Source organism: Triticum urartu, chromosome 5A (genome assembly GCF_056163025.1).
Source record: "Triticum urartu cultivar PI428250 chromosome 5A, HENAU_Tu73, whole genome shotgun sequence".
NCBI lineage: Eukaryota > Viridiplantae > Streptophyta > Magnoliopsida > Poales > Poaceae > Triticum > Triticum urartu.
This window is the reverse complement of record NC_141877.1, coordinates 292860057-292932145: the sequence shown is the minus strand read 5'-3', so window position 1 is coordinate 292932145 and position 72089 is coordinate 292860057.

The following is a 72089-nucleotide window of genomic DNA, read 5'->3' as shown; positions in this document are numbered from 1 at the left end:
CTCCATGATCAGCGCCCAATCGGATTCGATTGGCAGAGGCGCGGATGGTTCAGAGTCCGGAGGAGAGTCCGGCAATGTGGAGTAATGGGCCTCGCGAAGGATAAGGTTTGTGTTCGGCTCGATCGCCGTCGAGGCTGCGGCCCTCATGGCGGGGTTCAACCACCCGTCCCTGGATGGCGCAGTTGGCTCCGAATTGAAGGTCGGAGCGATTGCAGGTGCGATCTCCTGAACATTGTCCGGCGGCAGAGCTAAATCATGCCCATCGTGACAGTGCAGCGCACTTGGAAAGGGCTCGAATCGGTTGACGATTAAGTCTCCGCGGATGTTGGCCGTGTAGTTTAAACTTCCAAACCTGACCTGATGGCCAGGGGTGTAGCTTTCAATCTGCTCCAGATGGCCAAGAGAATTGGCCCGTAGTGCAAAGCCGCCGAATAAGAAGATCTGTCCGGGGAGAGAAGTCTCACCCTGGACCGCATCGCTAACGATGAACGAAGGAGCCATCAAGCCTGATGATGATGACACAGAGGAACTCTCAATGAAAGCACCAATGTCGGTGTCAAAACCGGCGGATCTCGGGTAGGGGGTCCCGAACTGTGCGTCTAAGGCGGATGGTAATAGGAGGCAGGGGACACGATGTTTTACCCAGGTTCAGGCCCTCTTGATGGAGGTAAATCCCTACGTCCTGCTTGATTTATTCTTGATGATATGAGTATTACAAGACTTGATCTACCACGAGATCGGAGAGGCTAAACCCTAGAAGCTAGCCTATGGTATGGTTGTTGTGATTGTGTCCTACGGACTAAACCCTCCGGTTTATATAGACACCGGAGGGGGCTAGGGTTACACAGAGTCGGTTACAAGGAAGGAGATCTACATACCCGTATTGCCAAGCTTGCCTTCCATGCCAAGGAGAGTCCAATCCGGACACCGGACGAAGTCTTCAATCTTGTATCTTCATAGTCCAACAGTCCGGCCAAAGGAGATAGTCCGGCTGTCCGGATACCCCCTAATCCAGGACTCCCTCACCATCATTGGAATATACAAGCCAAGTTCTATAATGAAAGATTCCCACTAGTATATGAAAGTGACAACATAGGGGACTCTCTATCATGAAGATCATGGTGCTACTTTGAAGCACAAGTGTGGTAAAAGGATAGTAGCATTGCCCCTTCTCTCTTTTTCTCTCATTTTTTTTGTTTTTTGGGCCTTCTCTTTTTATGGCCTCTTTTTTTCCCTTTTTTTATTTTTCGTCCGGAGTCTCATCCCGACTTGTGGGGGAACCATAGTCTCCATCATCCTTTCCTCATTGGGACAATGCTCTAATAATGATGATCATCACACTTTTATTTACTTACAAATCAAGAATTACAACTCGATACTTAGAACAAAATATGACTCTGTGAGTGCCTCCGGCGGTGTACCGGGATGTGCAATGAATCAAGAGTGACATGTATGAAAGAATTATGAAAGGTGTCTTTGCCAGAAATACGATGTCAACTACATGATCATGCAAATCAATATGACAATGATGGAGCGTGTCATAATAAACGGAACGGTGGAAAGTTGCATGGAAATATATGTTGGAATGGCTATGGAAATGCCATAATAGGTAGGTATGGTGGCTATTTTGAGGAAGGTAATGTTGGGCGTATGGTACCGGCGGAAGTTGCACGGCACAAGAGAGGCTAGCAATGGTGGAAGGGTGAGAGTGCGTATAATCCATGGACTCAACATTAGTCATAAAGAACTCACATACTTATTGCAAAAATCTATTAGTTATCAAAATGAAGTACTACGCGCATGCTCCTAGGGGGATAGATTGGTAGGAAAAGACCATCGCTCGTCCCCGACCGCCACTCTTAAGGAAGACAATCAATAAATAAATCATGCTCCGACTTCATCACATAACGGTTCACCATACGTGCATGCTACGGGAATCACAAACTTTAACACAAGTATTTCTCAAATTCACAACTACTAACTAGCATGACTCTAATATCACCATCTTCATATCTCAAAACAATCATCAAGTATCAAACTTCTCATAGTATTCAATGCACTTTATATGAAAGTTTTTATCATACCCATCTTGAATGGCTATCATATTAGGACTAGTTTTATAGCCAAACAAAATTACCTTGCTATTCTAAAAGCCTCTCAAAATAATATAAGTGAATCATGAGAGATCAATAATTTCTATAAAATAAAACCACCACCGTGCTCTAAAAGGATATAAGTGAAGCACTAGAGCAAACGACAAGCTACTACGAAAGATATAAGTGAAGATCAATAAGTAGTCGAATAATTATGCAACTATGTGAAGACTCTCTAGCATTTAAGAATTCCAGATCTTGGTATTTTTTTCAAGCAGCAAGCAAAACAAAACAAAATAAAATAAAATGACGCTTAAAGAAAAACACATATCATGTGGTGAATAAAAATATAGCTCGAAGTAAAGTTACCGATGAACGAAGACAAAAGAGGGGATGCCATCCGGGGCATCCCCAAGCTTAGGCTCTTGGTTGTCCTTTAATATTACCTTGGGGTTCCTTGGGCATCCCCAAGCTTAGTCTCTTGCCACTCCTTATTCCATAGTCCATCGAATCTTTACCCAATAACTTCAAAACTTCACAACACAAAACTCAACAGAAAACTCGTAAGCTCCGTTAGTATAAGAAAGCAAATCACCACTTAGGTACTGTCAAGACAAGATTTATAATTTTTCTCACATGATGACTACTGTACCATATCATTTCTACAATTTATATTAAGCAATATAAGCCATTGAAACTAGAAAACAAGCAAACTATGCATCAAAACTGAATCTGCCAAAAACAAAACAGTCTATAGTAATCTGTAACTCTAGAATATTTCTGTAAATCCAAAAATACCGAGAAATTAGGAAATCCTAGGAAATTTGTATATTTATCTACTGCAGTTGGAATTGGTATTTTATCGCTCTCTGGTAAAAAATTAAAATTATTTCCGTCAGTGCACACTTTGTGTTTTTATCAGCAAGATCAAACAATAATTACCCAAGAAGATCCTAAGGGATTTACTTGGCACAAACACTAATTAAACATAAAAACACAATCATAAAAGAGGCTAGATGAATTATTATTACTAAATAGGAACAAAAAGTAAAGAACAAAAATAAAATTGGGTTGCCTCCCAACAAGCGCTATCGTTTAACGCCCCTAGCTAGGCATGATGATTTCAATGATGCTCACATAAAAGATAAGAATTGAAACATAAAGAGAGCATCATGAAGAATATGACTAGCACATTTAAGTCTAACCCACTTCCTATGCATAGGGATTTTGTGAGCAAACAACTTATGGGAACAAGAATCATCTTGCATAGGAAGGTAAAACAAGGATAACTTCAAGATTTTCAACACATAGAGAGGAAACTTGATATTATTACAATTCCTACAAGCATATATTCCTCCCTCATAATAATTGCCAGTAGCATCATGAATGAATTCAACAATATAACCATCACATAAAGCATTCTTTTCATGATCTACACGCATAGAATTTTTATTACTCTCCAGATAAGCAAAATTCTTCTAATGAATAGTAGTGGGAGCAAACTCAACAAAATAACTATCATGTGAAGCATAATCCAATTGAAAGTTAAAATCATGATGATAAGTTTCATGGATATCATTATTCTTTATAGCATATGTGTCATCACAATAATCATCATAGATAGGAGGGATGCTTTCATCATAATAAATTTGCTCATCAAAACTTGGGGGACAAAATATATCATCTTCATCAAACATAGCATACCCAAGCTTGTGGCTTTGCATATCATTAGCATCATGGGTATTCAAAAAATTCATACTGACAACATTGAAATCATGCTCATCATCCAAAGATTTAGTGCCAAACATTTTAATACATTCTTCTTCTAACACTTTGGCACAATTATCAGAATCCTTATTTCACGAAAGACATTAAAAAGATTAAGCATATGAGGCAAACTTAATTCCATTTTTTGTAGTTTTCATTTATAGACTGAACTAGTGATAAAACAAGAAACTAAAAGATTCGATTGCAAGATCTAAAAATATACCTTCAAGCTCTAACCTCCCCGGCAACGGCGCCAGAAAAGAGCTTGATGTCTACTACACAACCTTCTTCTTGTAGACGTTGTTGGGCCTCCAAGTGTAGAGGTTTGTAGGATAATTGCAAATTTCCCTCAAGTGGATGACGAAGGTTTATCAATCCGTGGGAGGCGTAGGATGAAGCTGGTCTCTCTCAAACAACCATGCAACCAAATAGCAAAGATTCTCTTGTGTCCCCAACATACCCAGTACAATGGTAAATTGTATAGGTGCACTAGTTCGCCGAAGAGATGGTGATACAAGTGCAATTTGGATGGTAGATATAGGTTTTTGTAATCTGAAAATATAAAAACAGCAAGGTAACTAATGATAAAAGTGAGCACAAACGGTATTGCAATGCGTTGAAACAAGCCCTAGGGTTAATACTTTCACTAGTGCAAGTTCTCTCAACAATAATAACATACTTGGATCATATAACTATCCCTCAACATGCAACAAAGAGTCACTCCAAAGTCACAAATAGCGGATAACAAACGAAGAGATTATTGTAGGGTACGAAACCACCTCAAAGTTATTCTTTCTGATCGATCAATTCAAGAGTCTGTAGTAAAATAACACCTTAAGACACAAATCAACCAAAACCCTAATGTCACCTAGATACTCCAATGTCACCTCAAGTATCCGTGGGTATGATTATACGATATGCATCACACAATCTCAAATTCATCTATTCAACCAACACAAAGAACTTCAAAGATGCCCCAAAGTTTCTACCGGAGAGTCAAGACGAAAACATGTGCCAACCCCTATGCATAAGTTCACAAGGTCATGGAACTCGCAAGTTGATCACCAAAACATACATCAAGTGGATAACGTGAATATCCCATTGTCACCATAGATAACCACATGCAAGACATACATCAAGTGTTCTCAAATCCTTAAAGACTCAATCCGATAAGATAACTTCAAAGGGAAAACTCAATCCATTACAAGAGAGTAGAGGGGGAGAAACAACATAAGATCCAACTATAATAGCAAAGCTCGCGATACATCAAGATTGTGGCGAATCAAGAACACGAGAGAGGGAGAGGGAGAGACAGAGATCAAACACATAGCTACTGGTACATACCCTCAGCCCCGAGGGTTAACTACTCCCTCCTCGTCATGGAGACCGCCGGGATGATGAAGATGGCCACCGAAGAGGGGCCCCCCTCCGGCAGGGTGCCAGAACGAGTCTAGATTGGTTTTCGGTGGCTACAGAGGCTTGCGGCAGCGAAACTCCCGATCTAGGTTTCGTTTTGGAAGTTTGGGTATATATATGAGGTGTTGGAGTCGGGAACAAGTCAGGGGGGTCCCCGAGGTGGCCACGAGGTAGGGGGCGCGCCCAGGAGGGTAGGGCGCGCCTCCCACCCTCGTGGGTGCCTCGGGACTCTTCTGGACCATCTCCGATACTCCGTGAGCTTCTTCTGGTCCAAAAATAATATCCGTGAAATTTCAGGTCAATTGGACTCCGTTTGATTTTCCTTTTCTGCGATACTCAAACAAGGAAAAAACAAAGACTGGCACTAGGCTCTAGGTTAATAGGTTAGTCCCAAAAATCATATAAAATAACATATAAATGCATATAAAACATCCAAGGTTGATAATATAATAGCATGGAACAATCAAAAATTATAGATACGTTGGAGACGTATCATCACCACAGATAAGCACATGCAAGACATACATCAAGTGTTCTCAAATCCTTAAAGACTCAATCCGATAAGATAACTTCAAAGGGAAAAATCAATTCATCACAAGGACATAGAGGGGGAGAAACATCATAAGATCCAAATATAATAGCAAAGCTCGCGGTACATCAAGATCATGCCATATCAAGAACACGAGAGAGAGAGATTAGACACATAGCTACTGGTACATACCCTCAGCCCCTAGGGTGAACTACTCCCTCCTTGTCATGAAGATAGCCGGGATGATGAATATGGCCACCGGTGATGGATCCGCCCTCTCGCAGGGTGCCGGAACAGGGCCCCGGTTGGTTTTTGGTGGCTACAGAGGCTTGCGGTGGCGGAACTCCCGATCTAGGTTATTTTCTGGAGGTTTGGGGATTTATAGGAGAGGTTGGCATCGAGAACAAGTCAGGGGGCCCCACGGAGAGTCCATGAGGCACAAGGGCGCGCCCTCCACCCTCGTGGGGCCCACGGGACTCCCCTTCGGTAACTCTTCGTTCCAGTATGTTTTACATTTTCCAAGAAAAATCTCTGTTGATTCTCAGCGCATTCCGAGAACTTTTATTTCTGCACAAAAACAACACCATGGTAGTTCTGCTGAAAACAGCATCAGTACGGGTTAGTTCTAACCAAATCATACCAAAATCATGTAAAAATATTATAAACATGGCATGAATACATCAAAAATTATAGATACGTTGGAGACGTATCAGCACTATGTCAATAGGTTAGTACCAAAAAATGATATAAAAAGACTATAAAATGATTATAAAACATCCAAGATTGATAAAAAAACAACATGGAACAATCAAAAATTATGGATATGTTGGAGACATATCAGCATCCCCAAGCTTAACTCCTACTCGTCCTCGAGTAGGTAAGTGATGAAAACAGAATTTTTGGTGTGGAGTGTTGTTCATCAAGTCATATCATAATCTTTTCTTTATAGCATGGACATTTGGACTTTTACGTGATTCAAAGCAATAGTCTAGTTTTAACATAATAATTTAGATACTCAATCATATCAACAAGCAACCATGTCTTTCAAAATATCAATGCTAAAATAAGTTATCCCTAGCCCATCATGCTCAAACATTGATCCATTCATGAAACACACTCGAATATTAACTACACCCAATACTTGAGCACGATCATATTGCCTCCTAGTTGGTGCTTTTATAAGAGAAGATGGAGACTCAAATTTCAAAAATAAAAATTGCATAAAGTAAAAGAAAGTCCCTTCACAGAGGGAAGTAGGGATTTGTAGAGGTGTCAGAGCTCAAAGCGAAAATTTTGAGATAAAAACATTTTGGGAGGCGTATCCATCCCACCAACGAAAATGACTTAGAGTTTCGAACACTTTCCATGCTAGATATGCCATAGGCGGTTCCCAAATAGTAAATAAAGTTTATTCCTTTTTCCACCATAACTTTCACTTTCCATGGCTAACCGTATCCACGGGTGCCCTCCATACCAATACCGTAGCGACCAGACCTCAAACGGTCCAATCTCTGTGCTCAGGTGTCATCCCTGGATCAGTAATGCTGACACCACACAGTAGTTGAAGGATTTATAACAGAGTAGCAATCACACAATTATTACATCGAGTGTCTCAAAAGAGAACTTATTACAATAAATATGGCTTAAGGCCATCTAATAACGATAACAGCGGAAGGCTTGGAAGATAAGTGAGTCCATCAACTCCAACGGCATCACTGAGTATAGAACCACGACCTAAAAGCACCTTAATCGTCGTCTGAAAAGTCTGCAACGTTAACGTTGCAGCCCGAAACAGGTCAGCACATGGAATATGCTGGCAAAGTAACACATAGAGAGTAATGGAATGAAAAAGGCTATTCTATATGCATATTTGGCTGGTGGAAAGCTCTATGGTTACAGTTTTGCGTAAAGCCAATTTTTCCCTACTGCAAAGGAATAAATTTTATTTAACTATCATGGTAGTTGTTAAACATTGAGAATGGTTGACAGCATTCTCAATCCCAATTAAGCATCATCATTAAACAAAACCCAACAAAATTAATTTTAGAGTAACATGTTGAGATTCACATGATAATCCAGGTACTAGATACTGAAGATGTCCATAACCGGGGGCACGGCTAACCATGATTAGTTTATACACTCTGCAGAGGTTTGCGCACTTTTCCCCACAAGACTCGATCACCTCCGTTTGATTTCTCGCACTACATGGTGTTAGAGAAACGGACGACCGAGACATAGTCTTTCGGAAGCGCTAGCACCTTACGATCGGGTAGACCGTTACACCTACTTTCCCCTACATCTGCTAGTCTACCACTGTAAAAGTTCGCACAACTTAATCAACTATGCTAGAGCCCATAATAGCTTGTGGCTGCACACGGAAGTTTCTAGCATGAATAATCTCATGATCCCTTTGAGCCTGGGTGGCGGTCCATAAAGCAAAACAGGCAATCGCTGGAATACCCAGGTGCCTCAATCCACCCAGATGTGTATTTAAGTTGCCACCTTGGATAAACCATTAATTAACAATCTCACATCTGTCATGGATACACTCACCCAATCCACGTCTACTAGCATAGCATGGCATAATAAGCAAACGTAGAAGTAACTCCCAAAGGTTTGATAACAACAGGTAATATGTACTACCTCAAATACTTCCCAAACCCACAATTTAATTAGATCCTAATCATGCAATGTGTGAGGATTGATCTAATGCAATAAAACTGGGTAGTGGGAAAGCATGATCAAAGTGTTACTTGCCTTGATGATGATCCGGGAAACCTAGCGTTTCGAAGTAGCAAGCGGCGCACTCCAGGTACTCTATTGCAAACAAACAAGCATACAATAAGTACTCAATTAATGCACATGTAAAACTCAAATAAGAGATCTAACCAAAAAGTTCAACTTAAGAACTCCGGTTGGCAAAAAGAATCAAATCGAACGAAACAACGGAAGACAAACGGTAAAAGAAACATGCTTTGTTTACTATTCTGGATCTAGGGCAATTTTTTACAGTGGAAAAAACTTGTTTGAGTTGGTTAAACGGAAAGAGGGCTTCGAGACGAAACTCCAGGCGCTTGAATCGCCTGATTTCGATAAACGAGCGAAAAGTTAGACTAAAACGAAAATCGGATCAGAAATCACGAGCAGAAAAATCGCGGATTTAATCCGAGAAAAAGAAAAAACAACGAACGTTCATTAAAACGAACGAACGAACGAACGCTCGCTAATTAAATAAACCGAAAAAACCGATCTATTTAAAAAAACCGAAACTAAAAAACCAAACAAAACCGTCGGAAAACCGATCGGTTTTCTAAAAAAGACCGACGGCGAAAACTACGTCCGGCGGCGGCGGATCCGGCGGTCCGGCGAGGCGGCGCGGCGGCGGTCCGGCGAGGCGGCGCGGCGGCGGTCCGGCGGCGGCGGCGAGCGGCGTGGTCCGGCGGCGGCGGCGAACGGCGCGGCGCGGGCGGCGGCGGCGGCGCCTAGGGTTAGGGTTTCGGGGCGGGGCGCGGCTTGGGCTGGCCTCGGGGCGCTATTTGAAAGCCGGCCGGGCCAAGTGTCCTAGTCGGACACGTCCCGGTTAGGTCGGTTCATTTTTTTTAATAATTACGCTCAGAAAAAAAACAAAAGGAATACTAAATAGACTCCAAAAATCCCGTAATAAATATTCCCCGGCTTCTAAAATCAAGCCGCACAGGATGAACATTTATTTGGGGCCTAAATGCAATTTTGAAAAACACGCATTTTTCCTAAATTCAAATAAAATAGCAAATAAATCCAAATCAAAAATCCTATTTGATTTTTTTATTAAATCCTCAATATTTCTTTATTTTGGGAAAGTCATTTTATTCCCTCTCTCATATTTTTGTAATAGAAATAATTGAAGATAAAATAAATAAAATCAAATGATCCTATTTTCAAAATTTGAGAAAACTCAAATATGAAAAATAACGAAATCCCCAACTCTCTCCAAGGTCCTTGAGTTGCGTAGAATTTCTAGGATCAACCAGAATGCAACAAAAATATGATATGCAATGATGATCTAGTGTATAACATTCCAAATTGAAAATTTGGGATGTTACAAACCTACCCCCCTTAAGATGAATCTCGCCCTCGAGATTCGGGTTGGCTAGAAAATAGGTGAGGGTGGTCCTTCAGCAAATCTTCCTCTCGTTCCTAGGTGGCTTCATCCTCCGTGTGGTGGCTCCACTGAACCTTGCAAAACTTGATAACCTTGCTGCGGGTGACTCGACTGGCATACTCTAGAATCTTAACCGGTTTCTCCTCATAGGTCAAACCACTCTCCAACTGAATTGCTTCCAGTGGTACTGTATCTCTCAGTGGTATATCAGCCATCTCTGCGTGGCACTTCTTCAACTGGGATACGTGGAACACATCGTGAACTCCTGACAATCCTTCGGGCAATTCCAACTTATAGGCTACTTCTCCCATACGCTCCAAAACTTTGTATGGGCCTACAAAACGTGGCGCTAACTTTCCCTTAACTCCAAAGCGCTTAACTCCTCGAAGTGGTGATACTCGAAGATAAACTTGGTCTCCGACTTCGTAAACTCTCTCCTTGCGTGTAGAATCTGCATAACTCTTCTGCCTGGATTGAGCTACCTTGAGCCTATCGCGAATCAATTTCACTTTCTGTTCAGACTCCTTTATCAGATCCGGTCCAAACAACTGGCAATCTCCAACTTCATCCCACGACAATGGGTTCCTGCACCTCCTTCCGTACAAGGCTTCGAAAGGGGCCATCTTCAAACTGGATTGATAGCTATTGTTGTAAGAGAACTCTGCATACGGCAAATTCTCGTCCCAGCTAGATCCGTAATCTAGCGCACAAGCTCTTAGCATATCCTCCAAAATCTGATTGACTCTCTCGGTCTGTCCATCTGTCTGCGGGTGGAAAGCTGTGCTAAACTCCAGTCTGGTTCCCAAAGTTTCATGCAACTGATTCCAGAACTTTGAGGTAAATTGGGTTCCTCTATCTGATACAATGCTCCTTGGAACTCCATGCAGACATAAAATTCTGGTCATGTATATCTTTGCCAACTTGGCACTAGTATAGGTAGTCTTCACTGGAATGAAATGAGCTACCTTTGTCAAACGATCGACTACAACCCATATCGAGTCATATCCTGAACATGTTCTGGGTAATCCTGTAATAAAATCCATGCCTAGCTTATCCCACTTCCATTCGGGTATCGGCAATGGCTGTAGCAATCCGGCTGGCTTCTGATGCTCTGCCTTTACTCTCTGACATACATCACAAACTGCTACATATTCCGCAATATCCTTCTTCATTCCGGTCCACCAGAAAATATCCTTCAAATCCAAATACATCTTGGTATTTCCTGGGTGAATCGAATACGGTGAATCATGGGCCTTTTGTAAAATTAACTTCCTGATCTCCAAATCATTTGGTACATAGACGCGGTCTTCAAACCATAAGGTATCGTGCTCATCCTCACGAAATCCCTTAGCTTTTCCTTTGCTCATTTTCTCCTTAATAGAGGCAATCTCCTTGTCAGTCTTTTGGGCTTCTCTGATCTTATCCATCAAAGTAGACTGAATCTCCAAGGCTGCTACATAGCCTCTTGGAACTATTTCCAAACATAGCTCTCGAAGATTTTCGGCTAACTCCCTTGGTAAATCTCCCGTTATTAGGGTGTTGACATGGCTCTTAAGGCTCAACGCGTCAGCTACTATGTTAGCCTTTCCGGGGTGATAATGCAATTTCATATCATAATCCTTGATGAGCTCCAACCATCTCCTTTGTCTGAGGTTCAACTCCTTCTGTGTGAAAATATACTTCAAACTCTTGTGATCCATGTACACCTCACAATGGTTTCCAATCAGAAAATGTCTCCAAGTCTTCAATGCATGCACTACGGCTGCTAACTCCAAATCATGCGTAGCATAATTCAACTCATGGGGCTTAAGCTGCCGTGAGGCATATGAAACAACTCTTCCTTCCTGCATAAGCACTGCTCCAAGTCCTCGACGTGAAGCGTCACAATACACCTCATAATCCTTGGTCTGATCCGGTAAAATCAACACTGGTGAGGTAACCAAACATTTCTTCAACTCCTGGAAACTAGCCTCACATTCCTCAGTCCATTTGAACTTGGTATCCTTCTTCAACAACTCCGTCATAGGCTTCGCAATCTTTGAGAAATTCTCAATAAACCTCCGGTAGTATCCTACGAGTCCAAGAAAACTCCGGATCTCTCCAACTGTTGTTGGGGCTTTCCAATTGGTCACAATATCAACTTTAGTGGGATCTACTGCTATACCTTCTCCGGATATAACGTGTCCGAGAAATACAACTTCTTTCAACCAAAACTCAGATTTGCTAAACTTGGCATATAACTGATGTTCTCCGAGCTTTCCGAGTACCAAACGCAAATGCTCCTTATGCTCCTCTTCTTTTTTCGAGTAAACCAGGATCTCATCAATGAACACTATGACAAACTTATCCAAGAACTCCATAAAAACTTTGTTCATCATGTTCATAAAAAATGCAGGTGCGTTAGTCAGACCAAATGACATAAAGGTATACTCGTACAGCCCATACCTGGTGGTAAAAGCCGTCTTAGGTATATCCTGTTCTCGAATCTTCAACTGATGGTATCCTGATCGCAGATCGATCTTGGAAAATACCTTAGCTCCTTGTAATCGATCAAACAGATCATTGATCATTGGTAGTGGGTACTTGTTCTTGATGGTTACTTCATTCAATCCTCGATAATCAACAACCATCCTTAACGATCCATCCTTCTTCTCCACTAGAAGTACCGGCGATCCCCAAGGCGAAGAACTTGGGAGAATGTATCCTTTATCCAGTAACTCCTTAATCTGCTTCTTAATCTCCTCCAAATCCTTTGCGGGCATCCTATATGGTCTCTTTGATATTGGCCCTATGCCTGGCAAAAGCTCAATGAAAAACTCAATATCTCTATCCGGTGGCATGCCTAGCAACTCTTCTGGAAATACATCGGGGAAGTCCTTCACTACTGGTACTTCCTCCTGCACAACTCCTGTTAAACAATTTACTTGAGTCCTCTTCGGCACATGCCGGGATACATACTTGATCCTTCTCCCTTCTGGGGTGGTAAGCAAGGTCGACTTACTGGTGCAATCGATGTTTCCTCCATACATCGACAAACAATCCATACCCAGAATTACATCCAAACCTTGTGATTCCAATATTATCAAATCCGAGGGAAACACATGCCTACCTATACTTAATGGCACTTGAAAACATCCTTGGCTAGCCATATACTCCGCTCCTGGTGAGCTTACTAACATAGGTGTTCTAAGAACTTTGGTGGGCAGGTTATACTTATCCACAAATCCCCTTGATATGTATGAATGCAATGCACCAGTATCAAAAAGAACGAGTGCAGTAAATGACTTAACCAAAGACTTACCAATTACTGCATCCGGCTGCTCTTCAACCTCCTCCACGTTAACGTGGTTCACCTGTCCCCTGTTGAAAGGGTTCGGCTTCTTCCTAGAGCTTCCATTGCCATTACCATTCTGTGATTCAGGACATTCATTGGCATAATGTCCGGTCTTCTGGCACTTAAAACAAGTGACTTGGCTCAGAGCTCTCTTGGCTGGGGTGGATGGGTTGGTGCGGTTCTAGCCGTTGCTTCCTCCATTCCCATTACCATTCTTGGTGCCATTATTATTTTGCGAGCTACCTCCTCCATGGGTATGCTGAAAATGTCCTCCCGGTCTAGGGGTAAAACGTGGCTTCTGCTGAGCTCCCGAATTGTGCTTCCCTTGTCCATACTTCCTCTTGCGATTCTCAATCTGCTGCTGCTTCCCTTCAATCATGAGAGCATGATCTACCAACTCCTGGTAATTGTTGAAGGTTGCTACCATCAACTGCATGCTCAAATCATCATTCAGTACATCCAGAAACTTCTCCTGCTTAGCTGCATCCGTAGCAACGTCATCTGGGGCATAACGTGCTAATTTACTAAAGTCCTCCACATACTGGCCAACTATCCGTCCTCCTTGGCACAAGTTGCGAAACTCTCGCTTCTTCATGGCCATAGCTCCTGCTGAAACATGGGTAGTTCGAAAAGCCTACTGAAACTGGTCCCATGTGACGGTGTCGACAGGGAAAGTGGCTGTGAAATTCTCCCACGATGATGCTGCGGGTCCTTCAAGCTGATGTGCGGCAAACTTCACCTTTTCCGCATCCGTGCATCCTGCTGTGGTCAACTCTCTAGCTGTCTTGCGGAGCCAATCATCTGCTACTATCGGCTCGGTGCTACTGGAAAACACCGATGGATTCAGCCTAAGAAAACGGGCTAAGTGATCAATAGGTGGTGGTGGTGATGGTGGGTTGTTGTTGTTGTTGTTGTTCCCATGATTCTGATTCTGGACTAGCAACTGCATCAATGTGTTCTGCTGCTGGATCAACTGGGTGAGCTCCGGTGGGAAGGTAAATCCGGGGTCACGTCTCGGAGGCATCTGAGGGTTTAGAAAAGATGAGATTTAAGAATAGAGGGGGTCTAAAGAGAAAACACTACCTATATGCACATGAGGCAAAAGCAAACAATTCACTTCATTCAATCAATCAAACAAGGGCATACAATCGATCTAACTATCGCAAAAGTGCTCGGACTACTATATTTACATGGTGGACTACTACTATTGTTGGGGTGGTCTACTAGAAATATTTTTCGGTTGCAGACTCCATTATATCTGCTCCAGCTTCATCAACATAGTCATCATCGCTATCATCTGTATCCGAGTTGGTGTCGTCGATGATGATGTAGTCTTCCGGGCGAATCTCCTTGGGTTCTTCGTCTTCTTCTACTGGTGTAGGGCCTCCCATAAATATTCCGATCTTCTTGATCAGATCATCATTCTTCTCCACTAATACTTCAATTTCTTCCTCATAATCTTCACGTGTAGCCTTGAGTTCTTCCTCCAGTTCCTTGATTCTTGTCCTTGCCTTCTTCAGATCTATCATGTCGGCGCACATCTGGTTCTCCTGACGTCGAATGTGTTGGTTTAACTCCTGGATAAAAGCTGCAATTGATCTACCCTGCCTGGTGCTGATCATCTCCCAGTGCTCATCTCGGCGCCCACAAATCTGGTAGATAGTATCCTTGAGATCATTGCGGTAAACTTCTCCAATGCGTCCCATGGCGATGTGAGCTGCCATGCTCTTTCCTAGACTCCAAGTAGGTGCATCAAAAGAAAACTCTATGGGCTCAGTGACTGGCATGAACGTCCTTCCTGGAACTTGAACTTGAATCATTCAGCGCTCTTCTTCAGGTAAAGTGGCAGTGTAGGTTCCGGTGAAGCTTGGTACTCCTATGTTTAGGTATCTAGTGACTTCCTTCAAGTGACGTCCAAAGAGTGTATCTTCATCTGGTTGCGTGAACTTGTTCCTTGCATCCGCCATCCTAAAAGAGTAGAAAAGATGAGAAGTTAGAAAGAGAAGAGAGTGAGTAGTGATCTAGGTCTTTAGCTTAGTGGTCTTGTCGTACAGTCAGGGTGTGCTCTGATACCATCTTGTAGCGACCAGACCTCAAACGGTCCAATCTCTGTGCTCAGGTGTCATCCCTGGATCAGTAATGCTGACACCACACAGTAGTTGAAGGATTTATAACAGAGTAGTAATCACACACTTATTACATCGAGTGTCTCAAAAGAGAACTTATTACAATAAATATGGCTTAAGGCCATCTAATAACGATAACAGCGGAAGGCTTGGAAGATAAGTGAGTCCATCAACTCCAACGGCATCACTGAGTATAGAACCACGACCTAAAAGCACCTTAATCGTCGTCTGAAAAGTCTGCAACGTTAACGTTGCAGCCCTAAACGGGTCAGCACATGGAATATGCTGGCAAAGTAACACATAGAGAGTAATGGAATGAAAAAGGCTATTCTATATGCATATTTGGCTGGTGGAAAGCTCTATGGTTACAGTTTTGCGTAAAGCCAATTTTTCCCTACTGCAAAGGAATAAATTTTATTTAACTATCATGGTAGTTGTTAAACATTGAGAATGGTTGACAACATTCTCAATCCCAATTAAGCATCATCATTAAACAAAACCCAACAAAATTAATTTTAGAGTAACATGTTGAGATTCACATGATAATCCAGGTACTAGATACTCAAGATGTCCATAGTCGGGGACACGGCTAACCATGATTAGTTTATACACTCTGCAGAGGTTTGCGCACTTTTCCCCACAAGACTCGATCGCCTCCGTTTGATTTCTCGCACTACATGGTGTTAGAGAAACAGATGACCGAGACATAGTCTTTCGGAAGTGCTAGCACCTTACGATCGGGTAGACCGTTACACCTACTTTCCCCTACATCTACTAGTCTACCACTGTAAGAGTTCGCACAAGTTAATAAACTATGCTAGAGCCCATAATAGCTTGTGGCTGCACACGGAGTTTCTAGCATGAATAATCTCATGATCCCTTTGAGCCTGGGTGGCGGTCCATAAAGAAAAACAGGTAATCGCTGGAATACCCAGGTGCCTCAATCCACCCAGATGTGTATTTAAGTTGCCACCTTAGATAAACCATTAATTAACAGTCTCACATCTGTCATGGATACACTCACCCAATCCACGTCTACTAGCATAGCATGGCATAATAAGCAAACGTAGAAGTAACTCCCAAAGGTTTGATAACAACAGGTAATAGGTACTACCTCAAATACTTCCCAAACCCACAATTTAATTAGATCCTAATCATGCAATGTGTGAGGATTGATCTAATGCAATAAAACTGGGTAGTGGGAAAGCATGATCAAAGTGTTACTTGCTTTGCTGATGATCCGGGAAACCTAGCGATTCGAAGTAGCAAGCGGCGCACTCCGGGTCTCAATCGCAAACAAACAAGCATACAATAAGTACTCAACTAATGCATAGGTAAAACTCAAATAAGAGATCTAACCAGAAAGTTCAACTTAAGAACTCCGGTTGGCAAAAAGAATCAAAACGAACGAAACAACGAAAGACAAACGGTAAAAGAAACATGCTTCGTTTACTATTCTGGATCTAGGGAAATTTTTTACAGTGGCAAAAACTTGTTTGAGTTGGTTAAACGGAAAGAGGGCTTCGATACGAAACTCCAGGCACTTAAATCGCCTGATTCCGATAAACGAGCGAAAAGTTAGACTAAAATGAAAATCGGATCAGAAATCACGATCAGAAAAATCGCGGATTTAATCCGAGAAAAAGAAAAAACGACGAACGTTCGTTAAAACGAACGAACGGACAAACGCTCGCTAATTAAATAAACCGAAAAAACTGATCTATTTAAAAAAACTGAAACTAAAAAACCAAACAAAACCGTCGGAAAAATGATCAGTTTTCTAAAAAAACGATGGCGAAAACTACCTCCGGCGGCGGCGGATCCTGCGGTCCGGCGAGGCGGCGTGGTGGCGGTCTGGCGGCGGCTGCGAGCGGCGCGATGCGAGCGGCGGCGGCTGCGCGGCGCGGGCGGTGTGGGGCGGCGGCGTCGCAGGCGGCAGTGGTGGTGGCAGCGGCAGGGGCGGCGACGCCTAGGGTTAGGGTTTCGGGGCGGGGCGGGGCGCGTCTTGGGCTGGCCTCAAGGCCTCGGGGCGCTATTTGAAAGCCGGCCGGGCCAAGTGTCCTAGTCGGACACGGCCCGGTTAGGTCGGTTAGTTTTTTTTAAAATAATTACGCTCAGAAAAAAACAAAAGGAATACTAAACGGACTCCAAAAATCCCGAAATAAATTTTCCCCGGCTTCTAAAATCAAGCCGCACTAGATGAACATTTATTTGGGGCCTAAATGCAATTTTTAAAAACGCTCATTTTTCCTAAATTCAAATAAAATAGCAAATAAATCCAAATCAAAAATCCTGTTTGATTTTTTTATCAAATCCGCAATATTTCTTTATTTTGGGGAAGTCATTTTATTCCCTCTCTCATATGTTTGTAATAGAAATAATTGAAGATAAAATAAATAAAATAAAATGATCCTATTTTCAAAATTTGAGAAAACTCAAATATGAAAATAACGAAATCCCCAACTCTCTCCAAGGTCCTTGAGTTGCGTAGAATTTCTAAGGTCAACCAGAATGCAACAAAAATATGATATGCAATGATGAGCTAGTGTATAACATTCGAAATTGAAAATTTGGGATGTTACAAACACTTTCCAAGGAATTTATTATTTGACAACATAAAGTAAATTCATTTTTGATTTTGCATTTCGGGACTGGGCATCCCTAATACCTTTGCCTTACTCTCGTGCAATGACAAGTGAATAAACACTCATCTTGAGAATAACACATCTAGCATGGAAAATATTAGCCACCCCTCACCGCTCTGCGAGCGAAACAGACACACAAAAGAGAAGTTTATTTTGAAAATTAGAGATGGCACATGCAAATTTTCTTAGAACGGCAAAAGAATACCGCATATAGGTAGATATAGTGGATGCACAAGTAGAATTCATACTTAGTGCAAAATGAAGGCTAGCAAAAGATTGGGAAGCGACCAACCAAGAAACGAATAATCTCATAAGCAAGCATTAAGCATAATTAACACCGAATAATGCACCACAAGTAGGATATAATTTTCATTCCATGACTATTGACTTTCGTACTTGCATAGGGAATCACAAACCTTAACACCAATATTCCTACTAAAGCATAATTACTCATCAACATAACTCATATATCACATCATCATACCTCAAAACTATTACTAAGAATCAAGTTTATTTTGTCCAATGATCATCATGACATTTTCTTTTTATTTATCCTTCTTTGATATATATCGCTTTGGGACTAATTTTCATGAATTGCTTTTCATAAGCTCAACCAAATATAAGTGAAGATCATGAGCATAACAATTTTTCTTTCTCTCAAAATAATTTAAGTGAAGCAAGAGAGAATTTCTTCAAAATTTTACTAACTCCCAAACAAATCTAAGTGAAGCAAGAGAGCATTTCTTCAAAAATAACAAAGCACACCGTGCTCAAAAAGATATAAGTGAAGCACTAGAGCAAGTCCTAGCTCATAAAAGATTTAAGTGAAGCATAGAGAGCAATTCTAACAAGTCATGACATAATTTTGGCTCTCTCAAATAGGTGTGTCCAGCAAGGATTGATAACTTAAAAACAAAATAAAACAAGCAAAGACACATATCATACAAGATGCTCCACGCATAACACATATCATGTGACGAATAAAAATATAGTCTCGAGTAAAATACCGATAGTTGTTGGAAGAAAGCGGGGATGTCATTCGGGGGCATCCCCAAGCTTAGTTGGTTGCTCATTCTTGTATAATAGCTTGGGATGCCGGTGCATCCCCAAGCTTAGTCTCTTACATCCTTCCTTCATCCATCGTAAGTTAACCCAAAACTTGAAAACTTCAATCACACAAAACTCAACAAAGCCTTCGTGAGATCCGTTAGTATAAGAATAACAAATCACTACTATAAGTGATGTATCAAACCAATTCATATTTTGTTTTTGTATTATATCTACTGTATTCCAACTTTTATATGGCAAAAACTCATCAAATAAAACCATAGAGCCATCAAAATAAGCACACAACACAAAGAAAACAGAATGGTTTGTAGAAATCTGAGAATTTCGAATACTTCTGTAACTCAAAAAACTCTGAAAAATTAGGAAGGCCTGAGAAATTTTTATATTGATCTACTTCAAGTGGAATAGGTATTTTATCACTCTTTGTTAGAAAATAAAAATTAATTTTGTGAGCGTAAACTTTCTGTTTTTTAGCAAGATCAACCAACTATTGCCCAAGAAGATCTTAAAGGCTTTACTTGGCACAAACACTAATTAAAACATAAAAAACACAATCATAATAGTAGAATAATTGTGCTAACACTCAAGAACATAAAGCAAAAAAGAAAAAATAAATTTTATTCATTGGGTTGCCTCCCAACAAGTGATATAGTTTTACGCCCTTAGCTAGGCATAAAGTAAGGATCTAAGTTTTGTCATATTTAGTTCGAGATCCATAAGATGCTCTCATGATTGATTCATAGGATGGCTGAATTCTAGTTCTAGGAAAGTGTTACATAGCTTTCCTCAAAGGAAATTGGAACTTAATATTGCCTTCTTTCATATCAATCATGGCACCGATAGTGCGTAAAAATGGTCTACCAAGAATAATAGGACAAGACGGATTGCAATCAATATCATGAACAATAAAATCTATGGGCACATAATTCCTATTTGCAAGAATAAGAACATCATTAATTATTCCCATAGGATTTTTAATAGTAGAATCCCCAAGTGCAAATTCAAGGAACATTCTTCAAGATTGGTAAGACCAAGCACATCACATAAAGATTTCGGAATTGTGGAAACACTAGCACCCAAGTCACACAAAGAAAAACACTCATAATTTTTAATCTTGACTTTGATAGTAGGTTTCCATTCATCATACAATTTTCTAGGAATTGAAACTTCTAATTCCAATTTTTCTTCAAAGCTTTCATCATAGCATCAACAGTATGTTTGGTAAAAGCTTTTTTTTGTTCATAAGCATGGGGTGAATTTACCATGGCTTGCAACAAAGAAATACAATCAATCAAAGAGCAACTATCATAATTAAATTCTTTGTAATCCGAAATAGTGGGTGCATCACTAGCTAAAGTTTTGACCTCTCCAAACCCACTTTCATCAATTTTCTCGACAAGATGTTCACCCTCCGAAATATTGGGACGCCTTCTACCTAAAGTTGACTCTTCTCCAGTCCCTTTTTCTTCATTCTTAACTTTACTAAACAAGGAATCAATAGAAGAAACACCAATCATTTTAAGATCTTCATCACTTTTGCAAGAATAATCACTAGAAAAAGCTTTTTCCAAAAATTCTCTTTTAGATCTAAGCATAGTAGTTCTTTTCTTACTTTCATCCATAGAAACATAAAGAGCTTTAATTGATTCATCTACTTTAGGCACAAAAAATTTCATCTTGAGATTTTCCACATCATGAGCAATTCTATCAACACTTCTAGACAAATCATCAATTTTGTTCAACTTTTCTTCTATGGAAGTGTTGAAAACTTTTTGTGTGTTGATAAATTCTTTACTATTGTTCTCAAGATCAGAGGTGTTCCTATTATTATTATAAGATTGATTTCCATAGGAATTACCATAATTATTAGAGGAATTACTAGAAAAAGGCCTAGGATTAAAATTACCTCTATAAGCATTGTTGTTGGAATTATTGCGAGAAATAAAATTCACATCAATGGCATCACTATTTTGCTCAATCAAAGTAGACAAAGGCATATCATTAAGATCAATAGGAGCACTTCTACTAGCAACCAATTCCACAAGATCATCAACTTTTTCACTCAAATAAGAAATTTCTTCAACCGAATTAACTTTACTAGTTGGAGTTCTTTCGACATGCCATTGCGAATAATTTACCATGATATTATCAAGAAATTAGCTGGCTTCACCCAAAGTAATTTCCATAAAAGTACCACCCGTGGCGGAATCTAAAAGATTACAAGAAACACAATTCAATCCCGCATAAAAAATATATGATCATCCAAGGATTTAACCCATGAGTTGGGCAATTCCTTAGCATCATTTTCATCCTTTCCCAAGATTGTGCAATATGCTCATGTTCAAGTTATTTTTGCGGGAGGAAAATACTTAGTGATAAATGCATCTTTGCACTTATTCCAAGAATCGATACTATTACGAGACAAAGAAGAGAACCAAATTTTTGCAGAATCATGCAAGGAAAACGGAAATAATTTCATCTTGACCACATCATTGTCCACATCTTTTTTCGTTTGCATATCGCATAATTCCACGAAGGTATTAAGATGGGACGTGACATCCTCATTAGGAGTACCGGAAAATTGGTCTTTCATAACAAGATTCAGCAAAGCGATATTAATATCACAAGTCTCCGCACTAGTGGCGGGAGGAGCAAGCGGAGTGCCAATAAAATCATTTTTGCTGGTATTTGAGAAATCACATAAATTGGTGTTCTCTTGAGTCATGATGACCACACAACAATATTGCACTCAAAAACAGATCCGGCAAGAAAACGACGAACAGAAAAAGAGAGGCGAATAAAGCGGCAATTTTTTCTGAAGTGGGGGAGAGTAAAATGAGAGGCAAATGGCAAATAATGTAAATTGCAAGGGGATGAGATTTGTCATTAGGAACCTGGTTATGATGAAGATCCTCCCCGGCAACGGTGCCAGAAATTCTCCTTGATGGTAGCTGGATCTACGTCGGTATTTCCCCGGAGAGGGAGGGATGATGTAACACAACGACGGTAGAGTATTTCCCTCAGTTATGAAACTAAGGTATCAAACTAGTAGGAGAACCAAGCAACACAACGTAAACATCACCTGCACACAAATAACAACTCCTCGCAACCCGACGTGTTAAAGGGGTTGTCAATCCCTTTCGGGTAACGGCGCCAGAAATTGGTGCGTGACGGTAAAAAGGTTGTAATAGATTGGATAAATAGATCGCATATAAAATAAAGTGCAACAAAGTATTTTTGGATTTTTGTTAATAGATCTGAACATAAAAGCAAGGAAAAAGTAAATCGTAAAGGCAAATATATGAGAAATAAGACCCGGGGGCCGTAGGTTTCACTAGTGGCTTCTCTCAAGAAAAATAGCAAACAGTGGGTGAACAAATTACTGTTGGGCAATTGATAGAACTTCAAATAATTATGACGATATCCAGTCAATGATCATTACATATGCATCATGTCCAAGATTAGTAGACCGACTCCTGCCTGCATCTACTACTATTACTCCACACATCGACTGCTATCCAGCATGCATCTAGTGTATTAAGTTCATGGGAAAACGGAGTAATGCAATAAGAACGATGACATGATGTAGACAAGATCTGTTTATCTATATGGCGGTAGATATAGATCTCGTATTTTTATCCTTAGTAGCAATGATACATACATGTTGGTTCCCTTCTTGTCATTGGGATCAAGCACCGTAAGATCGAACCCACTACTGGGCACCTCTTACCATTGCAAGATAAATAGATCGAGTTGGCCAGACAAAACCCAAATATCGGAGAAGAAATACGAGGCTATAAGAGATCATGCATAAAAGAGATCAAGAAACTCAAATACTTTCATGGATATAAAAACATAGATCTGATGATAAACTCAAAGTTCATCGACCCCAACAAACACACTGCAAAAGTGTTACATCATATGGATCTCCAAGAGACCATTGTATTGAGAATCAACAGAGAGAGAGAGATGAATCCATCTAGCTACTAACTACGGACCCGAAGGTCTACAAAGAACTACTCACGCATCATCGGAGAGGCACCAATGGAAGTGGTGAACCCCTCTGTGATGGTGTCTAGATTGGATCTGGTGTTTCTAGACTCTGCGACAGCTGGATGAATATTTCGTCGACTCCCTTAGGGTTTTGGGAATATTTAGGTATTTATAGAGCAAAGAGGTGGTTCGGGGGGCACCCGAGGTGGGAAAAACCCACCTGGGCGCGCCAGGGCCTCCTGGCGCGCCCTAGTGGGTTGTGGCCCCCTCGAGGCACCCCCTAGGTGCAACCAGGGCCCATCTACTTCCTTTTGGCCCATAAAAAATCATCATAAAGTTTCATGCCATTTGGACTCTGTTTGATATTGATTTCCTGTGATGTAAAAAACATGGAAAACAAGAACTGACACTGGGCACTATGTCAATAGGTTAGTACCAAAAAATGATATAAAATGATTATAAAACATCCAAGATTGATAATAAAACAACATGGAACAATCAAAAATTATAGATACGTTGGAGACGTATCAAGCCGGTGTTAGTGTTATGCCCTTCTCTTTATATCATAGACTTGATTTGAATAAGTTGACACCAACTGAGATCTCTTTGTAAATGGGTGATAAATCAACTGCTATACCCATCGGTATTTGTGAGGATGTGCCTGTCATGGTTGCAAATGTTACTATCTTAACAGACTTTCTTATTCTTGATATACCCGAGGACGACAATATGTCGATCATCCTTGATAGACCCTTTGTGAATACCGTAGGGGCTGTTATTGATTGCAATAAAGGCAATGTCACTTTTCATGTTAATGGTAATAATGATCATACGGTACACTTTCTGAAGAAACAACCTCTAATGAATAGTATCAACTCTATTGGAAAAAAATCAACAATTGCTATTGGAGGTTTTGAATTCCCTATTCCTACTGTCAAAAAGAAATATGATATTCTTATTGTTGGGGACATGCATATCCCCATTGAGGTAACCTAGTGTTGCATGAAGATTCTCCGGTTTCATGTCATTCGGAAGAAGTATGTTAATAAGACTTGATCAACCTTGTTAATGGATTCCTTTTGATGGGCATGTGATGGATGAATTTAGTAAACACAACTTTCCATACCCACTTTTTACTTTCTGTTATTTAGAATTAATAAAGTAGAAATACTGTTATTTTACTATTTTCTGAATTATTCATGCAATAAAAAATGACCAGAAAAATAAAAGTTCTCCAAATGCCCTGAAAATTTCATATGATTTTTTCTAGAATATTTGAATAAATGGCACTGAACACACCTAGGGGGTGCACCTGTGATCAACAAACTCACAGGGCGCGCCCACCCCCTAGGCGCGCCATGCAGGCTTGTGGGGCCCATGTAGGCCCCCTCGCTTATTCCAGCCACCCATCCACTTCTTCTTCCTCTAGAAAAAAATCAAGCCATTGCTCAAACTCATGTTCTTGCTCATCTTGCTGCCGTTTTTGATCTCCTTCCTCAGAACTCTGTTTCCGAAACTGTTTTGGGGGATTGTACATCGGTATGTGACTCCTCCAATGGTTCAATTAGTTTTTTGTTCTAGTGCTTTATACGTTGCAATTTTTTTCTGCTGTGCTGACCATGTTTTTGAGCTTACATGTCAAATTTATATGGTTCAAAGTAGTTTTGTTGCATGATATAGCCTCTAGGCACTTGTGGGAGTAGTTTCTACCAATTTTGTTGAGTTTTGTTCACTTTTATCTTGATTCACTAAGAATCAGAAATTTTCAGAGAAAAGAAAAACCATGAGGAGGTGGTTAAGGGGATTATCAAGTCGCAATTCAGAGGAAACTTCGGCTGAGACTCTGGAGGAGAAGCCCAAGTACAATCTTCCGCGAGCGGCGGAGGTTCGGCCTTCTGAATGGCCAAGTGATACATTCTTGAAGGAGGCGGGAATTTATGATGATTTCTATTATTTGGCAGACATGTTGGAAATATTCCCTAGAGGTAAAAATAAAGTGGTTATTATTATATTTCCTTGTTCATGATAATCATTTATTATCCATACTATAATTGTATTGACCGGAAACTCAAATGTATGTGTGGATGCATAGACAACAACATGTCCCTAGTAAGCCTCTACCGGACTAGCTCGTTGATCAAAGATGGCTATGGTTTCCTAGTCATAGACATGAGTTGTCATTTGATAATGGTATCACATCATTAGGAGAATGATGTGATGGACAAGACCCAAACTGTGAACATAGCATATGATTGTATCAAGTTTATTGCTATTGTTTTCTATATGTCAAGTATATGTTCCTATGACCATGAGATCATGCAACTCATTGACACCGGAGGAATAACTTGTGTGTACCAAACATCGCAACGTAATTGGGTGACTATAAAGGTGCTCTACAGGTATTTCCGAGGGTGTCTGTTGATATGTCACAACGTATGTATAATTTATGAAGTATTCATCCATGTTTACAACAATTTTATATGGTTTTGGTATGATTTGATTAGAACTAACTCGGACTGACGTTGTTTTTAGCAAAACGACTGTGGTGTCATTTTTTGTGCAGAAATAAAAGTTCTCGAAATGGGCTGAAAATTTATGGTGATTTTTTATGGACCAAAAGAGACCCCCAAAGCACAAGAGCTGGGCGATAATCTTCATGAGGAAGCTACAAGCCTCCTAGGCGCGCCCTACGGGGGCGCCCTGAGGGCTTGTGGGCCCCTCGGGCACCTCCCTGACTTGTTTCTGATGCCAAAAATTCTTATAAATATAGAAACCTCTGAAAAGAACCCTAGATTGGAAGTTCCATCGTCGCAAGCCTCCGTAGCCATAAAAAATCAATCTAGGCCCTCTCTGGCACCCTGCCGGAGGGGGCCATCATCACCGGAGGCCATGGAGGAGGAAGCCGGAGGGGGCCATCATCATCATGGAGGCCAAGGACCAGAGGGAGAACCTATCCCCATCTAGGGGGGAGGCCATGGAGGAGGAAGCATAAGGGGGAGACTCTCCCCGCCTATCTCCCGGTGGCGCCGGAGTGCCGCCGGGGGAACTATCACCACGGTGATCGTCTTCATTAACATAACCATCTTCATCACCTTCCTCATCATGTTTAAGCGGTCCAATCTCCCGCACCCCACTGTAATCCCCTACTTGAACATGGTGCTTTATGCAATATATTATGATCCAATGATGTGTTGCCATCATATGGTGTTTTCAGTAGATTTATTTTATCTTTTGGGTTGATTGATGATCTAGATTGATTTGAGTTGTATGTTTTATTTTGGTGTTGTTCTATGGTACCCTCTGTGCTGCGCACACATGCGGGATTCCCGTCGTAGGGTTTGCAATATGTTCATGATTCGCTTGTAGTGAGTTGCTAGAGTGGCATAAGCTTAAACCCAAGTAAGGGGGTTGTTTGTGTATGGGAGTAAAGAGGACTTGATACTTTAATGCTATGGTTGGGTTTTACCTTAATGATCTTTAGTAGTTGTGAATGCTTGCTAGAGTTCCAATCATAAGTGCATATGATCCAAGTAGAGAAAGTATGTTAGCTTATGCCTCTCCCTTATATAAAATTGCAATAATGATTACTGATCTTGTTAACAATTGCCTAGGACAATTCTGCACACCGGTCCATCATTATTCCACACTCGCTATTTGTAATATATTGTGATATATTCTAACTTTATGATAACAGCACCTATTTTTATAGTTTAGTTCTCTGATATCATGCAAAGCTATCATCTTCATACCCACAACGTAGTTTTATTTCTCGTTTGTAGATGGAAGCAAACGTTCCGTGTACGTAGAGTCGTATCAATGGCAGATAGGACTTGAGAGAATATTGATCTTACCTTTAGCTCCTTGTGGGTTCGACACTCCATACTTATCACTTCCACCGTTGGAAATTGCTACGATGATTCCTTGCACTTGGGGATTATCAAGCTCTTTTCTGGTGTCGTTGCCGGGGAGCAATAGCGTGGGGTTGATATTCTCGTGTGTGCTTGTTTTCTTTCTTCACTAAGTAGATTTTGTTTTCCCTTTTGTTTTTGTTTTCTTTAGTTGTGGGTGCAACAAAAAAATTAAAAGAATGCAAAATACAAAAAAAATACTTTCCTCTTATTCCTAAAAACATTTTCAAAAAGAGACGTGATTGGAAGGTCATGCATTGGATAAGTGAGGGTCGACCTTGAACACTTGTGTTCATGCTCATGGAAACAATGTAGAATTTTTCATGGAAGTTTCTCAAAAATAATTACCCCCTTGTATATATCCATTTTATTATAAAAATAATTCACCAAGAATTGTCTTTAGGATGATTAGATTGCTTATTTGCTACGTGTGGTGCAAAAACAGAAACTTTTGCTGTAGTTATTGAATTTACATTTTTTACTAGAGCATGGTAAAATCTTGAATTTTTTACACAGTACTCCTATGCAAATTTTTATTTTGTCCTAATTTTTTAGAATTTTTGGAGTTACAGAAGTATATGAAATTTCCAGATTGCTACAGACTGTCATGCTTTTGACAGATTCTGTTTTCTATGTGTTGTTCGCTTATTTTGATGAATCTATGGGTTGTATCGTGGGTATGAACCATGGTGAAGTTGGAATACAGTAGATATAATGCTAATATGAAATTGGAATGAGTTTACAACAGTACCTAAAAGTAGTGATTTGCTTTATTATACTAATGGATCTCACAAAGTTTTTTGTTAAGTTTCGTGTGGATGAAGTGTTCGAAGATCGAGGTGTTATCGATATGAGAAGAACAAGCAGAGGTAAGAGTTCAAGCTTGGGGATGCCCAAGGAACCCCAAGTAAATATTTCAAGGATACTCAAGCATCTAAGCTTGTGGATGCCCCGGTTGGCATCCCATCTTTCTTCTTCAACAATTATCGATATACCTCGGTTTTTGTTTCATTCACATGATATACGTATTTTGTGTTTATTTTTCTTTTATTTTCCTTTATGAACCATGCTAGTATGAGATAGTCCTTCATTGATTTATATAATGCTTCATGTGCTTCACTCAATTCTTTTGAGTATGGCTTTATGGAATGCTCTTTGTGCTTCACTTAAATCTTTTGAGTATGGCTTTATAGAATGCTTCATGTGCTTCACTTATATATTTTGACCTTGGATATTGGTTAATCCATATTAATTATATAATGCTCTATGACATTCACTTATATATTTTAGAGTATGAACAAAATTATCATCGAAATTGGGCTTGGAAGAGTATCATTAAAATATCATGCCTAGCTAAAAATGCATTAAAGAAAAGCGCTTGTTGGGAGACAACCCAATATTTACCCCTACTATATTTGTGTGTTCTCATGATTATGCTACGGTAGTAATCATGTTTTATAGACTTCGTTTCAATAAAGTGCCAAGTAAGACCTTTGGGATGATCTATGGTGGTAGTTGATTTGATCTTGCTAAAAACAGGAACTTCTGGGCCCATTGCCAGAATTTAAAAAAATCACAAAGCGTGCTTTTGATCTGAATTTTTTACACAAGATTTATACACAAATTTCCTAGGTCGTCCTAATTTTTTGTAATTTTTGTAGTAACAGAAGTATGGTTGTTGTTCAGATCATTACAGACTGTTCTGTTTTTGACAGATTTTGTTTTCAATGCATAGTTTGCTTGTTTTCTAGTTTCTATGGCTTATATTGCTCAATATAAATTGTGGAAATGATAAGTTACAGTAGTCATTGTTTGAGAAAAAAATATGAATCTTGTCTTTGATAGTATCGAAGTGAATGGTTTGCCCTTTATCATACTAACCTATCTCACAAAGTTCCATTAAGTTTTGTGTGATTGCAGTTTTTAAGTTTTGGGTGAGATATCGATATGAGAAGACTAAGGAGTGGAAAGACACTAGGCTTGGGAATGACCAAGGAACCCCAAGGTAATATTCATGGAAAACCCAAGAAACTAAGCTTGGGGATGCTCTAGAAGGCACCCCCCTCTTTCGTCTTCAACACTATCGGTATACCTTACTTGATATTTTCATTCATCACAAGATATGTGTTTTTCTTAGAGCGTATTTTCATTTTAATAGTTGTTTGAATAAAATCATTGGATCTGAAATCTTGAATGAGAGAGAGGGAGAGAGTCCTCACATGGCTATTTAACTACTTGACTACTCATTGATCTTCACTTATATCTTTTTGGAGTAGTTTGTCATTTACTCTCGTGCTTCACTTATATATCCTATGAGTAAATGGTTGAATGAACTGAATACCATAGATCTGAAATTATATATGTTTCATATTCTTATCCCATGTGGATTAATGACTTCACATATAAGAAGTATAGATGGTAAAATTTATTGAAAGTTAGCAAACACAACATTGGTCACTTGAACAATTCATGAAAGAATATTGAAGGAAGAGAGATTTCACATATAAATATACTAACTTGGACATCTTCTATGATTGTGAGCCCCATTAATTATTTTCAAACTTGAGAAAATTAGTTGAAGTTGGACAAGGAAGACAACGTAATGAGTTATGTTTGGGTATATTTGTATAGAAGTTATATTGTTATGGATCCTCCAACATGTGGTGCTTGCTTAGGAACCTTTGCTAGCCAATTTTTTTACTAAGTAGAGATACTACTTGTCCATCCAAAAACCCTTAAACCCCATTTCTTGCCATGAGTGTCCACCATATCTACATATGGATTGAATAAGATCCTTCAAGTAAGTTGTCATCGGTGCAAAAAGCAGTAAAATTGCTCCTAAATATGTATGATATTTTATTGTCAGGGAAAATAAGCATTGTGCAAACTTGTGATGGTAAAGAAATAAAAGCGATGGACTGCATAATAAAGGTTGATATCACAAAGGGTAATACAACATGATGTTCTTTTGCATTAAGGGTTTGCACATCCAAAAATAAAAAGCGGATGACAACCTTTGCTTCCCTCTGCGAAGGGCCTATCTTCTACTTTCATGTATTTACTTTTATGCAAGAGTCAATAGTATTCCTTCTTAGTTCACCCTCAATTATTCTTAAGTTGGTAGGCTTCATGTGGTGTGGAAAGATCCAAGCATATATGGCCATTCAAATATATTTGATCATGAATTATTATTGTTGACCATTATCTATATGATAAATAAGTTGGGAGGCGAAACATTAAGCCCCTATCTTTCTCTGTGTTCGACGGATGCTATTTGTTCTAAAAATATGCTTTGAGTGTTAGCAATCATGGGAGCCTATATGAGTTGAGTATGTGGAATTTGCTAAATCAAAGCTCTTACATAGAACATTCCTGAGAATAAGATGAATTGCAATTTTTTGGTGACTAACAGCATAGTTTGTTAGTTTTCAAGAAACTTTATGGTCTATACTTTAACATGTGAATAGCTTGTTACTTGATCATGAGAAGTTTTATGAGATCTGCTTCTGTTTATGATATATAATGATGCTAGAAAAAGTGTTTGGAACTATCATTGATCAAATTTATGCACTATGCTAGCATTCACATTCATAAATTATTTCTTTTATCATTTACCTACTCGAGGACGAGCAGAAATTAAGCTTGGGGATGCTGATATGTCTCCAACGTATCTATAATTTATGAAGTATTCATGTCATGTTTACAACACTTTTATATGGTTTTGTATGATTTGATTAGAACTAACCCGGACTGATGATGTTTTCGGCATAACTAGCGTGGTGACGCTTTTTGTGTAGAAATAAAAGTTCTCGAAATTGGCTGAAAATTTACGGTGATTTTTTATGGACAAAAAGAGACCCTCGAAGCACAAGAGCTAGACCAGAAGCTTCACGAGGAAGCCACAAGCCTCCTAGGCACGCCCCAGGGGGGTGCGCCCAGAGGGCTTGTGGGCCCCTTTAGCACCTCCCTGACTTGTTTGTGATGCCTAAAATTCTTATAAATATAGAAACCTCCGAAAAGAACCCAAGATTAGAAGTTCCGCCACCGCAAGCCTTTATAGCAATGAAAAATCAATCTAGGCCCTCTTCGACACCCTGCCGGAGGGAGCCATCATCACCGAAGGCCATGGAGGAGGAAGCGGGAGGGGGCCATCATCACCATAGAGTCGAAGGATCAGAGGGAGAACCTCTCCCCATCTAGTGGGGAGGCCATGGAGGAGGAAGCACAAGGGGGAGACTCTATCCCTCTCTCTCTCGGTGACGCTGGAGTGCTGCCGAGGGAACCATTGCCGCGGTGATCATCTTCATCAACATCACCATCTTCATCACCTTCCTCATCTATTTTAAGCGGTCCACTCTCCCGCACCCCACTGTAATCCCCTACTTGAACATGGTGCTTTATGCCACATATTATGATCCAATGATGTGTTGCCATCCTATGATGTTTTGAGTACATTTCTTTTGTCTTTTGGGTTGATTGATGATCTAGATTGGTTTGAGTTGCATGTTTTATTTTGGTGCTGTCCTATGGTGCCCTCTATGCCATGCACATGTGAGGGATTCCCGCTGTAGGGTTTGCAATATGTTCATGAGTCACTTATAGAGGGTTGTTAGAGTGACAGAAGCTTAAACCCGAGTAAGGGGGTTGTTTTCTATGGGAGTAAAGAAGACTTGATACTTTAATGCTATGGTTGGGTTTTACCTTAATGATCTTTAGTAGTTGCGGATGCTTGCTAGAGCTCCAATCATAAGTGCATATGATACAAGTAGAGAAAGTATGTTAGCTTATGCCTCTCCCTCATATAAAATTGCAATAATGATTACCGATCTTGTTAACAATTGCCTAGGACAATTCCGCACACCGATTCATCATTATTCCACGCTCACTATTTGTAATATATTGTGATATATTCTAACTTTATGATAACAACACCTATTTTTATATTTTAGTTCTTCGATATCATGCAAAGCTATCCTCTTCATACCCACAACATAGTTTTATTTCTTGTTTCTAGATGGAAGCAAACTTTTGGTGTACGTAGAGTCGTATCAGTGGCAGATAGGACTGGAGAAAATATTGATCTTACCTTTAGCTCCTCGTGGGCTCGACACGCCAAACTTATCACTTCCACCTTTGGAAATTGCTACGATGATTCCTTGCACTTGGGGATTATCATCTATTGAGTTGGCATCAATCAAGACTAGGATTTGTCACTCCGTATGATGGAGATGTATCTTAGGGCCCACTCGGTAATACAACATCATAATGAGCTTGCAAGCAATGTGACTAATGGGTTAGCCACGGGATCTTGTATTACGGAACGAGTAAAGAGACTTGCCGGTAATGAGATTGAACTATGTATGGAGATACCGACAATCGAATCTCGGGCAAGTAATATACCGATAGACAAAGGGAACTGCATACGGGATTAGCTTAATCCTTGACATCGAGGTTCAATCGATAAGATATTCGTAGAATATGTGGGAACCAATATGGACATCCAGGTCCCGCTATTGGTTATTGACCATAGAGGTATCTTGGTCATGTCTGCATAGTTCTCGAACCCGCAGGGTCTACACACTTAACGTTTGGTGACGATATAAGTATAGTTGAGTCATTATGGTGCTTACCGAAGGTTGATCCGAGTCCCGGATGAGATCCATACGTGACGAGGAACTCCAGAATGGTTTGGATGTGAAGGTCGATATATAGGATGAAGGGAAACAGAGTCCGAAAATGTTCCGGGGGTACCGGGTTATGACCAGGATGACCGAAAGGGCTTTCGTGGGCCCCCGACAAGTGTTGAGGGGGGCTCATGGGCCAAGGGGAGGGGGCACACTAGCCCACTAAGGGGTTGTGCGCACCCCCTCACCCCATCCCACGTAGCCAGAGTAGGTGGGGCGCCGGAAAACCCTATTTGATGCGTTCTGCGTCAAAGAGTCGGGCAGTCGCACAGGCGCGCGACAACTTGGGCTGACCCATCAACTACTGTTTTGCATCGCTTGCAGTTCCGATTTTGTGAAACTCCTAGAAGGTTCCCAGTCGGTTTTCTTGGTTTTGGGAAGCGTCTAGAAGGTTCCTTATACGATTTTTTCTTTACTTTTTTGTTTCCTTTTCTATTTCTTTTTTTCTTCTTTTTTTCATGCTTTAAAATTTGTTCTCAAGATTCAAAAAATGTTCGTGCCTTAAATAATTGTTCATGCTTCAAATTTTGTTCTCCGTTTCTAAATTTGTTCTCAAGATTCCAAAAATGTTGGTGCTTTAGAATATTGTTCAGAAATTCCAAAGCGTTCATGTTTTCAAAAAATGTTCTGTTTTTGAAAATATGTTCTCAAAATTCAAAAAGTGTTGTCATTACACAAAAAGTTAAAACTTTCAAAATTTAGAAAATGTACCAGATTTAAATTTCTTGCCAATGTATTCAAAACAAATGCATGCTTCCAATCTTGTTCGGGATTTTTCAAAATTGTTCTCCGTTTCAAAATTTTGTTCTCAAAATTCAAAAAATGTTCGTGATTTAAAAAATTGTTCGCCCAGCAAAATTTGTTCTCCGTTTCGAAATTTGTTCTCAATATTAAAAAATGTTTGTGCTTTAAAAAATTGACCACTAATTCCAAAACCTTCATGTTTTCAAAAAATGTTTGGGAAATTCAAATTTTTTTCATTTTCATAATTTTTGTTTGCATTTGTGAAAAAAATCGTACGTTCAAATTTTTTGGAAAAAAGTCAGGAATTTTGTCAAACAGTGTTTAGTCCCGAATTGTGCTTAGTTTCTTTTATATTTCCGATGTGCTTTGGTCGACAAGCTAGTTCTATCACAGTGGTTAGCACCGAGCTCGCGCAAGCAGGAAGTCCCGTGTTCGGTTCCTTTCCACTGCGTGCTACCCTTCTGCCCTTTTTTGCATTTTTTCACGCTCGTTTTCGAAGTGCACTTAATGGGTCGGCCTAGTCGGCGCCCCTGTGCGACGGGGCATATATTTGCCACAGAATGCAGCAAACAGAAGCTCCCGGGGGCGCCCCCTAGGGCTTCCCATCCCTTTGCCTTGGGGCCAAGCCTCCTAGGGGAGAGGCGCCCAAACCCATCTAGGGTTTCCCCCTTGTGGCCACCGTCCCCCCCTAGGGAAACCCTAGGGCACCCCTCCTTCCCCCTTCCCCCTATATATAAAGGGGTAGAGGGAGGGCAGCCACACCCATCTATGCCACCGCACTGCCCTCCCTCTCCCTCGTAGCCATCTTCCTCTCTGTAGTGCTTAGCGAAGCTCTGCTGAGGTTCCACCATCACCGCCACCACGTCGTTGTGCTGCTGGAGGACTCGAGCTACTACTTCACCATCGCTCGCTGGATCGAGGGGGTGAAGGCGTTATCAAGCTGTATGTGTGTTGAACGCGGAGGTGTTATCCATTCGACACTTGGATCGGGAGTTCGCGGGACGGATCATGATTGGATCGCGAAGACGTTTGACTACATCAACCTCGTTTCTTAACGCTTCTGCTTGACGATCTACAAGGGTATGTAGATTCAATCTCTCCTCTCGTAGATGTTCATCTCCTAGATTGATCTTGGTAAGCGTAGGAATTTTTTGTTTCCCATGCGACGTTCCCCAACAGTGGAATCAGAGCTAGGTCTATGCGTAGATGACCTTAGTTGAATCGGATTCAACAAAGGTGGTCCTTGTTGAAGGTTAAATAGCAACTTGCATATCACCGTTGTGGCTTTGCGTATGTAAGAATAGTTCTTGCTAGATACCCATAGCAGCCACGTAAAACATGCAACAACAATTAGAGGACGTCTAACTTGTTTTTGCAGGGTATGTTGTGATATGATATGGCCAAAGACATGACAAAATATATTTGATGTATGAGATGATCATGTTTGTAATAGTTTATATCGACTTTCATGTCGATGCATACGGCAATCGACAGGAGCCATAGGATTGTCTTTAATTATTGTATGACCTGCGTGTCAATCATTAAGCGCTATGTAATGCTTTACTTTATCGCTAAGCGGTAGCAATAGTAGTAGAAGCATGGTTTGCATGACAACCCCGATGGCGGCATGATGGCGGAGATCATGATGATGGAGATCACGGTGTCATGCCGGTGACGATGGAGATCATGCCGGTGCTTTGAATATAGAGATCAAAAGCACAAGTTGATGGCCATATACATCAACTCATTTCTTAACGCTTCTGCTTAGCGATCCACAAGGATATGTAGATGCAATCTCTCCTCTCATAGATAGTTCATCTCCTAGATTGATCTTGGTGAGCGTAGGAAATTTTTTGTTTCCCATGCGATGTTCCCCAACGGTGGTATTAGAGCTAGGTCTATGCATAGATGACCTTAGTTGAATTGGATTCGACAAAGGCGGTCCTTGTAGAAGGTTAAATAGCAACTTGCATATCACCGTTGTGGCTTTGCGTATGTAAGAATCGATCTTGCTGGATACCCATAGAAGCCACGTAAAACATGCAACAACAATTAGAGGATGTCTAACTTGTTTTTGCAGGGTATGTTGTGATATGATATGGCCAAAGACATGACAAAATATATTTGATGTAATAGATGATCATGTTTGTAATAGTTTATATCGACTTGCATGTCAATGCATACGGCAACCGGCAGGAGCCATAGGGTTGTCTTTAATTATTGTATGACCTATGTGTTAATCATTAAGCACTATGTAATGCTTTACTTTATCGCTAAGCGATAGCAATAGTAGTAGAAGCATGGTTGGCGTGACAACCCCGGTGGCGGCATGATGACGGAGATCATGGTGTCATGCCGGTGACGATGGAGATCATGCCGGTGCTTTGAAGGTAGAGATCAAAAGCACAAGTTGATGGTCATATCATGTCACTTATGATTTGCATGTGATGTTAATCCTTTTATGCATCTTATTTTGCTTAGGACTATGGTAGCATTATAAGGTGATCCCTCACTAAAATTTCAAGATAAAATTGTGTTCTCCCCAAGTGTGCACCATTGCGAAAGTTCGTCGTTTCGAAGCACCACGTGATGATCGGGTGTGATAGACTCTACATTCGCATACAACGGGTGCAAGCCAGTTTTGCACATGCGGAACACTTGGGTTAAACTTGACGATCCTAGCATGTACAGACATGGCCTCGGAACACAGGAGACCGAAAGGTCGAACACGAGTCATATAGTAGATATGATCAACATAGAGATGTTCACCATGGAAACCACCTCATCTCACATCATGATTGGACTTGGGTTGGTGAATTTGGATCGTGTTACACTCGGATGACCAGAGGGATGTCGATTTGAGTGGGAGTTATTAAGTAATATGATTAATTGAACTCATTATCATGAACAATTATCTAAGTTATTTTTGCAAATTTATGTTGTAGATCAATGGCTCACACACTAGCTCCCCTAAATTTCAGTGCTTTCCTTGAGAAAGTTAAGCTAAAAGATGATGGAAGCAACTTTGTAGACTGGGCCTGTTATCTGAGGATTATCCCCACGGCTACCCAAAAGGCTTATGTTCTTGATGCACCAGTTGGTGCACCACCCCGTCCAATGATTGTGGATGTTGTGAATGTGTGGCAGTCGCGTGTTGATGACTACTCAATAGTTTAGTGCGCCATGCTATATGGCTTAGAGACAGGACATCAAAGGCGTTTTGAATGTCATGGAGCATATGAGATGTTCTAGGAGTTGAAGTTTATCTTTGAGAAGAATGCCCGGATCGAGAGGTATGAGACCTCTGATAAGTTCTATGTCCGCAAGATGGAGGAGAACGGGTCTGTCAGTGAACACATACTTAGAATGTCTGGGTACTACAACCGTCTGGCTGAATTGGGAGTTGAGCTCCCGCCAGAGGCTGTCACTGATAGAGTTCTTCAATCACTACCACCTTGCTACAAGAGCTTTGTGTTGAACTATAACATGCAAGGGATTAACAAGTCAGTCTCCGAGCTGTTCGCGATGCTGAAAGTCGCTGAGTCAGACATCCAAAAGGAGCATCAAGTGTTGATCATGAATAAAACCACTAGTTTCTAGAAAGGCAAGGGAAAGAAGGGAAACTTCAAGAAGGGTGGCTAAGCAGTTGCTCCTCCCGTGAAGAAACCCAAGGCTGGACCCAAGCCGGAGACTAGGTGCTTCTATTACAAGGGAACTAGCCACTGGAAGTGGAACTGCCCCAAGTATCTGGCCGACAAGAAGGGGGCCAACGCAACAAAGGTATATATGATATACATGTTATTGATGTGTACCTTACCAACTCTCATTGTAGTGCCTGGGTATTTGATACCAGTTTGGTTGCTCACATTTGCAACTCAAAGCAGGAACTACGGAATAGATAGAGGCTGGTGAAGGACGAAGTGATGATGCATGTGGGAAATGGTTCCAAGGTTGATGTGATCACCGCCGATACGCTCACTCCTCGATTACCATCAGGATTAGTGATGAACCTGAATAATTGTTATTTAGTGCCTGCATTGAGCATGAACATTATATTTGGGTCTTTTTTAATGCGAGACGGTTACTCATTTAAATCAGAGAATGATGGTTGTTCTATTTATATGGGTATATCTTTTATGGTCATGCACCCATTGTGAAGGGTTTATTCTTATTGAATCTCGATAGTGATGATACACATGTTTATAACATTGATGCCAAAAGATATAGAGTTGATAATGATAGTACCACTTTCTTGTGGCACTGTCGCTTAGGTCATATTGGTGTAAAGCGCATGAAGAAACTCCATGTTGATGGACTTTTGGAGTCACTTGATTTTGAATCACTTGACACATGCGAACCATGCCTCATGGGCAAGATGACTAAGACCCCGTTTTCTGGAACAATAGAACAAGCAAGTGACTTGTTGGAAATCATACATACTGATGTGTGCAATCTGATGAGTGTTGACGCGCGAGGTGGATATCGTTACTTTCTCACCTTCACCGATGACTTGAGTAGATATGGGTATATTTACTTAATGAAGCATAAGTCTAAGACATTTGAAAATTTCAAGCAATTTAAGAGAGAAATTGAGAATCATTGTAACCAGAAGATCAAATTCCTACGATCTGATCGAGGAGGAGAGTATCTGAGTTATGAGTTTGGCAATCACTTAATACAATGTGTAATTGTTTCAGAGTTGACGCCACCTGGAATACCACAGCGTAATGGTGTGTCCGAACATCATAATTGTACCTTATTGGATATGGTGCGTTCTATGATATCTCTTGCCGATCTGCCACTATCATTTTGGGGCTATGCATTAGAGACAGTTGCATTTCACTTTAAATAGGGCACCATCTAAGTTCGTCGAGATGACACCGTATGAATTGTGGTTTGGCAAGAAACCTAAGTTGTCATTTCTTAAGGTTTGGGGCTGCGATGCTTATATCAAAAGGTTTAGCCCGAAAAGCTCGAACCCAAAGCGGACAAATGCATCTGCATAGGATACCCAAAAGAGACCGTTGGATATACCTTCTATCTCACATCCGAAGGAAAATTGTTTGTCACTAAGAACAAGTCCTTTCTCGAGAAAGAGCTTCTCTCGAAAGAATTGAGTGGGAGGAAGATAGAACTTGATGAGGTTGTTGAACCTTTATTTCAACCAGAGAGTGGCGCAGCACAGAAAGATGTTTCTATTGGACCTACGTCAACTAAAGAGGAAGCTAATGATGATGATCATAAAGCTTCAGATCAAGTTACTATCGAACCTCATTGGTCGACAAGGGTACATACAACTCCTGAGTGGTACGGTAACCTTGTCTTAGAGGTCATGTTGTTGGATAATAGTGAACCTATAAGCTATGTGTCGGTGTACAAAAAGAGGGGTACACTTTTTGTACCCCTATAATTGTGCACGGGCAGTCCAAGCCGCGGGCACCACCACACCAAGCAAGGCAAGGGAGGTGAGCCAGGGTAAGACCGAAGCTCAAGAGAACTAGAACAACGCCAAGGCCAAGACCACGAAGAGCAAAGGGGACGAAGCGGACTCCCCCGGCAAGATCCTTGTTGGGGGAAAATTCTAGCAGCCCCGGCAAGACCCTTGCCGCGGCGACTCATCCCGCGCCTACGGAGCAAATCACCCTTGAGTCCACTGCCCCCAAAGGGCAAGGATTCAGGAGACATCCCCGTGGCGACATGCAGATCTTTGTGAAGACATTCAAGACTGGATACACACTAAGGAGACGACAACCCTTGGCGGGATCCCAGCCGAGGAAGACCACAAGGCCCCCGGCAAGCGCCTTGCCAGGGATGACGGGAGGCGCCTCAGCAAGACCCTTGCCGGGGCCCCGGCAAGGCCCTTGCCGAGGACACCCGCAGGGCCACCATCAGGCCCACGCCGACTAAACTTCCACCACCGCATGCATGCAGCTGCCGACCCAACCAGCTGGGCAGGCACCTGCGTGGCGGCATGCAGATCTTCGTGAAGACCCACCACTGCGCCACCTTAGCTGCCTCCCTACCTACGTGGCATCTCAAGCGTCGCTGGCCAGGGCGCGTGTCGACACAAGAAGGAGCGGCGATGGACGAGGCAGATCTCTCCCCCGTCCCCGATAAAGCAAGGACACCTAAGCAAGACGCATTAAATGCGCCTTGTCATGTAATGCGAGGGATAATCTCGCATCACTGTTCCCTTTCCACCTCCTGTGTGCCACTGTGGCAACCCCTTTTTCTATAAAAGGAGGCCCGAGGCGACCAGGGGGGGGATTCGGCTTTTTGGAGCTCCTCACGCCCCATAGCTAGCTCAAGAACACAAATATACGATCCACCAAAGCAGGAGTAGGGTTTTACGCATCCTTGCGGCCCGAACCTGGATAAACGAACCGTGTGCTACCTGCTCGATCCGCTCTTCTCATGACCCCGCGCCCCGCTAACCGTAGTAGGGATTCTCGTGATCCCATAGGTGTCGTTCCCACCGACATCTTTGGCGCGCCAGGTAGGGGGTGCAGTTGTGAGAATTGGCTCTAGCAGTTAGTTCGGCGCTTCTTCATCATCATGGCGCCCAAGAAGAAGACCACGGTGGCGGTTGGCCAGTCGGAAGCTGGACAGCCCGTCCCAACGCGGGCGAGTAGCGGACCGGTCGTAGAGAGGACCCGGGGTGCTGCTCGCGAACACCAACACCATCCCAGCAACCGGAGTTTGGGAGGCGGCGATGTTTGTGTGCCTGGTAACGGGCCACACGTCGCCAAATCCAAAGGCGGAGCCAAGTCCTTCGTGGGTGGAGCGGGGCCTTCCAAGGTCTTCGCCGCCCCGCCCGAAGGCGACGCGTGGGCCTCCAAGACTCCCACGCTGGCGTCAACAGCGCGCTCCTCCCAGGCAGCGCGCGACGAACAGCGTAATCACGCCGAAAATCCTGTGCGTCGCCGCGGGAAGAGCCCCGAGCGCCACTCTCGGGACGTAGAAGACCTGCCCACTCGCCGAGGCGCTGCTGAAAATGGCATGCGACCACGGGGTCGTGATAGAGCTCCTTCTGACATGGTCAGAAGTCGAAGCGCGTCGCGATCCGTGCAGGTTTCACTGCCACCGACGCCAGCAGAGGCCCTGGCGCGCGCACAGTTGCTCCTTGACTTTCCTCCCACTACGGGGAAACTCGACGAATGGAGAGCCACTATCCGAAGCCTTGTTGCGGTGGCCAACAAAGACGAACCAAGTCCGGTGGGGCCCCCGGGTCGACGCTCCGATGGAGTCCCGCGGAACAGTGGAGGAAAAGCCGGCGGCGCCGCGACCACGGTGCATTCACCTCTTCCCCATCCGGTACCGCGGGCGACGCCATCTCCATAGCATCGTCTGACCCACGGACCCACTGTGACCAGCGCCAAGTTCTTCGGGAACGAGCCCATGAAGATGCTCGAACCACTATCGAGTGCCGACGCGGAGCGCGCCACCGGTCAGACAGGCGAGCAGGGCCTGATGTGAACCACCCGGCCCCGGAGAGCCCTGGAGGCCTACCTTACGAGATAGGCAGTCCGACTTTTACCCGTGAGCTGCGGCAGTTCCAGTGGCCCACTCACCGCACCTTCAAACCTGACATTGGCGAAAAGTACAGCGGTAAGACTCACCCGTCTGAGTTCCTCAGTATCTACACCATCGCGACGCAAGCCGCCGGAGCCCGCGACGATAAGGTTCTTGCGAATTACTTTCCATTGGCTCTTAAACCCAACGCCATGTCGTGGTTGATGCACTTGCTGGTAGACTCTATTTCCTCCTAGTCGGATTTGTGCCATGAGTTTGTGGGCGCCTTTATTGGGGGTCACCAAGCCCATGGCCAAGCAAGCGACATGCATGTCATTCCCCAGAAGGGAGGCGAGAGTCTGCGCAAGTATATACACAGGTTCAGCCGGGTACAGTACAATATCCCTGATGTTCACCCTGCCGCCATCATCAGCGCGTTCCATCAGAACGTGCGTAACCGCAAGATGCGCGAAGAACTGGCAATGAACAAGGTGAAAGATGTGGCAGAACTCTATGTTCTTGCTGACAAATGTGCCCGGGCTGAAGAGGGAAGGAAGTACCCCGGCGAAGATGCCGGCGTGGAAACCGACTCCTCAGATGAGGATACTGCCGCCCCGGCGAAGAAAGACCGGCGCCGCAACAGGAAGCGGAAAGGTAAAGTTGTGCTTGCCGTCGAGGGATCTGGCGACTCCGGCTCCGCCAAGAAAACCAAGGCAGATGACCCCGGCAAGGAAATTGCCGGATGTGTCGCCTGCCGGGCCTTGGTGGCTGCCGAGAAGCCAGGAAACTCCGACAAACAATACTGCAAGATCCATCGCACCAATGGCCATGATCTCCAGAACTGCCGATAGGTTGAGCTCCTTGCTGAGAAGCAAAGGGCTGAATATGAGAGGCGGGACAAGGAGAAAGGCCAGGACAGTGCTGAGGGGTCCGGCAAGAAGCGTGATGGCTAGGCGGGCCGTCGCGGCAAAGATAAACAACGGGAGAGGCCCGCCCGGGGCCGTGACAAAAAGCCAGAAGACGATGATCACGAAGAGGACGATGAGTCTGGTGACCAAGGATTTCAGGAAGCTACAGAGGCCATGTGCGTCGATGGCGGCGCCTCGCTGCATACCTCTCACCGCCAGCTTAAACAGTGGGCGCGTGAGATTACAGCGGCGGAACCGTCGTTTGATGCCCAAAGGCCGCTGAAGTGGTCCAGCACACCTATCATTTTTGACACTGAGGATCACCCTGATCGCACTACTGCAGTCGGGTGCTTGCCATTGTTGGTTTCACCAACGATACGCAACCTCAAGGTGACAAAGATTCTAGTCGATGGCGGGGCTGGTCTGAACTTAATCTCGCCTGCCGTGATCGAGAAATTGCAGATTCCTGAAGAAGACCTCGAAGAGACGGGCACGTTTCAGGGGGTCAACCCAGGAAGAAGGCAACCTAAGGGAAAGGTCACGTTGCCCGTGACTTTTGGGAGCAATCTGAACTACATGACAGAAAGGGTTGTGTTCGACGTTGCCAAGATCCCCTTGCCTTACAACGGGATCCTTGGCCGCCCAGCGCTGGCCAAGTTCATGGCGGCGTCACATTATGCCTAAAACACCCTGAAGATTTCGGGGCCTGTGACGGTCATCACCGTCCCATCAGACAAGAAGGATGCGCTAATTTGCGCTGACCAACTCTATCAACAAGCAGTTGCAGTAGCCGCCACTGCCAAGGCGCTTGCTCCTGCCACTGGAGCCCCGGGAAGGCAAAAGAAGAAGACCGGTGAGACCTCAGGCACCCACTCCGGCAAGCGCACCTCTTCGAAGTAGCGCTCCCATTGAGGACATGCCAGAGAGCTGCGCCGACAGAAACAAGAAGTCCAGGGCCACACCGCCGGGAACCAAGAAGGTTTCTGTCAAGGAGGACGGCACGGGAGGAGCTTTTACCAAAAGATCCACCCTTGACGACAAATAGGAAGACGCGCTCGTCACCTTCCTGCGGGCGAATGTCGATGTGTTTGCCTGGCAAGCATCCGACATCCCTGGCGTTCCCAGGAAGGTGATTGAGCACCACCTCGCTGTCTGTCCTCATGTGCGACCCGTCAAGCAGAAGGTCAGAAAGCAAGCTTTGGAACGACAAGAGTTCATCACAGGGGAGATCCGGAAACTAGAAGCAGCGGGTCTGGTAAGAGGAGTGCTCCATCCAACGTGGTTGGCCAATCCGGTGGTAGTGCGCAAGGCAAAAGGGAAGTGGAGGCTGTGTATTGATTACACAGATATTAATAAGGCTTGTCCCAAAGACCCCTTCCCGTTGCCGCGCATCGACCAGATTGTTGACTCCACAGCTGGGTGTGATCTGTTGTCATTCCTCGATGCCTACTCCGGCTACCACCAGATCTTCATGGCAAGGGAAGATGAAGAGAAAATGGCATTCATCACCCCATGTGGTACATATTGCTTTATACGGATGCCTTTCGGGTTGAAGAGTGCTGGTTCAACGTTTGCATGGGCGGTCCAGATTGGTTTTGAACCCCAGCTCCATGAAATATGGAAGCCTATATGGATGATATAGTGGTCAAAACCAAGAACAGGGCAACCCTCGTATTAGATTTACAAGAAACATTTGCAAACCTACGCAAGATCAATCTCAAGCTGAACCCTGAGAAGTGTGTCTTCGGCATCCCGTCTGGCAAGCTTCTCGAGTTCTTTGTGTCACAGCGTGGGATAGAGGCCAATCCGGACAAGATCAAAGCTATAGAGCGGATTGAAGCGCCCAAGCGAGTCAAGGATGTGCATCGGCTTGCCGGTTGCGTTGCCGCCATGAGTAGGTTCATATCCAAGTCCGCTGAGCGTGCCCTTCCCTTCTTCATGATTTTGAAAAAGGCGGGCCTGATGGAGTGGACACCAGAAGCCGAAGCAGCATTGCAAGATTTGAAGAGGTACCTCTCCTCCGCGCCAATACTAGTTGTGCCTAGGCCATAGGAACCGTTGTTGCTGTACCTGGCGGCAACGAACCAGGTGGTCAGCACCGCACTAGTGGCGCAGAGAGAAATTGATGATGAGGTAATAGCAGCGACGGAGCCCGATGCCACCGATGTCAAGACGACGCAGCCGGTTGGAGTGCCGCCAAGGAAGAAGATGATGCAGCACCCGGTCTACTTTGTTAGCTCCCTTCTGTAGGGGGCTAGATCAAGGTACTCCGGTGTGCAGAAACTGATCTTCGGCCTTCTTATGGCCTCGAGGAAGCTGCCTCACTACTTCCAGGCGCACGAAATCACTGTCGTCACTCGCCTCCCTCTGCAATGGATATTGCACAATCCAGACGCAACGGGAAGGATCGTAGAGTGGGCACTGGAACTGTCCAGCTTTGGCCTCAAGTTTGAGAGTACCTCGACGATTCAAAGCCGAGTCCTGGCGGAGTTCGTTGCAGAATGGACCGCTACGCCTGACGAAGAAGCCCAAGAGACCGCTCTCCCCGACAAGGAGGCAAGTTGCGACTGGATCATGTACTTTGATGGAGCTTTCTCCTTACAGGGCGCCGGGGCTGGCGTACTGCTTGTCGCGCCCATCGGAGAGCACCTCAAGTACGTGATCCAGATGCACTTCCCCAGGGAGGTGTCAACAAACAATACGGCTGAGTACGAAGGGCTGCTTGCCGGTCTTAGGATCGCGGCGGACCTCGAAATCAAGAAACTCGTCGTCAGAGGCGACTCGCAACTTGTCGTCAAGCAAGTCAACAAGGATTACCAGAGCCCGTTGATGAAGCCCTACGTCGATGAAGTGAGAAATCTGGAAGAGCGTTTTGATGGTATACAGGCAAAATACGTTCCCCGAGCGGAGAATGATATCGCCGATTACCTGTCAAAACGCGCTGCCCTCAAGCTACCTGTGGAACCAGGTACCGTTGTACTTCAGCTAACTCAGCCATCCGTTGATCCATCAATAGAGCAAAACAAGAGGAGGAAATCAAGGCCCGGCAAGTACTTTCCCGCCGAGCTCCCCGGAGCCGCCGGCAAGGATGTTGCCGGAGATACTGAGCCCGCCACGGGACAGCTAGCTCCGGCGGAGCATCAAGCTCTTGCCGTCGAGACAGCTACTCCTGTAGCAAAGGAAACGCCTTTAGTCCTCGTCGTCGAGCCCCAGGCTCCATCATGGGCACAGCATACCATCTGGTTCCTCCAAACAGGGGAACTTCCTGAGGAGCAGGAAGAAGCGGAAAAAGTAGCCCGTCGCTCTACTATGTACCCGTTCGTCGATGACGTCCTGTACAGAAAGAGGCCGAACGGCGTGAAATTGAAGTGTATCCCTCGAGAGGAAGGACTGGGCCTGTTGGCGGAGATACATGGAGGCATATGTGGATCCCACATCGGGTCAAGGGCCCTTGCCGGCAAAGCGTTTCGGCAAGGCTTCTTCTGGTCCACCGCCCTCCAGGATGCGACGACACTAGCCACCAGGTGTGAAGCGTGTCAGTTCCATTCAAAGAAACTTCATCAGCCAGCTCAAGCCCTTCAAACCATTCCTCTCTCCTGGCCCTTCTCGGTCTGGGGGCTCGACATACTGGGCCCTTTCCCCCGCATTGTCGGGGGCTTTGAGTACTTGTACGTCGCAATCGACAAGTTCACAAAGTGGCCAGAGGTGGAAGTAGTGAGGAAGGTCACAGCTCAGTCAGCCGTCAAATTCTTCAAGGGACTAGTGTGCCGTTTTGGTGTACCCAACAGGGTCATCACCGACAACGGTACACAGTTCACAAGCCGCACCTTCATGCAATATACCCAAGACCTTGGCAGCAAAGTCTGTTTCGCTTCCGTTGCTCACCCACGAAGCAATGGTCAAGCTGGGAGGGCAAATGCTGAAGTATTGCGAGTCTTAAGGACAAAGACCTTTGACAGGCTGCACAAGAGTGGAAGGCGCTGGATTGATGAATTGCCGGCGGTTCTTTGGTCAATCAGAACAACACCAAATCGAGCCAACGGCCAGAGACCCTTTGCCCTGGTATACGGGGCAGAAGCAGTTCTCCCCATTGAACTCATATATGGGTCACCTCGAGTACTCGCTTATGATGAGCTTGAGCAAGAGCAACTGCGCCAAGATGACGCAATGCTCCTTGAGGAAGATCGTCTTCGGGCGGCTGTGAGAGCAGCGCGCTACCAGCAAGCCTTGCGTCGTTACCATAGCCGCAAGGTTCATGCCCGAAGCTTTGAGGAAGGCGACCTTATTCTTCGGCACGTTCAATCGGCCAAAAATTCCAACAAGTTGACGACGAAGTGGGAAGGCCCTTATCGGGTAATACGAGTCACCAGGCCCAGTGCAGTCCGCCTGGAGACCGAAGATGCCGTTCCGGTGAGTAACTCCTGGAACATTGAGCATCTTCGCAAGTTTTACCCGTAAGGCGCGGCTTGTCGGGCCCCCCGCAAGCCACCTTTTGTACGAGCATTGCCGATGACGCCTGTAACCCTTTGTACAAAGCCAGGCGCAGACCCTGAGCATAAGTAAATGAAGCGCTGGCGCCCTGAGTTATAGCATGCATGCTAGGTCGAGTCTCGTCCTTGGTTAGGGTTGATAGTGCTTAGCGGCGACTAACCCCTAGCTTAGAGGTCGAGTGTGCGTCTCCTTGTCTTCCTTTTGTCTTCTTTGGTTCACAGGACACACGGATATCCGTGCCGAACCACTTGGGGAGGAAAAGAAGATGAACAGACTAGCATCTAGCCCCCGGCAAGCCAGTATTGCCGGGGGCTGCAAGAGCAAAGATTCACCCACGGAAAACCAGGGTTGCCGGGGGCTGCAGCTTCAGATAAGTTCTTCATCCCTTATCATGCATTCCATTATGGACTGAGGTATGTGAAACCTTGTTTTCCCCTAAGCTACCGTGCTCCCATAACTCTAGGCCCTAGGGCTCGTTCCTGGGGCCATGTTTGGTCATGGTCGCGGTAGCGAAAGGATGAAACAAGGAGCCTGAACCCGCCTCATCCCTGCCTCCGCCAAAGGCGTGAGGAAGGTCGAGCGAAGTGGGGAGACGGCAAGGCCTGTTGCCGGGCAAGGAAATGTTTATCTTGAAGATATCAAGGATTTACTCCTTGTCGTGGGTTCCACCCGCAAACAAATGACCCGGCAAGCATCCCTTTTTCATTAAAAACATTCCACTCAGGTACAGTCCATAGGGAATGAAAAACATGAATGATGGGATTACAAGTTTTAAATTCAACAAAGGCCCGAAGGCTTACAAACTAAAAAGAGATAAGGTGCCTGTAATCCGTTTCTTGTCCCTCTCCTCAGGAGGCAGGTCAAGGAGGCGAAAGAGACAAAAGGAGCGCCTAGGCGAGCTACGGGTGGCAGAAGACACCAAGAGAACATCTTGGTGGCCGTCCGAAGGCTGGATGGTGATGGCGGCGCCGGAAGCAGAGCTCGAAGACAAGGTGGCAGGACGTCAGCACGCGTCGAAGGCGTCGGTGCCCGCGTACTACGACTTGATGGCCTTGCCGCCCACCCTCTTCCTCTTCCACAGCCTCCCAACGCCAGCCGCCTAAGGAGACGACCCTGAGAAGTTCAGGGAGCCGACGACGCGGATGATGGGGTCACCGGTGCCGCACGGAGTGCCACCCGACACCAAACCGGACCCGTCATCCTGCCGCCTACTACCCTCGTTGTCGCTGCCGCTATCCTCCTCGTCACTCCCACCCGAAGAGGAGTCTTCACTATCAGAAGAGCTCTCCACGCAGCACCTTGCACGGGTCCCAAAGCACCCGAAGACCTTGACGGAGAGAAGGCCACCCTCCATCAGCTTAAAATGGAGAGTAAGCCCCTCCGTCAAGCGGTGGATATGGGCAAACGTCTTCCATCCCCGACAAAGATACATCACGTGAGGGGCGGGGAAGTCGATGCGAGCCTGCGTGCCACAGATTTCGCAGCCCCTCATGTGCAGCCACAACGACTCCGGCGGATCCAGCTCCATCTCCCATGCAAATGGAGTCGGGAGACGAAGGCGACGGCGCGGCGGCCGGCGCAGCCTGACGAAGAACTCACAAGGGTCATCCCCAACATGGCCCTCCATTGGAGGAGGAGCTGCTGGCGGAGGCGAGGCCGGCGCGCCACCCTGTCCTCCTCTTCCCCGAGCGCCCCGGCCTCGCCCACGGCCTCGCCCCCTCCCCCTTCCCCTCGCGGCTAGCTCTGCCACCGCAGGCGCAGGAGAAGGAGGGATGCGTTGTTGAGCGGCGACCCTCGCCGCCACTGTTGAAGGACCGGGGTTCCATCTCTCCATGATGGATGGAAGGGGGGAGCAGAAGCTGAAGGAAGAAGAAGATGAAAGAATGCGGGACGCCATCCCCCTCCCGCTCTTTATAAAGGATCGGGGTTGGGGCTTGGCCGCCCCGCTCGGCCAATCAAGACATGGGAGGCGCAGGGAGCCAGGGCCGACCCGCTGCCCCAACCAGCGATGGCCCGGTTTCCTGCCTCCACCGTTTGCCACCCCAAGCGCATGGGGGACACGTGGCGAACATGCAGAACCGAGGGGACGGGTGAGGCGACCTCTCCCCACCCCGTGATCATGGGGAGTGGACACCTCGAGGACCGCGCCTCGGCCCCATTCAGTAAATGGGCCACGCCTCCACGCCTCCCTCCGTTTATGGGGAAGGAGCGAACCGCCCCCTTTACTACGACGTGATGCATGCCTGCGGGAACCAACCCCACGCATGCCGCCCACGTCACACGCACCTCCCCACGCCGCGCCACGCGCGGGAGTCGTGGGAAGCGCAACGCGTGAAGAATCTTACCGCGGTAAAAACCGCCCTGCCTGCCCGCGCACCATTTTTGGGCCTAGCCCAAACAACGCATTGCGCTTATGTGTGGACCAGGCCCGGGGGCTCCTGTCGGTGTACAAAAAGAGGGGTATACTTTTTGTACCCCTATAACTGTGCACGGGCAGTCTGAGCCGCGGGCACCACCACACCAAGCAAGGCAAGGGAGGTGAGCCAGGGTAAGACCGGAGCTCAAGAGAACTAGAACAACGCCAAGGCCAAGACCACGAAGAGCAAAGGGGACGAAGTGGACTCCCCCGGCAAGATCCTTGCCGGGGGACAGTTCTAGCAGCCCCGGCAAGACCTTTGCCGCGGTGACTCGTCCCGCGCCTACGGAGCAAATCACCCTTGAGTCCACTCCGGCAAAGGGCAAGGATTCGAGAGACATCCCCGTGGCGACATGCAGATCTTTGTGAACACAATCAAGACCGGATACACACTAAGGAGATGACAACCCTTGGCGGGATCCCACCCGAGGAAGACCACAAGGCCCCCCGGCAAGCGCCTAGCCGGGGATGATGGCAGGCACCTCAGCAAGACCCTTGCCGGGGCCCCGGCAAGGCCCTTGCCAAGGACACCCGCAGGGCCACCATCAGGCCCACGCCGACTAAACTTCCACCACCGCATGCATGCAGCTGCCGACCCAACCAGCCGGGCAGGCACCTACGTGGTGGCATGCAGATCTTCATGAAGACCCACCACTGTGCCAGCTCAGCTGCCTGCCTACCTACGTGGCATCTCAGGCGTCGCTGGCCAGGGCGCGTGTCGACACAAGAAGGAGCAGCGACGGACGAGGCAGATCTCTCCCCCGTCCCCGATAAAGCAAGGACACCTAAGCAAGACGCATTAAATGCGCCTTGTCATGTAATGCGAGGGATAACCTCGCATCACTGTTCCCTTTCCACCTCCTGTGTGCCACTGTGGCAACCCCTTTTTCTATAAAAGGAGGCCCGAGGCGACCAGGAGGGGGATTCGGCTTTTTGGAGCTCCTCACGCCCCATAGATAGCTCAAGAACACAAATATACGATCCACCAAAGCAGGAGTAGGGTTTTACGCATCCTTGTGGCTTGAACCTGGATAAACGAACCGTGTGCTACCTGCTTGATCCGCTCTTCTCACGACCCTGCGCCCCGCTAACCGTAGTAGGGATTCTCGTGATCCCATAGGTGTCATTCCCACCGACACTATGGAGAAGCGATGGTGGGCCCGGATTCTGACAAATGGTTAGATGCCATGAAATCCGAGATGGGATCCATGTATGAAAACAAAGTATGGACTTTGGAAGTATTACTTGAAGGGAGAAAGGCCTTCAGAATAAATGGATCTTCAAGAAGAAGACAGACATGGACGGTAATGTTACCATCTATAAAGCTCGACTTGTGGCAAAGGGGTTTTCACAAGTTCAAGGGGTTGACTATGATGAGACTTTCTCACCCGTAGTGATGCTTAAGTCCGTCAGAATCATGTTAGCAATAGCTGCATTTTTCGATTATGAAATCTTGCAGATGGATGTCAAAACGGCGTTCCTTAACGGTTTTCTTAAGGGAGAGTTGTATATGATGCAACCGGAAGGTTTTGTCGGTCCAGAGAATGCTAACAAAGTGTGCAAACTCCAGTGATCCATTTATGGACTGGTGCAAGCATCTCGGAGTTGGAATCTTCGCTTTGATGAGGTGATCAAAGCGTTTGGGTTTATACAAGTTTTTGAAGAATCTTGTATTTAGAATAAAGTGAGTGGGAGCTCTATAGAGTTTCTAATATTATATGTGGACGACATATTGCTGATTGGAAACAATATATAACTTTTGGAAAACGTGAAGGAATATTTGAACAAGAGTTTTTCAATGAAGGACCTAGGAGAAGATGCTTTCATATTGGGCATCAAGATCTATAGAGATAGATCGAGACGCTTAATAGGACTTTCATAAAGCACATATACCTTGATAAGATTTTGAAGAAGTTCAAAATGGATCAGTCCAAGAAGGGGTTCCTACCTGTTTTGCAAGGTGTGAAGTTGAGTTAGACTCAATGCCCAGTGACTATAGAGGATATAGAAAAGATGAGTGTCATCCCCAATGCTTCTACCATAGGCTTTATCATGTATGCGATGATGTGCACAAGATAGGATCTTAGCCTTGCCATAAGTATGGCCGAAAGGTTTCAAAGTAATCCAGGAATTGATCACTGGACAGCGGTAAAGAATATCCTTAAGTACCTGAAAAGGACTAAGGAATTTTTTTCTCTTTTATGGAGGTGATCAAGAGCTCGTCGTAAAGGGTTACGTTGATGCAAGCTTTGACACTGATCCGGGTGACTCTAAGTCTCAAACCGGATACGTATACATTCTAAATGGGGGAGTGGTAAGCTGGTGTAGTTCCAAGCAAAGCGTGGTAGCTGATTCTACATGCGAAGCGGAGTACATAGCTGCCTCGGAGGCAACGAAGGAAGGTGTCTGGATGAAGCAGTTCATGACAGATCTTGGAGTTGTGCCCAGTGTACTGAACCCAATGACTCTGTTCTGTGACAACACTGGTGCCATTGCTCTAGCCAAGGAACCAAGGTTTCACAAGAGGACCAGACACATAAAGCGACGCTTCAACTCTATCTGTGATGCAGTCAAGGAGGATGACATAAACATTTGTAAAGGACATACGGGTCTGAATGTTGCCGATCCATTGACTAAACCTCTTCCACGGGCAAAACATGATCAACGGAAGAACTCTATGGGTGTTAGATTCATTACCATGTAATACTAGATTATTGACTCTAGTGCAAGTGGGTGACTGTTGGAAATATGCCCTATAGGCAATAATAAAGTGCTTATTATTATATTTCCTTGTTCATGATAATCGTTTATTATCCATGCTATAATTGTACTGACCGAAAACTCAAATGCATGTGTGGATACATAGACAACAACATGTCCCTAGTAAGCCTCTACCGGACTAGCTCGTTGATCAAAGATGGCTATGGTTTCCTAGTCATAGACATGAGTTGTCATTTGATAACAGGATCGCATCCTTAGGAGAATGATGTGACGGACAAGACCCAAACTATGAACGTAGCATATGATCATATCAAGTTTATTGCTATTGCTTTCTACATGTCAAGTATATGTTCCTATGACCATGAGATCATGCAACTCACTGACACCGGAGGAATACCTTGTGTGTACCAAACGTTGCAATGTAACTGGGTGACTATAAAGGTGCTCTACAAGTATTTCTGAGGGTGTCTGTTGAGTTGGCATGGATCAAAACTGGGATTTGTCACTCCGTATGACGGAGAGGTATCTCAGGGCCCACTCGGTAATACAACATCACAATGAACTTGCAAGCCATGTGACTAATGGGTTAGCCACGGGATCTTGTATTATGAAACAAGTAAAGAGACTTGCCGGTAACGAGATTGAACTAGGTATGGAGATACCGACAATCGGTTCTCGGGAAAGTAACATACCGATAGACAAAGGGAACTGCATACGGGATTAGCTGAATCCTTGACATCGAGGTTCGACCGATAAGATCTTCGTAGAATATGTGAGAACTAATATGGACATCCAGGTCCCGCTATTGGTTATTGACCGTAGAGGTGTCTTGGCCATGCCTGCATAGTTCTCAAACTTAACGTTTGGTGACGATATAAGTATAGTTGAGTCATTATGGTAGTTACCAAAGGTTTTTCGGAGTCTCAGATGAGATCCGGGGCATGATGAGGAACTCCGAAATGGTATAGAGGTGAAGATTGATATATAGGACGAAGGGAAACGGAGTCCGGAAGTGTTCGAGGGGTACCAGGTTATGACCAGGATGACCGAAAGGGGTTTTGGGGGGCCCGGCAAGTGTTGAGGGGGGCTCATGGGCCAAGGGGAGGGGGCACACCAGCCCACTAAGGGCTATGTTCACCCCCTGACCCCATCCCACGTAGCCAGAGGAGGTGGGGGCGCCCCTAGGGCTGCCCACCCCTTTGCCTAGGGGGCCAAGCCTCCTAGGGGGAGGCGACAAACCCATCTAGGGTTTCCCCCTTGTGCCCCCTAGGGAAACCCTAGGGAACCCCTCCTCCCCCTTCCCCCTATATATAGAGGGGTAGAGGCAGGGCAGCCGCACCTATCTATGCCACGGCGCTGCCCTCCCTCTCCCTCGTAGCCCTCTTCCTCTTTGTAGTGCTTAGCGAAGCTCTGCTGAGATTCCACCACCACCGCCGCCACCACGTCATCGTGCTGCCAGAGGACTCAAGCTACTACTTCACCATCACTCGGTGGATCGAGGGGGTGAAGGCGTCATCAATTCGTATGTGTGTTGAATGCGGAGGTGTTGTCCGTTCGGCACTTGATCAGGAGTTCACGGGAAGAATCGTGATTGGATCACGAAGAAGTTCGACTACATCAACCGAGTTTCTTAACGCTTCCGCTTGGCGATCTACAATGGTATGTAGATGCAATCTCTCCTCTTGTAGATGTTCATTTCCTAGGTTGATCTTGGTGAGCGTAGGAAATTTTTTGTTTCCCATGCGATGTTACCCAATAGGACAATGCCGGCATCGTCCCCTTCCTCCAAGATAAGTGCGACCAATACCTCCTACTTACTAACACCTTCGTGCAAAAAATTCGCTTTTATCCTAGGAAGGAACCACCCATGGTAGAATTCCACTTGTATGATGAGCCTAAGGAAATGACATTATATGATTTTTGCAATGTTTGCAAAATACCTTATGAGGGCCGTATTAGTGAGCACGTCCTAGAGAGATGGAGGATTTCATCACCGAAACAACTATGGGGGAGGAGAGAGGAGTGTCGGAAGAGAGAGTGGCTAGTTTAGTTTTTCCTGTTTTACGTTACTATGATTATTTACCGGGAGATGTTTGACTGGTCGTGGGGAGAGTGGAACTCTCAATGCACCAGACCTTGCTATTTTGCGTCATGCTTTATATGCTAATAGAACTTTTAGTCTGGGTGCCATTGTTGCTCGGCAGTTACACACAAACCATTCGAAGGGCATCGGTGGTGTTTATGCCTCCTGCCTCACTAAACACTTTGAGATTCCTATTAGGCATGAGGAGGAGGAGGATATGCAGCTACCTACCAAATACTTAGACTATGCCAGTATGGTAGCACATCATTTTATTAATAACGATAGGCACAAATGACTACGCTATAATTTAGTATTCAGTCAGGGCACCTATGAGATTATTACCTTGCATGCACCTTCTTTGTTCGATATTCGCTCAGGCAGGTACATTATTATGCTCGAGGACATCTACGTGTTCTTGGAACTGACGCAACCCCCAGTACCTGAGCCAGCACCAATACCTGAGCCATATCAGGAGCCTATTTATCTGTGGGAGCCACAGGAGCTCACCAACCAGTGGAACCCTCAGGACCCTCCGCGGTATCCAGGAGAGGGTTATTTCCAGCCATGGCCATAGGCAACTTAGGCCAAAATCCTAAGCTTGGGGGAGTATGTATCTCTCATCTACATTACATTCTTGTATCACACATTCATTCCAGTTGTCGGTGTTCATAATCTTTCATTGTATAATCCATGTTAGTTTCTTTTTCTTGCTTTCTTCTTGTGTGTTTGAAAAACTTTGATAAAATCCAAAAATATTTCTCATTTCTTTTTTGTTTTTCTTTCTAGTTTATTTTCTTTAGTAGTTAGTAGTATTGAAAGAAAACCCAAAAAGATTTCTCGTTCTTCTTTTACTTGTTGGGAACTTTCCTATGTAAATAGTTTTTCTTGTTTCTATTTTTCTTGCGTTGATTTGCTTTCTTTATAAAAATAAAAACTCCAAAAATATTTCGGTGTGTTTCTTTGAAATTCTTTTCTTTTTCTTTGGGTCATAAGGAGAAGGCCACGATGAAAATGTTGAGTGGCTCTCATATGCATCATTGCTGATCTAACAAAGAGCCCATATTACCTTATCTTCTCCTTTGAATAAAGTTTGCAGACTCCAGCTTAGTCTGTGACACGTGCACTCTTATTATTATTCACATCATTCGGTCGTGCAAGTGAAAGGCAATAAGGAAGAATTTTGATGAGATGATTGAGGTGGAGAAAAGCTGGTATGAACTCGACCTATTTTGTTTTTGTAAATATGATTAGCTCACCATTCTTGATTCAGCCCATTATAAATGAAACATGTTTGCAATGACAATTAGAGATTATAGTTACTAATGCCATGCTTAATTATCTAGGAGTGGATAATGGTTTACTTTGTGTTCCAACATGCACTTAAAATGGTTATGATGTTGTATGATAGGATGGTATCCAGTTCTGAATGATTCAAGTGGCTTCACTTGGCACATGTTCACGCATGTAGTTGAATCAAAACCAACATAGCCTCCATGATATTTATGTTCATGGTGATTTATATCCTACTCATGCTTGCATTCAATGTTGATTAACATCAATGCATGTTTATGACTGTTGTCGCTCTCTAGTTGGTCGCTCCTCAATCTATTTGCTAGCCTTCACTTATACAAAGCGGGAATACTGCTTGTGCATCCACTTCCTTAAACCCAAAGTTGTTCCATATGAGTCCACCATACCTACCTATATGCGGTATTTACCTGTCGTTCCAAGTAAATTTGCATGTGCCAAACTCTAAATCTTCAAATAATAGTTTGTTTTGTATGCCTGAATCGCTCATGTAGCAACTAGGGGCTGTCAGTATCTTCCATGGTAGGTGAGTTATTCTCACGATGAGTGTTTATCCACTTGTCATTCATGATAAAATGGCTGGTGATCGGGGTGCCCAATCTTATGCTCAAAATCAAAATATAATAATTAAACAAAACTCCCTCGGATTGTTGTTGGTATGGAGGGTACCCGAGGATTCGGCTAGCCATGGCTTGTGTTTGTTGGTGGAGGGGGAGTAAAACTTTACCATTATGTTTGGGAACCACCTATAATGTGTCTAGCATGGAAGATAGTGAGAACTATCGGTTGTTATGTTGACAATGAAAGCATGCCTCTCAAAATTATATTCATCTTTGTTTTAAAAGCTTCGATCTCTAGCACCTCTGCAAATCCCTGCTTCCCTCTGCAAAGGGCCTATCTATTTAATTTTATTGTTCAGTCATCATCTTCTTATTAAAGCACCAGCTAGAGAGCACTATTGTCATTTATATGCTTTGTTTTTAGTTGATGTTGAGTATGAGTGTGACTGGATCTCTTTTGCCATGAATTATAAGGTCTAGTCAGTCCTTGATCTTCAAGGGTGCTCTGCATTTATGTTTTGCGGTCTCAGAAAGGGCTAGCAAGATACCATTTTGTCATATTATATCATGATTGTTTTGAAAAAAGTGTTGTCATCTGAGATATCTTATTATTGCTCGCTAGTTTGTTATGCTATTGATATGAGTAAATGTGAGACCTAAATGTTATTGTGAATATGGTTAGTTCATAACCTTTGCTAAAAACCTGAACATTGGTTAGACATATTTGCAACAACAAGATCAAACAGAGTTTGTAAAAGCTTTTCTTTGTCATTTCCAGTTTGTCAACTGAATTGCTTGAGGACAAGCAATGGGTTAAGCTTGGGGGAGTTGATACGTCTCCATCGTATGTACTTTTCCAAACTCTTTTGCCCTTGTTTGGGACTCTAATTTTCATAATTTGAATGGAACTAACCCAGATTGATGTTGTTTCCAGCAGAATTGCCATGGTGTTGTCTTTGTGCAGAAATCAAAGTTCTCGGATTGACCTGAAAATTTACGGAGAATATTTATAGAATATATAAAAAATACTCGTGGAAAAAGATACCAGAGAGGGGCCACCCATGAGCCACAAGCTCTGCCCCCCCTCCCAGGGCACGCCTCCTAGGCTTGTGGGGTCATTGGAGCTCCGGAAACCCTAACTCCAACTCCATATATACCTATGTGACACCCTGGATTTTGCCATCATGAGTTTCCTGCCTTTTTGCTTTTATTTGGATTTTGAGTTAATTCATTTGGACTTAGCACTTGGGCATTGTTTTTATTTTTACCCAAGTGACCCCTTTCATGTCTCACAACCTCTCTTGACCTCTCATTCATCATCACATTGCTTTGGAAAAAATTTCTTCTAAGGAAAATATTCATTTTCACTCTGAAAATGGAATATTTTCACTTTCCCTCCAAAGCAACCCCTCTTTTTCTTGCACACAAAAATCTGAGAAAATTCACACACACCCTTTGGACAGTGCCTCATCACCATATGCAAAAATATCATGTGGTTATGTGGCCCAATTTTGCTAGAGAAAATCATTTGCATTATGACCAAAAAAATGCACTTTCCACAGGAATTGCATTATTCCTTCATCTTTTGGAGATAATTTTCTTGAGCATCATTACCTTAGTAACCTAACACTAAACCCCAAAGCTCAGCTCCCGACTCTTCCTGGTTTGATCACAAATTTATCCACAAGTTTCTGTCCAGAAACTTTCATGTAGCGACCAGACCTCAAACAGTCTGATCTCTGTGCTCAGGTGTCATCCCTGGATCAGTAATGCTGACACCACACAGTACTCGGAGGATTTATAATAGAGTAGCAATCACACACTTATTACATCGAGTGTCTCAATAGAGAACTTATTACAATAAATATGGCTTAAGGCCATCTAATAACTATAACAGCGGAAGGCTTGGAAGATAAGTGAGTCCATCAACTCCAATGGCATCACTGAGTATAGAACCACGACCTAAAACTCCTTAATCGTCGTCTGAAAAGTCTGCAACATTAACGTTGCAGCATGAAATGGGTCAGCACATGGAATATGCTGGCAAAGTAACACATAGAGAGTAATGGAATGAAACAGCTATACTATATGCATATTTGGCTGGTGGAAAGCTCTATGGTTACTGTTTTGCGAAAAGCCAATTTTTCCCTACTGCAAAGGAATAAATTTTATTTGACTATCATGGTAGTTGTTAAACATTGAGAATGGTTGACAACATTCTCAATCCCAATTAAGCATCATCATTAAACAAAACCCAACAAAATTAAATCTTAGAGAGTAACATGTTGAGATTCACATGATAATCCAAGTACTAGATACTCAAGCTGTCCATAACCGGGGACACGGCTAACCATGATTAGTTTATACACTCTGCAGAGGTTTGCGCACTTTTCCCCACAAGACTCGATCGCCTCCGTTTGGTTTCTCGCACTACGTGGTGTTTGAGAAACGGATGACCGAGACAGAGTCTTTCAGAAGCGCTAGCACCTTACGATGGATAGACCATTACACCTACTTTCCACTACATCTACTAGTCTACCCTATAAGAGTTCGCACGACTTAATCAACTATGCTAGAGCCCATAATAGCTTGTGGTTGCACACGGAAGTTTCTAGTATGAAAAATCTCATGATCCCTTTGGGCCTGGGTGGCGGTCCATAAAGAAAAACAGGCGATCCTGGAATACCCAGGTACCTCAATCCACCCAGATGTGTGTTTAAGTTGCCACCTTAGATAAACCATTAATTAACAAACGCACATCTGTCATGGACATCACTCACCCAATCCACAACTACTAGCATAGCATGGCATAATAGGCAAACGTAGAAGTAACTCCCAAAGGTTTGATAATACAACAGGTAATAGGTACTACCTCAACTACTTCCCATCCCACAATTTAATTAGATCCTAATCATGCAATGTTTGAGGATTGATCTAATGCAATAAAACTAGGTAGTAGGAGGTATGATCCAAGTGTTACTTGCCTTGCTGATGATCCGCGAAACCTAGAGATTCGAAGTAACAGGCGGCGCACTCCGGGTATTCTATCGCAGAGAAACAAACAAGCATACAATAAGTATTCATCTAATGCACAGGTAAAACTCAAATAAGAGATCTAAGCAGAAGCTTCAACTTAAGAACTCCGGTTTGCAAAAAGAATCAAATCAAACGAAGCAACGAAAGTCAAACGGCAAAAGAAACAGGCTTCGTTTACTATTCTGGATCTAGGGCAATTTTTACAGTGGCAAAAACTTGTTTAAGTTGGTTAAACGGATAGAGGGTTTCGAGATGAAACTCCAGGCGCTTGAATCGCCTGAATCCGATAAACGAGCAAAAAGTTATACTAAAACGAAAATCGGATCAGGAATCGCGATCAGAAAAATCATGGATTAAATCTGAGAAAAAGAAAAACGACGAACGTTCGCTAGAACGAACGAACGGACGAACGCTCGCTATTTAAATAAATCGGAAAAAACCAATCTATTTAAAAAAACCGAAACAAAAAAAATAAAAACCGCGACTTTTTTTCTTTTTCTCCTTTTTTTAAAAAAAAACGAGCGGCGAAAACGGGCGGTGGCGGCGGCTGATTAGGGTTTCAGGCGCGGTGGGGTGGTGGCTCGGGTCGGGCGGCTTATAAAGGCTGCCCCCGGGCGGTGTCCCGCTCGGGTACGGCCCAAAGTCGGTTTGCGTTTTTTTAAATTATTCCGCGCAGAAAAACAAATAAAAGAAATACTAAACGGACTCCAAAAATCCCGAAATAAATTTTCCCGGGCTTCTAAAATCAAGCCGCACAAGGTGAAAATTTATTTGGGGCCTAAATGCAATTTTGAAAAACGCACATTTTTCCTAAATTCAAATAAAATACCGAAAAACTCCGAAATAAAATCTTATTTGATTTTATTATTAAATCCTCAATATTTCTTTATTTTGGAAAAGTCATTTTATTCCCTCTCTCATATTTTTGTAATAGAAATAATTGATGATAAAACAATTAAAATCAAATGATCCTATTCGCAAAATTTGAGAAAACTCAAGTATGAAAATAACGAAATCCCCAACTCTCTCCGTGGGTCCTTGAGTTGTGTGGAATTTCTAGGATCAAAACCAAAAGCAAAAAAATTATGATATGCAATGATGGTCTAATGTATAACATTCCAAATTGAAAATTTGGGATGTTACAAACCTACCCCCCTTAAGATGAATCTCACCCTCGAGATTCGGGTTGGCTAGAAAATAGGTGAGGGTGGTCCTTGAGCAAATCTTCCTCTCGCTCCCAGGTGGCTTCATCCTCCGTGTGGTGGCTCCACTGAACCTTGCAAAACTTGATAACCTTGCAATGGGTGACTCGACTGGCATACTCTAGAATCTTAACTGGTTTCTCCTCATAGGTCAAATCGTTATCCAACTGAATTGCTTCCAATGGCACTGTGTCTCTCAAGGGTATGTCAGCCAATTCCGCGTGGCACTTCTTCAACTGAGAAACGTGGAACACATCATGAACTCCTGACAATCCTTGAGGCAATTCCAACTTGCAGGCCACTTCTCCCATACATTCCAATACTCGGTATGGTCCTACAAATCGTGGTGCTAACTTTCCTTTAACACCAAAGCGCTTTGTTCCCCGAAGTGGGGATACTCGAAGATAAGCTCTATCTCCAACTTCGTAAACTGTCTCCTTGCGTTTAGAATCTGCATAACTCTTCTGTCTGGACTGGGCTATCTTGAGCCTATCGCGAATCAAATTCACCTTCTGTTCAGACTCCTTAATCAAGTCAGGTCCAAACAACTGGCGGTCTCCAACTTCATTGCACGACAACGGTGTCCTGCACCTCCTTCCATGCAAGGCTTCTAAAGGGGCCATCTTTAAACTGGATTGATAACTATTGTTGTAAGATAACTCTGCATACGGCAAATTCTCGTCCCAACTAGATCCATAATCTAGCGCACAAGCTCTCAGCATGTCCTCCAAAATCTGATTGACTCTCTCGGTCTGTCCATCTGTCTGTGGATGAAAAGCTGTGCTGAACTCTAGCCTGGTACCCAAAGTTTCGTGCAACTGATTCTATAACTTTGAGGTAAACTGGGTTCCTCTGTCTGATACTATACTCCTCGGAACTCCATGTAAGCATACAATCCTGGTCATGTATATCTTTGCCAACTTAGCACTGGTGTAAGTGGTCTTTACCGGGATGAAATGAGCTACTTTTGTCAACCGATCAACTACAAACCAAATTGAGTCATAGCCTGAACGAGTCTTGGGTAATCCCGTGATAAAATCCATGCCTAACTTATCCCACTTCCATTCGGGTATCGGCAATGGTTGTAGCAATCCTGCTGGCTTCTGATGCTCTACTTTTACTCTCTGACATACATCACAAACTGCTACATACTCCACTATATCTTTCTTCATTCCGGTCCACCAGAAAATATCCTTCAAATCCAAATACATCTTGGTATTTCCTGGGTGAATCGAATATGGTGAATCGTGTGCCTCTTGCAGAATCAACTTCCTGATCTCCGGGTCATTGGGCACATAAACACGGTCTTCAAACCATAGGGTGTCGTGCTCATCCTCATGAAATCCTTTAGCCTTTCCTAAAATCATTTTCTCCTTTATAGAGGCAATCTCCTTGTCAGTCTTCTGAGCTTCTCTGATTCTATCCATCAAAGTTGACCGAATCTCCAATGCTGCTACATAGCCTCTCGGAACTATTTCCAAACATAGTTCACGAAGATTTTCGGCTAACTCCCTTGGTATTTCTCCCATCATTAGTGTATTGACATGGCTTTTGCGACTTAATGCGTCAGCTACTACATTAGCTTTTCCGGGATGGTAATGCAATCTCATATCATAATCCTTGATGAGCTCCAACCATCTCCTTTGTCTGAGGTTCAACTCCTTCTGCATGAAAATGTACTTCAAACTCTTGTGATCCGTGTACACCTCACAATGATTTCCAATGAGGAAATGTCTCCAAGTCTTCAGTGCATGCACTACGGCTGCTAACTCCTAATCATGCATAGCATAATTCAACTCGTGAGGTTTTAGTTGTCTCGAGGCATATGAAACAACTCTCCCTTCCTGCATAAGCACTGGTCCAAGTCCTCGACGTGAAGCGTCGCAATACACCTCATAGTTCTTGGTCTGGTCTGGCAAAATCAACACTGGTGAAGTAACCAAGCGTTTCTTCAACTCCTGGAAACTAGCCTCACACTCCTCGGTCCATATGAACTTGGTATCCTTTTTCAACAACTCCGTCATAGGCTTCGCAATCTTTGAGAAATTCTCAATGAATCTCCGGTAGTATCCTGTGAGTCCAAGGAAACTCCGGATCTCTCCAACTGTTGTTGGCGCCTCCCACTTGGTCACGGTATCAACTTTAGTGGGATCTACTGATATACCTTCTTCGGATATAACATGTCCGAGGAATCCTACTTCCTTCAACCAAAACTCACATTTGCTGAACTTGGCATACAACTAATGTTCTCTGAGCTTCTCAAGTACCAATCGCAAATGCTCCTTATGCTCCTCTTCACTTTTCGAGTAAACCAGAATATCATCAATGAACACCATGACGAACTTATCCAAAAAATCCATAAACACTTTGTTAATCATGTTCATAAAATAGGCAGGTGCGTTAGTCAGACCAAATGACATAATGGTATACTCGTACAACCCATACCTGGTGGTAAAAGCTGTCTTAGGTATATCCTGTTCTCGAATCTTCAACTGGTGGTATCCCAATCGCAGATCGATCTTGGAAAATACCTTAGCTCCTTGCAATTGATCAAATAGATCATTGATCATTGGTAGTGGGTACTTGTTCTTGATGGTTACTTCATTCAATCCTCGATAATCAACAACCATCCTTAACGATCCATCCTTTTTCTCCACTAGAAGTACTGGTGATCCCCAAGGCGACGAACTTGGGCGAATGTAACCTTTATCCAGTAACTCCTTAATCTGCTTCTTAATCTCCACCAAATCCTTTGCGGGCATCCTATATGGTCTCTTTGATATTGGCCCTGTGCCTGGCAATAGCTCAATCAAAAACTCAATATCTCTATTCGGTGGCATGCCTGGCAACTCTTCTGGAAATACTTCAGGGAAATCCCTTACCACTGGTACCTCCTCCTGCACAACTCCTGTTAAACAATTTACTTGTGTCCTATTTGACGCATGCCGGGATACATACTTGATCCTTCTCCATTCTGGGGTGGTAAGCAAAATTGTCTTATTGGCGCAATGGATGTTTCCTCCGTACATCGACAGCCAATCCGTACCCAGAATTACATCCAATCCTTGTGATTCCAAAATGATTAAATCCGAGGGAAACACAAGCCTACCTATACTCAATGGCACTTGAAAACATCCTTGACTGGCCATATACTCCGCTCCTGGTGAGCTTACTAGCATAGGTGTTCTAAGAAACTTAGTGGGCAAGTTATACTTATCCACAAATCCCCTTGATATGTATGAATGCGATGCACCAGTATCAAAAAGAACGAGTGCAGTAATTGACTTAACCAAAAACTTACCGATTACGGCATCCGGCTGCTCTTCAACCTCCTCCACGTTAACGTGGTTCACTTGTCCCCTGTTGAAAGGGTTCGGCTTCTTCCCAGAGCTTCCATTGCCATTCTGGCCTTCAGGACATTCATTGGCATAACGTCCGGTCTTCTGGCACTTAAAGCAAGTGACTTGGCTCGGGTCCTTCTTGGCTGGGGTTGATGGGTTGGTACGGTTCTGGCCGTTGCTTCCTCCATTGCCATTACCATTCTTGGTGCCGTTGTGATTGTGCGAGCTACCTCCTCCATGGGTATGCTGAAAATGTCCTCCTGATCTAGGGGTAAAACGTGGCTTCTGCTGGGCTCCAGAATTGTACTTCCCTTGTCCATACTTCCTCTTGCGGTTCTCAATTTGCTGCTGCTTGCCTTCAATCATAAGAGCACGGTCTACCAACTCCTGGTAGTTGTTGAAGGTTGCTATCATCAACTGCATGCTCAACTCATCATTCAGTCCTTCCAGAAACTTCTCCTGCTTAGTTGCATCCGTAGCAACGTCATTTGGGGCATAACGTGCTAATTTACTAAAGTCCTCCACATACTGGCCAACTGTCCGTCCTCCTTGGCGCAAGTTGCGAAACTCTTGCTTCTTCATGGCCATAGCTCCTGCTGAAACATGGGCAGTTCGAAAAGCCTGCTGAAACTGGTCCCAAGTGATAGTGTCGACAGGGAAAGTGGCTGTGAAATTCTCCCACCATGATGCTGCGGGTCCTTCAAGCTGATGTGCGGCAAACTTCACCTTCTCCGCATCTGTGCATCCTGCTGTGGTCAACTCTCTAGCTGTCTTGCAGAGCCAATCATCTTCTACTATCGGCTCGATGCTACTGGAAAACACCGGCGGATTCAGCCTAAGAAAACGGGCTAAGTGGTCAACAGGTGGTGGTGGTGGTGGGTTGTTGTTGTTGTTCCCCTGATTCTGATTCTGGACTAGCAACTGCATCAATGTGTTCTGCTGCTGGATCAACTGGGTGAGCTCCGGTGGAAAGGTAAATCCGGGGTCACGTCTCGGAGGCATCTGAGGGTTTAGAAAAGATGAGAGTTTAGAATAGAGGGGGTCTAAAGATAAAACACTACCCATATGCACATGAGGCAAAAGCAAACAATTCACTTCATTCATTCAAACAAGGGCATACAATCGATCTAACTATCGCAAAAGTGCTCGGACTACTGTATTTACATGGTGGACTACTACTACTGATGAGGTGGTCTACTAGAAATATTCTTCGGTTGCAGACTCCATGATATCTGCTCCGACTTCATCAACATAGTCATCATCGCTGTCATCTGGGTCCGAGTCGGTGTCGTCGATGATGATGTAGTCTTCCGGGCAAATCTCTTTGGGTTCTTCGTCTTCATCTACTGGTGTAGGGCCTCCCATAAATACTCCGATCTTCTTGATCAGATCGTCATTCTTCTCCACCAATACTTCAATTTCCTCTTCATAATCTTCATGTGTAGCCTTAAGTTCTTCCTCCAGTTCCTTGATTCTTGTCCTTGCCTTGTTCAGGTCTATCATGTCGGCGCACATCTGGTTCTCCTGTCGTCGAATGTGCTGGTTTAACTCCTGGATAAAAGCTGCAATTGATCTATCCTTTCTGGTGCTGATCATCTTCCAGTGTTCATCTCGGCGCCCACAAATCTGGTAGATAGTATCCTTGAGATCATTGCGGTAGACTTCTCCAATGCGTCCCATGGTGATATGAGCTGCCATGCTCTTTCCTAGACTCCAAGTTGGTGCATCAAAAGAAAACTCTATGGACTCAGTGACTGGCATGAACGTCCTTCCTGGAATTTGAGCTTGAATCATCCAGCGCTCTTCTTCAGGTAAAGTGGCGTTGTAGGTTCCGGTGAAGCTTGGTACTCCTATGTTCAGGTATCTAGTGACTTCCTTCAAGTGACGTCCAAAGGGTGTATCGTCATACGGTTGCGTGAACTTGTTCCTTGCATCCACCATCCTAAAGAGTAGAAAAGATGAGAGGTCAGAAAGAGAAGATAGTGAATAATGATCTAGGTCTTTAGCTTAGTGGTCGTGTCCTACAGTCAGCGTGTGTTCTGATACCATCTTTGTAGCAACCAGACCTCAAACAGTCTGATCTCTGTGCTCAGGTGTCATCCCTGGATCAGTAATGCTGACACCACACAGTACTCGGAGGATTTATAGTAGAGTAGCAATCACACACTTATTACATCGAGTGTCTCAATAGAGAACTTATTACAATAAATATGGCTTAAGGCCATCTAATAACTATAACAGCGGAAGGCTTGGAAGATAAGTGAGTCCATCAACTTCAACGGCATCACTGAGTATAGAACCATGACCTAAAACTCCTTAATCGTCGTCTGAAAAGTCTGCAACATTAACGTTGCAGCCCGAAACGGGTCAACACATGGAATATGCTGGCAAAGTAACACATAGAGAGTAATGGAATGAAACAGCTATACTATATGCATATTTGGCTGGTGGAAAGCTCTATGGTTACTGTTTTGCGAAAAGCCAATTTTTCCCTACTGCAAAGGAATAAATTTTATTTGACTATCATGGTAGTTGTTAAACATTGAGAATGGTTGACAACATTCTCAATCCCAATTAAGCATCATCATTAAACAAAACCCAACAAAATTAAATCTTAGAGAGTAACATGTTGAGATTCACATGATAATCCAAGTACTAGATACTCAAGCTGTCCATAACCGGGGACACGGCTAACCATGATTAGTTTATACACTCTGCAGAGGTTTGCGCACTTTTCCCCACAAGACTCGATCGCCTCCGTTTGGTTTCTCGCACTACGTGGTGTTTGAGAAACGGATGACCGAGACAGAGTCTTTCAGAAGCGCTAGCACCTTACGATGGATAGACCATTACACCTACTTTCCACTACATCTACTAGTCTACCCTATAAGAGTTCGCACGACTTAATCAACTATGCTAGAGCCCATAATAGCTTGTGGTTGCACACGGAAGTTTCTAGTATGAAAAATCTCATGATCCCTTTGGGCCTGGGTGGCGGTCCATAAAGAAAAACAGGCGATCCTGGAATACCCAGGTACCTCAATCCACCCAGATGTGTGTTTAAGTTGCCACCTTAGATAAACCATTAATTAACAAACGCACATCTGTCATGGACATCACTCACCCAATCCACAACTACTAGCATAGCATGGCATAATAGGCAAACGTAGAAGTAACTCCCAAAGGTTTGATAATACAACAGGTAATAGGTACTACCTCAACTACTTCCCATCCCAAAATTTAATTAGATCCTAATCATGCAATGTTTCAGGATTGATCTAATGCAATAAAACCGGGTAGTAGAAGGTATGAGCCAAGTGTTACTTGCCTTGCTGATGATCCGCGAAACCTAGATATTCGAAGTAACAGGCGGCGCACTTCGGGTATTCTATCACAGACAAACAAACAAGAATACAATAATTATTCATCTAATGCACAGGTAAAACTCAAATAAGAGATCTAACCAGAAGCTTCAACTTAAGAACTCCGGTTTGCAAAAAGAATCAAATCAAACGAAGCAACGAAAGTCAAACGACAAAAGAAACAGGCTTTGTTTACTATTCTGGATCTAGGGCAATTTTTACAGTGGCAAAAACTTGTTTAAGTTGGTTAAACGGATAGAGGGTTTCGAGACGAAACTCCAGGCGCTTGAATCGCCTGAATCCGATAAACGAGCGAAAAGTTATACTAAAACGAAAATCGGATCAGGAATCACGATCAGAAAAATCGCGGATTAAATCTGAGAAAAAGAAAAACGACGAACGTTTGCTAGAACAAACGAACGGACGAACGCTCTCTATTTAAATAAATCAAAAAAAACTGATCTATTTAAAAAAAACCAAAACAAAAAAATAAAAACCACGATTTTTTTTCTTTTTCTCCTTTTAAAAAAAACGGGCGGCGAAAACGAGGTTGACCTCGGGCGGCGGGTCCGGCGGTGACGGCGGCGGGCGGCGGCGGCTGATTAGGGTTTCGGGCACGGTGGGCTGGCGGATCGGGTCGGGCGGCTTGTAAAAGCTGCCCCCGGGCGGAGTCCCGCTCGGGTACGGCCCAAATTCGGTTGGCGTTTTTTTAAATTATTCCGTGCAGAAAAACAAATAAAAGAAATACTAAACGGACTCCAAAAATCCTGAAATAAATTTTCCCGAGCTTCTAAAATCAAGCCGTACAAAGTGAACATTTATTTAGGGCCTAAATGCAATTTTGAAAAACGCACATTTTTCCTAAATTCAAATAAAATACCAAAAAACTCCGAAATAAAATCTTATTTGATTTTATTATTAAATCCTCAATATTTCTTTATTTTGGGAAAGTCATTTTATTCCCTCTCTCATATTTTTGTAATAGAAATAATTGATGATAAAATAATTAAAATCAAATGATCCTATTCGCAAAATTTGAGAAAACTCAAGTATGAAAATAACGAAATCCCCAACTCTCTCCGTGGGTCCTTGAGTTGCGTGGAATTTCTAGGATCAAAACCAAAAGCAAAAAAAATTATGATATGCAATGATGGTCTAATGTATAACATTCCAAATTGAAAATTTGGGATGTTACATTTCAGTAAGTACTGTGATCAACTCACTCATCCTAGTAGTTGGTTCACCCCTTTCCTAGGCTAAACAAAGCATGGTCGACAGCCTAGACAAGGTTTGGCATCACCTGGTCATCATGATGGCACAGTGCGCGTGGTGACAGCGTGAGGACACGGGCTCTAGCACGTCGTCGACGCGCTCTGAGCTGCGCCCGAGCCTCTGTTGAGCTCGTGCTCGTCTCAGCACCGCGCCCAGCCTACCGCACTACGCCACCAGCCTCGCTGCATCATCCCAGCACCCTCGCTGCCGCTCGTCAATGCCGGAATCGCCGTAGTGATCACGTGCGCGCCACGCTAGAGGGGCACAGTGCCCCCGTGCTCGACTAAGTCCCCTCCCGTGCGTCCTATGCTCATCCCCGAGCTCACACAGTGGCCGTGTGAGCCCTGACCACTTCTCCCCCTCTAACTGACGCCCCTCATTGCCGTGCGCCGCTTCTAAAGGCTCCGGTGAGCTCTCGAGCCCCGCCTCGGCCTCGCCTATAAATAGACCCCTCCCCGGCTCATTTCTCCTCACCTCTCCACCCGCTCAACCACCATGAGACCGTAGGTAGCCACAGCCCGGCCGGGAAGGCCTCTGGCCGCCATCCCCGACCCGAGCTCGCCAGCGATCCGCTTTCTCTGCCCCCTCCCTCTCCATTGCTCCTCGAGCTCGACCCACTTCTCCAATGACTCCCTGGTGAACCACTGAAGCTAGCCTAACCCCCTAGCACCCCTGGAGCCACTTGTTCTCGCCGTCTTCTTCATCTCCGACGAGCTCCGCTCGCTGCAGCCGCTAGAGAAGCCCTTGTCGATCCTGTCCTAAAGGAAATATGCCCTAGAGGAAATAATAAAGTTGTTATTTATATTTCCTTATATCATGATAAATGTTTATTATTCATGCTACAATTGTATTAATCGGAAACTTGATACATGTGTGAATACATAGACATAACAAAGTGTCCCTAGTATGCCTCTACTTGACTAGCTCATTAATCAAAGACGGTTAAGTTTCCTAACCATAGACATGTGTTGTCATTTGATGAACGGGATCACATCATTAGGAGAATGATGTGATGGACAAGACCCATCCGTTAGCTTAGCATAATGATCGTTAAGTTTTATTGCTATTGCTTTCTTCATGACTTATACATATTCTTTTGACTATGAGATTATGCAACTCCCGAATACCGGAGGGACACCTTGTGTGCTATCAAACGTCACAACGTAACTGGGTGATTATAAAGATGCTCTATAGGTGTCTCCGAAGGTGTTTTTTGGGTTGGCATAGATCAAGATTAGGATGTGTCACTCCGAGTATCGGAGAGGTATCTCTGGGCCCTCTCGGTAATGCACATCACTATAAGCCTTGCAAGCAATGTGATTAATGAGTTAGTTGCAGGATGATGCATTACGGAATGAGTAAAGAGACTTGCCGATAACGATATTGAACTAGGTATGAGGATACCGACGATTGAATCTCGGGCAAGTAACATACCGATGACAAAGGGAATAACGTATGTTGTTATTGCGGTTTGACTGATTAAGATCTTCATAGAATATGTAGGAACCAATATGAGCATCCAGGTTCCGCTATTGGTTATTGATCGGAGATGTGTCTCGGTCATGTCTAGATAGTTCTCGAACACGTAGGATCCGCACGCTTAACCTTCAATGACGATTTGTATTACGAGTTATGTGTTTTGGTGACCAAAGTTTGTTCAGAGTCCCGGATGAGGTCACGGACATGACGAGGAGTCTCGAAATGATCGAGAGGTAAAGATTGATATATTGCACAATGATATTCAGACACCGGAATGGTTTCGGAAATGTTTGGGTATATTTCGGAGTACCCAGGGGTTACGAGAACCCCAGGGAATATTGGGCCTACATGGGCCTTAGGGGAGAGAGAGGGAAGCCCACGAGGGGTGGCGCACGCGCCCCTCCAAGGGAGTCCGAATAGGACAAGGAGGAGGGGGCGTGGCCCCCTTTCCCTCTCCCTCTCCTTCCTTTTCCCCTCCGATGAGAAAGGAAAAAGGGGGGCAAATCCTACTAGGAGTGGAGTCCTAGTAGGACTCCCCCCCTTGGCCCCTTGGTGGCAGGCCTCCTCCTCCCCTCCTTTATATACGGGGGCAAGGGATCACCCCATAGCACATCAATTGTTCTCTTAGCCGTGTGTGGTGCCCCCCTCCACAGTTTACTCCTCCGGTCATAGCGTCGTAGTGCTTAGGCGAAGTCCTACGCGGATCACATCACGATCACTGTCACCATGCAGTCATTCTGAAGAAACTCTCCCTCGACCCTCTGCTGGATCAAGAGTTCGAGTGACATCATCGAGCTGAACGTGTGCTGAACTCGGAGGTGTCGTACGTTCGGTACTAGATCGGTTGGATCATGAAGATGTTCGACTACATCAACTGCGTTAACCTAATGCTTCCGCTTTCGGTCTACGAGGGTACATGGACACACTCTCTGCCTCTCGTTGTTATGCATCTCCTAGATAGATCTTGCGTGATAGGAAATTTTTTGAAATTGCATGCTACGTTCCCCAAATATGGCATCCGAGCTAGGTCTATGCGTAGATGATATGTACGAGTTGAACACAAAGAGTTGTGGGCGATAATAGTCATATTGCTTACCACCAACGTCTTATTTTGATTCGTTGTTATTGTTGGATGAAGTGGCCGGGACCAACCTTACATGACCACGTTCATGAGACCGGTTCCACCGACACACATGCAACTTGTTTTGCATAAAAGTGGCTGGCGGGTGTCTGTTTCTCCAACTTTAGTTGGATCGAATTTGACTATGGTCGGTCCTTGTTGAAGGTTAAAACAACGCACTTGACGAAAAATCATTGTGGTTTTGATGCGTAGGTAAGAATGGTTCTGGCTAGAAGCCCGTAGTAGCCACGTAATACTTGCAACAACAAAGTAGAGGACGTCTAACTTATTTTTGCAGGGCATGTTGTGATGTTATATGGTCAAGACATGATGTGATATAAGTTATTGTATGAGATGATCATGTTTTGTAAAAGTTATCGGCAACTGGCAGGAGCCTTATGGTTGTCGCTTTATTGTATGAAATGCAATCGCCATGTAATTGCTTTACTTTATCACTATACGGTAGCGATAGTTGTAGAAGCAATAGTTTGCGAGAGGACAATGACGCTACGATGGAGATCAAGGTGTCAAGCCAGTGATGATGGAGATCATGATGGTGCTTTGGAGATGGAGATCAAAGGCACAAGATGATGATGGCCATATCATGTCACATATTTTGATTGCATGTGATTTTTATCTTTTATGCATCTTATTTTGCTTAGTACGGCGGTAGCATTATAAGATGATCCCTCACTGAATTTCAAGGTATAAGTGTTCTCCCTGAGTATGCACCGTTGCGACAGTTCGCCGTGCCGAGACACCACGTGATGATCGGGTGTGATAAGCTCTACATTCACATACAACGGGGCAAGACAGTTTTGCAAGTGCAGAATACTCGGGCTAAACTTGACGAGCCTAGCATATGCAGATATGGCCTCGGAACACTGAGATCGAAAGGTCGAACGTGAATCATATAATAGATATGATCAACATAGAGATGTTCACCATTGGAAACTACTCCATCTCACGTGATGATCGGACATGGTTTAGTTGATATGGATCACATGATCATTTAGATGACTAGAGGGATGTCTATCTAAGTGGGAGTTGTTAAGTAATATGATTAATTGAACTTAAAGTTATCATGAACTTAGTCCTAATAGTTTTTGCATATCTAGGTTGTTGTAGATCAATGGCCCGTGCTACCATTCCCTTGAATTTTAATGCGTTCCTAGAGAAAGCTAAGTTGAAAGATGATGGTAGCAACTACACGGACTGGGTCCGTAACTTGAGGATTATCCTCATTGCTGCACAGAAGAATTACGTCCTGGAAGCACCGCTAGGTGCAAGACCCACTGCAGGAGCAACTCCGGACGTTATGAACGTCTGGCAGACTAAAGATGATGACTACTTGATAGTTCAGTGTGCCATGCTTTACGGCTTAGAATCAGGACTTCAAAGACGTTTTGAACGTCATGGAGCATATGAGATGTTCCAAGAGTTGAAGTTAATCTTTCAAGAAATGCCCGAGCAGAGAGATATGAAGTCTCCAACAAGTTCTATAGCTGTAAGATGGAGGAGAACAATTCTGTCAGTGAAGACATACTCAGAATGTCTGGGTACCATAACCACTTGACTCAGCTGGGAGTTAATCTTCCTGATGATAGTGTCATTGACAGAGTTCTTCAATCACTGCCACCAAGCTATAAAGGCTTCATGATGAACTATAATATGCAAGGGATGGAAAAGTCAATTCCCGAGCTCTTCGCAATGCTTAAGGCTGCGGAGGTAGAAATCAAGAAGGAGCATCAAGTGTTGATGGTTAATAAGACCACTAGTTTCAAGAAAAGGGGCAAAGGGAAGAAGGGGAACTTCAAGAAGAATAGCAAG